Genomic DNA, 72,089 nt, shown 5'->3' on the forward strand with positions numbered 1-72,089 from the left:
ATCTTATCTCATCTCAATTTACTATCCAAATCTTTCCTTACTGGAAAAGATGATGGTTTTACTGATCCTGAAATGGAAATCTTCGTTAACAATCATCTAAATAATAACATAATTTAATAACGCTAGCTGAAAAATAATTATTCAATATATCATATGAATTAAATGGTTTAATCTTGTCATATATATATATATACACACACGAATGCATATTCTTCTGCCATGCATAAATATATTTAATGAAAGAGTTCTTTTACTCAACAGTCATACACCACACAACCGTTAAGAAAATAAAAATAAAAATAGATATATGATGTAAGAAGTTGATCAGTAAATCATTTTTCTTAATGAAAATAATAAGTCACTGTTCTCTTATATGAAAAAAGAAGAAGAAAGACCTGGTTGTCATATTGAAATCATTTATTTGAATAATCCACGAATATTACCAGGCAAATCTCCCTCTTTGCTCCTCACCAAAGTATTAGCTTTCAATAGGGGCAAGTCAATAGACACACTTGCAGAGGAGAGGGGATCGACCTAGCCTTATATATAAAAAACTTATATAGTACTCCTCTCATAAAAGACTCAAATTTTAATAAGGTTTAAGAAATTTTCAGAATAAAACCCCTAATCTTCTAGGCCTACATATATATAATTTACCACGTTAAATACGATATAATCCTATATTACTAAGATACAAAAAAATCCCAAATGATCGCTCAATAGATTGGATTTAATCAAAGTATCATTATGGACTATATATCTAATCCGTTTTTATAAAATAAAACATGCAATCAAATGAAGTCCATACTTTAAAATTATTCTAACATTTGATTCATCTACTGCGAGCAAAACTCGATCATGCGTGAGAAGATGCATATTGATGTTAGCTGTGTCGTGCGAGACTATCGTACGTTGAGAACTTTGTATTCCACGCAAGGTTTTAAAAACCGTTCCGTTCCGGCCGGAATGACCGGAATTTTTCGTGTCGGAACAGTGACCGGAACTGGATAGGTGTCTATTCCGTTCCGGGTCAAATTCCGGCCGTTCCGGTCAATTCCGGCCGGAATTCCGGTATTCCGGCCAGAATAGTAATTCCGGTCCCAAAAAAAAAAAAAAAAAACTCTATTGTAAATAAGTTGAAAAATAATGAATAAAATTGTACTTTTAGAATTCAAATACCTCTTTCCGTACACTAAAAGTATTGTTACTTTTAATAATCTGTCTATTCTTTAATTTTTTTCCTTTATTTTTGTGTCTTAACTCAAGTTTATGATTTTTTTCAATATATATTCATTTTATAAATCTTTAATTCTTCTATATATATACATATATATATATATATATCACACACTTACATATATATGTATTTATTTTATTAATTGTTAGTTTATATATACATATAAATATTTATATATAATATATAATTAATCCCGAAGCAGTACATCAAAATGTACCGATATTGAAATATTCTGTTCCAGTACTTCGATCGGAATAATCTCCGAAACGGATTTCAAATCTTTGATTCCACCTCCTTGCGTTAACTAAAAAGGACACATGGATTACAGTCAATTTCAATAAAAGCGAACTCACATAAATGGTAGGATCAGAACGTTGTCCCTTAGCGTAGGCGCACGTGGGTCAAACCTACGGTATTACTCATTAGAGTATTGCAGGCAATATATCCTCCTTCCATTACGTGGACTTAGCAACGTAACCATATTTCTTACTTAATAAAAAGATTGTTTTTCCACAAATCTATATCCACTTATATATTTTTTATTATCTACGTCACTTCTAAAATTAATATTACTATAGCCGATTAACTATAGGTTAATGATTCCAAAGTACAATTTTATAATTTTATAAATATTTTGTAGACACCTTAATAAATTAATATTACCTAACTTGCCTAATGGAAGAGTCGGCGCTAGGTTAAAGTAACAATAATTTAGAGGAGAAAGAGATCTACAGATCAGGTCCTACTAACCATTCCACACTTTTTGTGACCAGGAATAGATCTTTCAAACCAACAGTAGTTTGAAAATTCATTCATTATCCAAAACTGACCAGAAAAATATTAGGGCTAAAATTCAAAAGGAAATCTTTTTATTTACGAAATTAAACATGTTAATTTTCTAATTAATTTCAATGGTCCTAGATCAATTTGAAGTTAGGTTTGTAGATCAGGAAAGTAATCATGTCCGTCCAAGTTATGTTTAAAACTCATATATATAATGCCCACTTCTTTAAAGTAATTTGTACGTTAAATTGTAATAAAAAAAAGGAAATAATATTTAAACAGACGTTGCCCGAATCATATCTAAGCTTATACTCTAAAATGATTTAACAAATATTAATTCAACTAGGAGTATTTGATACTCAATCCATGATATATTTATTATATATATATATATATATATATACATTCACGTTTATCATACTTCTACCAGGATTAGGTGGGGAATCTCCATCTTGACTCGAAGAAAAGTCGTTGAAGCCATTTAAGGAACATGAGAAGGCCTCAAAACAGAGAGTTATAATCAGTTGCAAGACAGAAGTAATGTCGCACCAACAGAAGCAATGTTGCACTGCAGAGCACGGCAGCAAGCAATCCTGCACAGTTGCACAGAAATGGAAATACATCATAAATGGAATCATGTCAGAACAGTAAAGCAATGAAGAATATAAATAGTCTATAAATGTACAGGAAAAGTGTCCTCCAATCTTACCATTGAGGAAGTGTGAATGTAGTTATAGTAGTCTATAAATAGTTTGTAAATGTTCAATACCGAGATGTACAAGTGAAAAAGGGCGAATACATTTTCTCTCATTCTTCTGGACAATCTCTCAAACACTTGCTATGCATACTGAGAACTAATCTCAATATGGTATCAAGAGCCCAATAAGACCATCGTCTTTTACTACCTTTTTTTTTTTTTCTTCTGTGTTTCCTATTCTTCCACTGTCCAATGGCTTCAGAGGAGGACTCTCCTATCTCTACACCTCCCATTTCTACACAAAACACGGTACACAATCTTCTTCCTACACTACTTCACTATGCAAGTAGCTCCATTACCGTGAAGCTTACCACAAAGAACTTTCTCTTATGGAAAGCTCAAATAGTTCCCTTCTTGAAAGGCTATCAAGTTTTTGGTCATGTGGATGGTTCTCTTGAAATACCTCCCCCCATGATCAACCAACAGCCCAATCCCGAGTATACACAATGGTTGCTTGTGGATCAACGTGTCCTTTCTGTGATAAACTCCTCCTTGTCCGAGCCTGTCCTTGCTCAAGTCCTTGAATGTGTGTCTACTCGAGAGGTTTGGGACACTCTTAATGCAATGTTTGTTTCCCAATCCTCTGCACATGTTATGCAGACCCAATACCTGTTGGCCACAACAAAAAAGGCCCTGAATCTATAACTGAGTATTACAACAAGGTTAAAGCTCTCTCTACTTCTCTGCGTGCGGCTGGTCATCCGCTATCCAACTCTGAATTCTCGTCTATTTACTAGCAGGCCTTGGATTGGAGTATGATGCTTTGGTTACTTCTCTCACAACCCGAGCTAAACCCCTAACTCCTCAACAGATTTACAACTTCCTTCTAAATCATGAATCTCGGCTTCAACATCACACCAAAAGACACTCGTATCCATGGGTGCGTCCAAGTCTACGGAAAGCTCCCAGAAAACCATCAAAGACCAAACATTATCAGGTCTTGGAAACCTACTAAGGCTCCTCCCGACGAGGACAGTCTTCATGTACCAGTTCCTCAGCCCTGCCTTATCCAACTATGGCAACTGCGACCCCTTCAACTACAAGTTCCTTACCTCCATCCTCGTTGGTCTATGCGGTCTGGCTTGCTTCTTTTCTACTTTCATCGAGAGTTATGTCGGAGATGACAAGAAAACCCACTATGGGATCGCAACGTTGAAGGGTCTTTGGCCCTTGCCAGAGTCCAAGAACGTCAACTTGTTGGCCTATAAGTTTCGGTTTGCCGACTTCGTTCATGCCTTCTTTACGGTGTGTGTGTTTGGAGTCGTCGTGCTTTTGGATCAAAATACTGTGGAGTGCTTCTATCCGGTGTCGGCTTCCACTCAGAAAACTTTGCTCAAGGTGTTGCCTCCTGTTGTTGGTGAGGCGTCGAGTGTGGTTTTCATGGCTTTTCCTAACAAGCGCCATGGAATCAGATACCCTAAAAGTAGTACTGATTCTTCGAATTAGGATTCCAAGTCTACTGGCGGAGAAGTATCCTTAACAAAAGTCTAAATTATAATTAAGTTCAAGCTATGTGTTTTTCTTTTACCTAATTGTTGCCTTGTTTTCGTGTGTACAAATTCCTATGTTTATACATAAGCTCGTTTGATGAGATCATACGTACTTAATTTGCTGCATGGCGTGATCAGGTTGTAATATTTCAATTCACTTCATGTGCTTTGTGTATGGTTTAATCTTTCTTCTTTCTTGAGGTTTGTGCATGGAGAAATACCCTTGATCCGAAAAACCTTAGTGTTGCCTAGATGACTAACACAAGAGGGGGGGTGAATTGAATTGTATTAAAAAAAATAACAATTATAAATCAAATATATAATATAAAATATAAACAAAATATGAAATAACAATAAATATAAAGAGTAAGGGTAAGAGAGAAGCAAACTCAGTATGTTAACGAGGTTCGGCCCCACTGCCTACGTCCTCGCCTCAAGCTACCCCTTGAGGATTCCCAAATTCACTATTCAACCTCCTTCAGGTGGAGATAGAAACCTATTATACATTTGAACAACACCGCTACAAAGGATCCGTGTAGAACATCCTCTACACTTGCAATCACCTTACACGTGGTGATTCAACTATTCCCCGTGTAGAATACTTTCTACACACACAAGGGTTATACACACCCTTTTTCTGATACAAGAGCTGATAGTGGGTAGGTTATCAGAAAACACTCCTCAATAAGTGAAATAAGAACAATACAGCGCAAACTATATCTCTCAAAATAAACAAGGATTAAGGCTCAATGCTTAGAGAAGAGAGAATGAAAGCTTTGAATGAATGTTGTATGCTCTTGGTGTTGTAAATGTGAAGCTCTCAAATGATCTATTTATAGGCATATGAGACTTCATATTCAAATTTAACAAGATTCACATGTCAAAGACAACATCATTCACTTTTTCAAAAAATTCAAATAAAAGGTTCTTCTTTTCCAATTGTCAAAAACAACATCATTCACTTTTTCAAAAAAATCAAACCTAATCTTTTACTTTTGGCATATGACAAAATGAGCACACTTTCCTTTTCAAAAAATTCAAACCTAATCTTTTACTTTTTGCATATGACAAAATGAGCATACTTTACTTTTCAAATTTTTCAAACAAAATCATCTACCTTTTGTATAAGTCTAAAAAAGCATCAATCACTTTTGAAAAAATTCAAATAAAACATGCACATGTGAAAAATGACAATCAATCATCTTTAATATTTTCAAAATTCAACCCTTTAATCAAAGCATGCACATGCAAAAGATGACAATCAATCATCTTTCAAAATTTTCAAATTTAATTTTCAAAAATATTCATGCACATGTGGAAAATGTATTTTAATACTTTATGATAAAATATTAATTTTGAACATTAATCCTAATTTCGAATTTTAATAGATTTACAATATTACTCTATGACTTTAATGTGAACTTATTTCCTTCTTGCTCATGCTTGGTTCTTTGATGTGCTTGATTCCATTGTGTGAACAATTTGAGTTTGAAACTTCTTTGTTCTTTGAATTCATTTGTTATCATCAAAATCTATGTGTAGATTTATAATCACATAAAACTTGAAACCTTGGGTTCAACACTTAGGAAATTTGTGTATGGTTATGTATTCTTCTTCTTTTTATGTTGTTATCCATGTAGTTTCCCTCTTTATAATGAGGTTAGTTGAACTTGTAATTAATTAGTTTATCTCGACTCTCTACGTACGTTCAAATCATGGGAAGAATACATACACACACGAGCGTAGGGCTGTACACCAATGGGTTCGGCGTCGGTTTCAGTGCTGAACTGAGACACCACCGATCTCTTTAATGTCCCTATTAAACCGGTCGAAACCGAGGCTTTGAGGAGAAAAAAACCGATCATATTGGTCTCGATTAGCATCGGCGAGGTAGTTGGTTTACCGTCGGCATCTTCTGTGAAGGAGGAGGAGCTAAGGATGAAGAATGAACACTGTGCCGTCGTCTGCCATGGATGATGAATGAGTTGCAGAGAGGAAGATTAGGTGCGGGGAAGAAGAAGAGGGGTGGGGGGGGGGGGGGGATATGAACTCAAAAGCCAAACAACGCCGTTCTATTATATTTATTTTAAAACATACATGCTCTAAACGACGTTGTTTAACTTATTTAAGTAAAACAGCGCCGTTTTATATTCATATATTTGAAAAAATAAATAAACAGACTGGATCGGTTGGTTCAATGGTTTCCCAGGGGTCCAAACCGGCACCGAACCGCTGATGTCGGTTTTGCTTCAATTTCTCTTGCCCGCCGACTGGTTCTTTGTCGTTCCGGTCTCCGGCCGTCAGTTTGATTGTTTACGGCCAGTTTGGTCGGTTCCTGTACACCCCTACACGAGCGTATCTTTTAGGCCTTGTTTGGGTTGAGATTGAGAGAGTTCTAAACTTGTTTTATTTTATCTAATTATTACAATTTTATCAAATTTTCACACAAAATATAATAAATAATTCAAAATTTTCAAATCATAAAATAAAAATAATATTTTAACAATATTTTATTTAACTTTAAATTTTCAGTCTATCTTATCTCATCTTAATTTACTATCGAAATCTTTCCTTATTAAAAAAGATAATGGTTTTACTGATCCTGAAGTGGGAATCTCTATTAACAATCATCTAAATAATAACATAATTTAATAACGCTAGCTGAAAAATAATTCAGTATATAATACGAATTAAATGGTCTAATCTTGCGATATATATACATATACACACGAGTGCATATTCTTCTACCATGCATAAATGTATTTAATAAAAGATTTTTTCTACTCAGCAGTCATACATTACACAACTGTTAAGAAAATAAAAATAAAAAAATATATATGATGTAAGAAGCTGATGAGTAGATCATTTTTCTTAATAAAAATAATAAGTCATTGTTCTCTTATATGAAAAAAAAAAAAAGGACCCGGGTTGTCATAATGAAAATGTTTATCGGAATAATCCACAAATATTAACAGCCAAATCCCCCCTCTTGCCCCTCACAAAAGTATTAGTCTTCAATAGAGCAAGCCAATAGACACACTTGGAGATGAGAGGGACCTGTCCTTACGTATAAAAAACTTATGGAGTGCTCCCATTTATAAAAACTCAAATCCTAATAATGTTTAAGAAATTTTCATAATAAACTCATAATCTTCTAGCCATACATACGTAATTTACCACATTAAATACAATATAATCTTATATTATTTAGGTGTAAAAAAATTCCAAATGATCACCCAATATATTCGGTTTAATCAAAATACCATTATCAACTATATATCTAATCCGTTTTTATAAAATACAAAACATATAATTAAATGAAGTCTATATTTTAAAATTATTCTAATATTTGATTCATCCATTGCGAGAAAAACTCTATCGTGCATGAGAAGATGCAACATTGATGTTAGCTGTGTCGTGCGATCGAGATTATCGTACGTTGAAAACTTTGTATTCCACGTCCTTCGCATTATCTAGATAAAAGTCAATTTCAATAAACTAAAGCGAACTCACATAAATGGTAGGATCAGAGCGCTGTTCCTTGTAGGCGCACGTTGGTCAAACCTGCGGCATTACTCAATATTAGAGTATTGCAGGCAATATATCCTCCTTCCATTATGGACTTAGTAACGTAACCATATTTCTTAATAAAAAAAAATTGTTGTTTCACTAAATAGAAATCTATGTCCACTTATATATTTTTATTATCTATATCACTTTTAAAATCAAACCTAGTGTTGTAAACTTTAGATTGAGAAGTGATCTCATATCATTATTATTATAATTTTTTTAAATTTTTACATAAAATATAATAAATAATTTAATTTTTTAAAATTATAATTCAATTTTTTTAATTTTAAAATAATAATAATATTTCATTTCATTTTTAAATCCGAGACCTAAATATCGGATTCCGTACTTGTTCTATATGGCAGCCCAACTTAAGGCCTCTTGGCGTGGAGTGACCTAGGGCCCAAAGTAACTACCCATCGCATTCATAAAATTGGGCCATTATTTAATTTGGGTCTTCCTCTCAGGACCCAGACCACCCCGCCCCCCACAAGAGAGAGAAGAAAAAGTCATACAATAATTTAGAGAAGAGAGAGACCTAGAGAACAGGTCCTACGTACCCTTCCGCACCTTTTGTGACCAGGAATAGATCTTTCAAACTAACAGTAGTTTGAAAATTCATTCATTATCCAAAACTGACCAGAAAAATATTAGAGCAAAAATTCAAAAGGAAATCTTTTTATTCACGAAATTAAACATGTTTCCTAATTAATATCAATGGTCCTAGATCAATTTGAAGTTAGGTTTGTGGATCAGGAAAGTAATCATGTTCGTCCAAGTTATGTTTAAAACTCATATATAATCCCCACTTCTTCAAAGTAATTCGTACGTTAAATTGTAATAAAAAAAAGGAAATAATATTTAAACAGACGTTGCCCGAATCATATCTAAGCTTATACTCAATCCATGATATATTTATTTTATATATATATATATACCTTCACCTTTTATCATACTTCTCCCAGGATTCCGCGGGGAATCTCCGTCTTGACTCGAAGAAAAGTCGTTGAAGCCAAATTTAAAGTTCATACTCCAAAAATAATCACTAGTCAATATTACATGGCGCGATACTTATAAATCAGAAACTTCGACACTTCCACGCGTATTTAACGTGGAATTAGTTAATTTACAATGGCTGCCATGCATGCATGGTGCTACGCCTGCATGCAGCTGCCCAACTATTCTCATTTGACGCTCATATATTGAAGAGTTCTTCAAGTACTTTAAGTTAAAGCATATTTTTCATGTGGTTGATAGGTTAATACTTGCTTTGTACGTAAGAGAATTAAATTTTAAAATTTTCTTATAAATCAAGTTTTATCGTATCAATGACATAAAGGATACTATATATGCTACTTACCGACTTATCATCATGTATATATGCAATATTGACCACTGATTTCTTATCCGAATGGTGAACAGTACTACTTCATAAATCAATTAGCGTAAAACAGAAGACCACATTTTTGACCGGCATATAATAGTTGAAATAGAGCATTGCCGATCGATTGATGTAAACTGATTGATCATGAGTGCATCAGTTATATGATTGCAACTTTTGGGGAGAGAAAGAACTAATACGCGTCCAAATCCCTTGATCTTTAAGCATTCAGCTTTGGAATGAAAATTCTAAATGGGATCTAATTTGCTAGTTAATTTAGTTTATTGTACAACATTGTGCATTTAATTTAAACTAATTTTATGTACGTAGTGCCAAGTTTATAGATATATATATTATTAATATTCTTTGTTAACCCAGACAAGATCAAATATTGTGTTCCTCACACGTCAACGCTGAACAATTAAAACTCAACGGTCAAAGTCAACAACTGATCGTAGTGGTGGCGACGAATCTGGTGACAGGCGATGGCAACTCGTCCGAAGGCGAATGAGATCAATTCTTTTACATGGGTGACTTTTATACGTGGGAGTAGCATTATCAATTTACTATTAGTATAAGGAATGAGTCCAAACGAAATATGAAAGAAAATAAATACAATATCTCATTTCATGGTCAAGATAATATTGTAATCAAAATAGTATACGTCGACGGAATCAGGCAAGCCATCTCTTGGACAGGGCGTTCTATAAATAGCCATGAAGATCAAGTTCGTTGCTAGTTGCAACCTAGCTCCCATAACGCAAACAAACAGTTATTTCTTATCCTCCATATTCATCCCCACGAATAATCACACCAAAAGACTCTGATCATATCCATGAGTGCATCCCAGAAAACCATCAAAGACCAAACATTATCAGGTCTTGGAAACCTACTGAGGCTCCTCCCGACGGGGACAGTCTTCACGTACCAGTTCCTCAGCCCTGCCTTATCCAACCATGGCAACTGCGACACCTTCAAGTACAAGTTCCCCACCTCCATCCTCGTTGGTCTCTGCGGTCTGGCATGCTTCTTTTCTACTTTCACCGACAGTTATGTCGGAGATGACAAGAAAACCCACTATGGGATCGCAACGTTGAAGGGTCTTTGGCCCTCGCCAGAGTCCAAGAACGTCGACTTGTCAGCCTATAAGCTTCGGTTTTCCGACTTCGTTCATGCCTTCTTTGCGGCGTTTGTGTTTGGAGTCGTCGTGCTTTTGGATCAAAATACTGTGGATTGCTTCTATCCGTTGTCGGCTTCCACTCAGACAACTTTGCTCAAGGTGTTGCCTCCTGCTGTTGGTGCGGCGTCGAGTGTGGTTTTCATGGCTTTTCCTAACAAGCGCCATGGAATCGGATACCCTAAAAGTAGTACTGAGTCTTCGAAGGATTCCAAGTCTAGTACTAGTACTACTACTGGTACCACTACTGCAGCAGTATCCTCAACGACAGAAGTCTAAATAATTAAGTTCGAGCGAGTTTGGTTTTCTTTTACCTTGTTTCCTTGTTTTCGTGTGCCTATAATTTCCACGTTTATAAGGTTTGATGGATTCGAACTTTGTTGCATGGCGTCAGGCCAATTGTAACAGCTTGTACGTGAATCTTCACAGGATTTTCATGATCAGTTCGCTTGTACGTGGCCTTTTGCGGAGAAATAATATCCTAGAGATCAAATTAAACCCTTTTTAATTCTTGTGGTTTGCGCATGGAGAAATACCCTTGAGAAAAACCCAAGGAAATTTGTGTGTGGTTATAATATTGTATTAATTCAGCTAGCTTCTTCTTTTTCTTACGTTGTTGTCTAACGTCATTCATGTAGCTAGTTAGTTTCCCTCTTTCTAAGGTTAGACATATGCCTGCATGTTTGCTGGCGTCAAGTTGTAACTTGTAATTAGTTTGTCTCTACGTTGAATTCATGGTGAAAATACAGATATACATGCATGCACGTATGGTGCAGATCCAAATTAATATGAGATATGATCATTTATTGTCTCCAAAATTATTCAGAATAAGTTATTTTCTTTTAAATCATGATATATTTATGTACATTCTTCCATTGTTAGTAAATATTTGGTTTCAAATTTAGAAGTGATTCTAAATTTGATTTTGACCAAATTTTGAATTTGAAGGATCGATGATGGTGTTACCAATCATGAAATGAGAAATATTATAAGATGGGTAAGACTCTCCAACAATCACCTATGTATTGTGACCGCTTGTCCTATATATGGTCCCTTCGCAAGACAAGTACTGGTCATGATAAAGAAGAAGCACATTGATGTAGCTGTGTCGAGATGACCCTTGAAAATGTTTAATTTCACCTCATTTGCATTATCGAAAAAGGATATATATATGGACAAAATTAGTTACTTTTCAATAAAAGTGAACTCAAAAAAAGTGGTATGAGAGCAGCTTGTTATTCATCCGTAGTGGAGGCGCACGACGTTGGTCAGGGTTATTGATCAAAGGCACATCATGAACATGGTGACATGCATGACCCCGATCGAGGCCAGGAAATTGTGGGACTAACTTCTATATATACTCGGCCTACACATGAATAGCAACCAGAAGGGAAATAAAAAAGAGTTGCGATAAATATCGGATGAGAAGAGTCAAGCTGAGAGTTACTTTTCGGAGATCATTGAGGTGTCGGCACTATAAGAAAATAAGGCTTTTGTGACTAAAAGGACTATTTTCTACGATTTTCGTAAAAAATAATCATTTTAATCACTAAATTTTAGTCATAAAAGCCCACTTTTCTTTTAGTACGGACATCATGAACTAGTCAAAGTGGAGTGGCTCATGGGCTAGCTTCACTTGCAATACCATAAGTGGCACATGATCAAGGCCGTTCACGCGCGCATTAACATAAACATATAGTGGAGATATGATTTTTAGATGGTACTCTTCGATCATCTAATGGCAATCATGTGGTCATGTGTGTAGGTTGTTGACCGGCCAGTAGATCTACCAAGAATGAATACAACGATAGAGGTGCAGCCTGTAGGGATGGAGCAACTAAATGTATGGTGGAATTAGAAAAATTTAGTTGCTGGCAAAACTGTATGTTAATATGTATATCAATTTCAGGTAATTGGTCAAAAAATAAATTTTATTGAAAACAGTGCCAAGTTAAGTTTTGAATGTGAATAAATCATTATTGGTACGCATATTAGTACGCGACTTTATTTGTATGTAACAAAATTTGATGGAATATTAGGGAGAAAATGGGATGGGGGCGTTCGGGAAAGTGGTGGATCATGAGGGCTGAAAGTGTCCGTTCACCTTACAAAAAGTGCCCATTTCAATCTCCTCTCTCTTTCTTTCCTGCATTTTTTCCTCTTGTTTCTCCCCTAAGCCCGCTGTGTTCTCTCTTTTCTCAAGTAAAAATATAACGGGCTTGAGGAGAGAGAGACCATAAAGGAAGATGCAAAGGATGTTTTGGTGACAGCTAAGAGATAACAAAAGCAAAAATTATGAGCCAAGATTTGTGTCAGACATGATTCTAGGATCGGTTTTGATCTTGTATTAAATACACTATTTTGAAATAGTGTAACGTTTGTGTTTATATGCTCTATAATGTAGGATTGTAAATTCCTAATATAGCTGAGTCAAGTCTGTATAAAAACATACTATCAATACAAATTATGCATGTCAAATTTTCAAATACCTTGCAATGTAAATTCTTTACAGAGACTGAGGGGGAGATCAAAGAGTGTGTCCCTTATCAGCTCAGTTTGAATTTATAGTAAGATTATTATAATGTATATTTGTCCCTATATTATAATTAAAGGGTGTAAAATTGCACTGATCCGATTTGAAGATTTTCTCTTTTATTTTTAAATTTGATATAAAATCTGAGTTATGAGAAATAAGGAAAATGGTAGATCTACTACTTTTCGATCACCTCTAAGCTACACGTACTGTATTATCGGATTCCCATGTCGTTGAGCTATAAGGAACAAGAAATTATGGGTGAGTGTGCCTCGCATGTTGCCCACCGTCGAAGCTTTCATATCACTACAAGTGTCGCTCCATCCATTTTCTGGGTCTCAGATTTTCAAGATCTAACCATCCACACTCTTTCACAGTCAGGGCATGGGGCCTATGCACTAGTAAAGCTCTTTGTGTTTTTTGAATGCTTGTGAAGTTGTGAAAGAGTCGACCCTTTGTTTCCACCCATCTTACTGCTTTCTCTAACATTTTGAGGTGATATACGATATACTCCTCCATCCAAATTTGTGAAGTAGGAGGCAGACATTCATCAACCGCAACAATCGATCAAGATCTGGTGCAATCCCATATGTGTGGTAGCTTTTCATGGTTATAGTGGAAACCTCTGGCTGGCTTCAGCTTAGAGGATTACCAACGAAAACCACCTATATGGTTGGTCTTCTCTTAGACCATATTATAATCTTTTGATCAAGGAAATGAGGGATTTGGACTGCTCCGTTAATCACAATCTTCTTTCCTTATATACTATCTTTTTTTGTATATTTTAACTATTTAGCATCTAGGAAATAAGGTTAGTTGATTAGTTTATCTCGACTCTCTACGTACGTACATACATACACGAGCATATCTTTTAGGTCTTGTTTGGGTTGAGATTGAGAGAGTTCTAAACTCGTTTTATTTTATCTAATTATTACAATTTTATCAAATTTTCATATAAAATATAATAAATAATTCAACTTTTTCAAATCACAAAACAAAAATAATATTCTAACAATATTTTATTTAACTTTAAACTTTCATCCTATCTTTTCTCATTTCAATTCACTATCCAAATCTTCCTTAGTAGAAAAGATATGGTTTTACTATTAACAATCATCTAAATAATAACATAATTTAATAACGCTAGCTGAAAAATAATTATTCAGTATATCATACGAATTAAATTGTCTAATCTTGTCATATACATACATATACACACACAAGTGCATATTCTTCTGCCATGGATAAATATATTTAATCAAAGAGTTCTTCTGCCATGCATAAATATATACAAACACTTGGTTTCTTATCCTCCGGCAATCATCCCCAAGAATAATCACACCAAAATACACTCATATCCATGGGTGCGTCCAAGTCTAAAGAAAGCTCCCAGAAAACCATCAAAGACCAAACATTATCAGGTCTTGGAAACCTACTGAGGCTCCTCCCGACGGGGACAGTCTTCATGTACCAGTTCCTCAGCCCTACCTTATCCAACTATGGCAACTGCGACACCTTCAAGTACAAGTTCCTTACCTCCATCCTCGTTGGTCTATGCGGTCTGGCTTGCTTCTTTTCTACTTTCACCGACAGTTATGTCGGAGATGACAAGAAAACCCACTATGGGATCGCAACGTTGAAGGGTCTTTGGCCCTCGTCGGAGTCCAAGAACGTCGACTTGTCGGCCTATAAGCTTCGGTTTGCCGACTTCGTTCATGCCTTCTTTACGGTGTGTGTGTTTGGAGTCGTCGTGCTTTTGGATCAAAATACTGCGGAATGCTTCTATCCGGTGTCGGCTTCCACTGAGAAAACTTTGCTCAAGGTGTTGCCTCCTGTTTTTGGTGCGGCGTCGAGTGTGGTTTTCATGGCTTTTCCTAACAAACGCCATGGAATCGGATACCCTAAAAGTAGTACTGATTCTTCGAATTAGGATTCCAAGTCTGCTGGCGGAGAAGTATCCTTAACAAAAGACTAAATCAGAATTAAGTTCGAGCTGTGTGGTTTTCTTTTACCTAATTGTTGCCTTGTTTTCGTGTGTATAAATTCCTATGTTTATATATAAGTTGGTTTGATGAGATGTGCTTAATTTGCTGCATGGCGTGATCAGGTTGTAACTCGTGAATCTTCACAGGATTTTCAGTTCGCTTCATGAGCTTTGTGTATGGTTTAATATTTCTTCTTTCTTGAGGTTTGTGCATGGAGAAACACCCTTGAGAAAAACCTATGGAAATTTGTGTATGGTTATGTATTCTTCTTCTTCTTACGTTGTTACCCATGTAGTTTCCCTCTTTATAATGAGGTTAGTTGAAATTGTAATTAATTAGTTTATCTCGACTCTCTACGTACGTTCAATCATGGGAAGAATACATACATACACGAGCGTATCTTTTAGGCATTGTTTGGGTTGAGATTGAAAGAGTTTTGAACTCTTTCTATTTTATCTAATTATTACAATTTTATCAAATTTTCACACAAAATATGATAAATAATTCAACAGTTTTAAATCACAAAACAAAAATAATATTCTAACAATATTTTATTTAATTTTAAACTTTCATATTATTTTATCCCATCTCAATTCACTATCAAAATCTTCCCTTAATGAAAAAGATGATGGTTTTACTGATCCTGAAATGAGAATCTTTGTTAACAATCATCTAAATAATAACATAATTTAATAACGCTAGCTGAAAAATAATTATTCAATATATCATACGAATTTAATGGTCTAATCTTGTCATATATATACATACACACACACGAGTGCATATTCTTCTGCCATGCATAAATATATTTAATGAAAGAATTCTTTTACTTAGCAGTCATACACCACACAACCGTTAAGAAAATAAAAATAAAAATAGATATATGATGTAAGAAACTGATCAATAAATCATTTTTTTTAATGAAAATAATAAGTCATTGTTCTCTTATTTGAAAAAAAAGATTTGGTTGTCATAATGAAAATGTTTATTTGAATAATCCACAAATATTAGCAGGCAAATCTCCCTCTTTGCTCCTCACAAAAGTATTAGGTTTCAATGGGGGCAAGTCAATAGACACTTGGAGAGAAGAGGGGATTAACCTAGCCTTATATATAGAAAACTTATGGAGTACTCCTCTCATTAAAGACTCAAATCTTAATAAGGTTTAAGAAATTTTCGAATAAAACCCATAATCTTCCAGGTCTACATATGTATAATTTACCACGTTAAATATAATATAATCCTATAGTACTTAGGATTCAAAAAAATTCCAAATGATCATCTAATATATTGAGTTTAATCAAAATATCATTATGGGCTATATATCTAATCCGTTTTTATAAAATAAAACATGCAATCAAATGAAATCCATATTTTGAAATTATTCTAACATTTGATTCATCTATTGCCAGCAAAACTCGATCATGCATGAGAAGATGCATATTGATGTTAGCTGTGTCGTGCGAGATTATCGTATGTTGAGAACTTTGTATTCCACGTCCTTTGCATTATCTAAAAACTAAAAAGGATAGATGGATAAAAGTCGATTTCAATAAAAGCGAACTGATCACATAAATGGTAGGATCAGAGCGTTGTTCCTTAGCGTAGGCGCACGTGGGTCAAACCTACGGCATTACTCATTAGAGTATCGCTGGCAATGTAACCTCCTTCCACTTAGCAACGTAACCGTATTTCTTACTTAATAAAAAAATTGTTGTTCACTAAATAGAAATCTATGTCCATTTATATATTTTTTATTATCTACATCACTTCTAAAATCAACGTTACTATAACCGATTAATTAAAAATTATTAATTCCAAAACACAATTTCATATTTTTAATACGTTGTAAATATCTTACCAAACCTAGCGTTGTAAAATAAATATCGGTTCCTGTACTTGATCTATATGGCAGCCCAACTTAAGGCCTCTTGGAGAGGAGTGACCTAGGGCCCAGTTTGGCTTAAATTAACTACCCATTGCATTCATAAAATTGGGCCATTATTTAACTTGGGTCTTCCTCTCAGGACCCAGACCACCCCTCCCCAACAAAATCAAGAGAAGAGAGATATAGAGAACAGGTCCTACGTACCCTTCCACAGTACTTTTGTGACCAGGAATAGATCTTTCAAACCAGCAGTAGTTTGAAAATTCATTCATTATCCAAAACTGACCAGAAAAATATTAGGGCTAAAATTCGAAAGGGAATCTTTTTATTCACGAAATTAAACATGTTAATTTTCTAATTAATTTCAATGGTCCTAGATCAATTTGAAGTTAGGTTTGTAGATCAGGAAAGTAATCATGTCCGTCCAAGTTATGTTTAAAACTCATATATAATGCCCACTTCTTCAAAGTAATTTGTACGTTAAATTGTAATAAAAAAAGGAAATAATATTTAAACAGGCTTTGCCCTAATCATATCTAAGCTTATACTCTAAAATGATTTAACAAATATTAATTCAACTTGGAGTATTTGATACTCAATCCATGATATATTGATTATATATATATATATATATATATATATATATATCTATACCTTCACCTTTATCATACTTCTCCCAGGATTCCGCGGGGAATCTCCGTCTTGACTCGAAGAAAAGTCGTTGAAGCCAAATCTAAAGTTCATACTCCAAAAATAATCACTAGTCAATATTACATGGCGCAATACTTATAAATCAGAAACTTTGACACTTCCACGCGTATTTAACGTGGAATTAATTAATTTACAATGGCTGCCATGCATGCATGGTGCTACGCCTGCATGCAGCTGCCTGCCCGACGATTCTCATTTGGCGCTCATATATTGAAGAGTTCTTCAATCTACTTTAAGTTAAAGCATATTTTTCATGTGGTTGATAGGATAATACTTGCTTTGTACGGAAGAGAATTAAATTTTAAATTTTTCTTAATTATAAATCAAGTTTTATCGTATCAATGACATAAAGGATACTATATATGCTTTACACACGTACGGACTTACCATCATGTATATATGCAATATTGACCACTGATTTCTTATCCGAATGGTGAAGAGTACTACTTCATAAATCGATTAGCGTAAAAGAGAAGACCACATTTTTGACCGGCATATAATAGTTGAAATAGAGCATTGCCGATCGATTGATGTAAACTGATTGATGAGTGCATAAGTTATATGATTGCAACTTTTGGGGAGAGAGAGAACTAACACGCGTCCAAATCCCTTGATCTTTAAGCATTCTTTGGATATTGAAAATTCTAAATGGGATCTAATTTGCTAGTTAATTTAGTTTATTGTACAATATTGTGCATTTAATTTAAACTAATTTTATGTACGTAGTGCCAAGTTTATAGATATATATATTATTAATATTCTTTGTTAACCTGGACAAGATCAAATATTGTGTTCCTCACACGTCAACGCTGAACAATTAAAAGTCAACAACTGATCGTAGTGGTGGCGACGAATCTGGTGACAGGCAATGGCAACTCGTCCGAAGGCGAATGAGATCGATCAATTCTTTTACATGGGTGACTTTTATACGTGGGAGTAGCATTATCCATTTACAATTAGTATAAGGAATTAGTCCAAACGAAATATGAAAGAAAATAAATACAATATCTCATTTCATGGTCAAGATAATATTGTAATCAAAATAGGATACGTCGACGGAATCAGGCAAGCCATCTCTTGGACAGGGCATTCTATAAATAGCCATGAAGATCAAGTTCGTTGCTAGTTGCAAGCTAGCTCCCATAACGCAAACAAACAGTTGTTTCTTATCCTCCATATTCATCCCCACGAATAATCACACCAAAAGACTCTGATCATATCCATGAGTGCATCCCAGAAAACCATCAAAGACCAAACATTATCAGGTCTTGGAAACCTACTGAGGCTCCTGCCGACGGGGACAGTCTTCACGTACCAGTTCCTTAGCCCTGCCTTATCCAACCATGGCAACTGCGACACCTTCAAGTACAAGTTCCCCACCTCCATCCTCGTTGGTCTCTGTGGTCTGGCTTGCTTCTTTTCTACTTTCACCGACAGTTATGTCGGAGATGACAAGAAAACTCACTATGGGATCGCAACGTTGAAGGGTCTTTGGCCCTCGCCAGAGTCCAAGAACGTCGACTTGTCAGCCTATAAGCTTCGGTTTGCCGACTTCGTTCATGCCTTCTTTGCGGCGTCAGTGTTTGGAGTCGTCGTGCTTTTGGATCAAAATACTGTGGATTGCTTCTATCCGTTGTCAGCTTCCACTCAGAAAACTTTGCTCAAGGTGTTGCCTCCTGCTGTTGGTGCGGCGTCGAGTGTGGTTTTCATGGCTTTTCCTAACAAGCGCCATGGAATCGGATACCCTAAAAGTAGTACTGAGTCTTCGAAGGATTCCAAGTCTAGTACTAGTACTACTACTGGTACCACTACTGCAGCAGTATCCTCAACGACAGAAGTCTAAATAATTAAGTTCAAGCGAGTTTGGTTTTCTTTTACCTTGTTTACTTGTTTTCGTGTGCGTATAAATTTCCACGTTTATAAGGTTTGATGGATTCGAAATTTGTTGCATGGCGTCAGGCCAATTGTAACAGCTTGTACGTGAATCTTCACAGAATTTTCACGATCAGTTCGCTCCACTTAGATCAAATTAAACCCTTTTTAATTCTTGTGGTTTGCGAATGGAGAAATACCGTTGAGAAAAACCCAAGGAAATTTGTGTGTGGTTATAATATTGTATTAATTCAGCTAGCTTCTTCTTTTTCTTACGTTGTTATCTAACGTCATTCATGTAGCTAGTCAGTTTCCCTCTTTCTAAGGTTAGACATATGCGCGCATGTTTGCTGGCGTCAAGTTGTAACTTGTAATTAGTTTGTCTCTACGTTGAATTCATGGTGAAAATACATATGTACATACATCCACGTATGGTGCAGATCCAAATTAATACGAGATATGATCATTTATTTTTTCCAAAATTATTCAGAATAAGTTATTTTCTTTTAAATCATGATATATTTATGTGCATTCTTCAATAGTTAATAAATATTTGGTTTCAAATTTAGAAGTGATTCTAAATTTGATTTTGACCAAATTTTGAATTTGAAGGATCGATGATGGTGTTACCAATCATGAAATGAGAAATATTATAAGATGGGTAAGACTCTCCAACAATCACCTATGTATTGTGACCGCTTGTCCTATATATGGTCCCTTCGCAAGACAAGTACTGGTCATCATAAAGAAGACGCACATTGATGTAGCTGTGTCGAGATGATCCTTGAAAATGTTTAATTCCACCTCATTTGCATTATCAAAAAAGGACATATATATGGACAAAATTAGTTACTTTTCAATAAAAGTGAACTAAAAAAAAGTGGTATGAGAGCAGCTTGTTTTTCCGTAGTGGAGGCGCACGACGTTGGTCAGGGTTATTGATCAATGGGACATCATGAACATGGTGACATGCATGACCCCGATCGAGGCCAGGAAATTGTGGGACTAACTTCTATATATTCTCGGCCTACACATGAATAGCAACCAGAAGAGAAATAAAAAAGAGGTGGGATAAATATCGGATGAGATAGAAGAGTCAAGCTGAGAGTTACTTTTCGGAGATCGTTGAGGTCTCGGGCATCATGAACTAGTCAAAGTGGAGCGGCTCATGGGCTAGCTTCACTTGCAATACCATAAGTGGCACATGATCAAGGCCGTTCACGCGAGCATTAACATAAACATATAGTGGAGATATGATTTTTATATAGTACTCTTCGATCATCTGATGGCAATCATGTGGTCATGTGTGTAGGTTGTTGACGGTAGATCTACCAAGAATGAATACAACGATAGAGGTGCAGCCTGCAGGGATGGAGCAACTAAACGTAGGGTGGAATTGGAAAAATCTAGTTGCAAATACAACTGTGTACTAATATATATGTCAATTTAAGGTGATTGGTTAAAAAATAAATTTTATTGAAAATAGTGACAATTTAAATTTTGAAAATGAATAAATCATTATTAGTACGCATATTAATACACGACTTTACTTGTATATAACAAAACTTGATGGAATATTAGGGAGAAAATGGGACGGGGGCGTTCGGGAAAGTGGTGGATCATGAGGGCTGAAAGTGTCCGTTCACCTTACAAAAAGTGCCCATTTCAATCTCCTCTCTCTTTCTTTCCTGCATTTTTTCCTCTTGTTTCTTCCCTAAGCCCGCTGCGTTCTCTCTTTTCTCAGGCAAAAATATAACGGGCTTGAGGAGAGAGAGACCATAAAGGAAGATGCAAATGATGTTCTGGTGACAGCTAAGAGATAACAAAAGCAGAAATTATGAGCCAAGATTTGTGTCAGACATGATTCTAGGATCGGTTTTGATCTTGTGTTAAATACTCTGTTTTGAAATAGTGTAACGTTTGTGTTTATATGCTCTGTAACGTAGGATTGTAACTTCCTAAATAGCTGAGTCAAGTCTGTATAAAAACATACTATCAATACAAATGATGCGTGTCAAATTTTCAAATACCTTGCAATGTAAATTCTTTACAGAGACCGAGGGGGAGATCAACGAGTGTGTCCCTTATCAGCTCAGTTTGAATTTATAGTAAGAATATTATAATGTATATTTGTCCCTATATTATAATTAAAGGGTGTAAAATTAATACACTGATCCGATTTGAAGATTTTCTCTTTTATTTTTAAATTTGATATAAAATTTGATTTATGAGAAATAAGGAAAATGGTAGATCTACTACTTTTCGATCACCTCTAAGCTACACGTACTGTATTATCGGATTCCCATGTCGTTGAGCTATAAGGAACAAGAAATTATGGGTGAGTGTGCCTCGCATGTTGCCCACCGTCGAAGCTTCATATCACTACAAGTGTCATTCCATCCGTTTTCTGGGTCTCAGATTTTCAAGATCTAACCATCCACACTCTTTCATAGTCAGGGCATGGGGCCTATGCACTAGTACAGTTCTTCGTGTTTTTTGAATGCTTGTGAAGTTGTGAAAGAGTCGACCATTTGTTTCCACTAATATACTCCTCCATCCAAATTTGTGAAGTAGGAGGCAGACATTCATCAACAGCAACAATCGATCAAGATCTGGTGCAATCCCATATCTGTGGCAGCCTTTCATGGTTATAGTGGAAACCTCTGGCTGGCCTCAGCTTAGAGGATTACCAACGAAAACCACCTATATGGTTGGTCTTCTCTTGGATCATATTATAATCTTTTGATCAAGGAAATAAGGGATTTGGACTACTCCGTTAATCTCAACCTTCTTTCCTTATATACTATTTTTTTGTATATTTTAACTATTTAGCACTTGGGTCTAAAATTTTAAAGGGTGGTGCTAGCTATGTGCCACCCAGCTTTGACCACTGAGTGTGTTTACTGGTACAAATTTTATTTTATTTTTTATTTTTTACTTTTTACATATTTAAATATTTTTAAAAAATAAAAAATACATAAATACATGAAAAATCACTTCCTTAACTATTAAATAACGAAACAATTAAAAAAAATTAAATACATAAGCGGTCAAAATGGGAAAACAAACTCATAGGACATACTAACATTTTCCATTTTTTAAAGCGATCATAAGAGTCCCCAATCCTCAACTACACTTCTTTGAAATTTTGGAACGAAATTATTTTCTTATAAAAACAAACCAAAGAGCTATATATCTTTACATGCTGGCTTGCCACTCATTGCCGATTGAAAATATACTTGGAATCCGAAAGAAATCATCATGCACAAGACCCAAGCTAAATGCAATCAATCTCCATTGATCTTATCCTTACATGCATACGGGTCATTCCTAAATGACCCGTTATCATCAACTGGGATCATAATAATCTTGGCTGGATCTGATTAGCACAATCTATTTATAATCACTTAACTTATAGCGTTATTCCATAAAATATAATATTATCTTTTAAAATTTTTAAAATTTTACATGACCATGTCAAGGTTGATATATATGGGGATTAATGGATCCAAATTTCAACGAAAAATATCCTGATCAAATTATCAAATATGCTCGCTTATATATTGATCTTGACTTCTAATCTCTTTTTTCTATTGGAAACAAAAACCCATTTATTCAAAAAAAAAATAATAGTTGTAGTCGTGAGTACGCAAGGGTCGTGCATTCATTTTGAAAAAAATGAATAAATACAAAAGTCATATAAAAAGAAATTAATTTTTTAATAGTAAACTCTACTTTGTTTCAAAACGACTATATAGCATTTACGTCCTCCACGACTATACCTATGGATTAGGTCCAGCTTGAGGCACTATAAACAGAGACTGATGAACAATTTGGTACATGGTACCAACATTATGTCATTCTCATGTACAAACAGTTCCATGATGCCGATATTCTCAGGCAAAAACAAACACTTTCACCTAGATTTTTGGGCAAAATCATGTTTGGTGGTACCCAATGCTGAGGCCTCTTAGCAGCTTCAGCTCATACAGATTCTATCTTGTATGCAAGTAAATGTGGATATAGAAATGAGAACTTTCATCCTCAGCCTCTTCCTTGAACAATCAATCCACGAGAAGAGCCAGTAGTTGGAATCCAATTCAACACGATTTAATGAAAGCAAAGAGCATATAAAACAATGGAAGAAGAGGGAAAGCACAAAAGGATCAACCCGGCAAAGTAAGGCAGCTTGATTTTCCCATCCATTGAAAAGGGTCGTTCAAATGAATTATTCATTTCAAAGGAGTTCTATTATCATTATTCAGAACACTCAGCTCCATTACCAAAACAACTAAGAACGATCATAACGAACAGAAACTCGCTGCTGTATGGGACTCCTGCAGGAAGGGCAATCCTTCATCCCCCGTTTCTCATGGAGCTCATTGCAAGTTGGACACACTACCTGATGAGCACACGGAAGAAAAACCACAGACATCTCCTCTGAAAGGCACATCACGCACTCCCGTTCACGTTTGACACCAGCACCAGAGTAGTCCTGAAAATCTTTTACAACTTCTGAGATATAAGGGATCCAGGGATCCTTGTGATCTGGGCTATTTTTTATGTCTGCGAGTCTGGTGACATAACCTCCATCAATACCCCTCCTGAGTGCGGCAATTTTTGAAGAATCAGTTTTCAGTCTCAATTGGCAGATTTCTTTTTCAAGCTTCTGAATATCATCTTTGAATTTCATCAGATTCTTCTCTGCTTTGGATTTAATCATATTCTCCTTTGATCTTGCAGAAGTCTCGATTTCTTCTCTTTCTTTTCTAATGGAATTGGCTTGCATAAGTAGTTCTCCATTTACTTTCTCCTCATGTTTCCATCTATCCTGTGATATATATTTTTTTCTTTTTCAATGAGAAATGACGCAGAGATAAATTCATAATCACAGAAGCACCTCGAGGAACTGTGAATTTAACAGCAGTGTGCTTTAACATTTAACTGCACTATTAACATGAACTCTAGAATGACGGCTCATACCACAATAATAATAATAATATACTTTTACACTTACAAGATGCTTCAAAAAAATTGCTTCAGTAATAATTTTTTGTCAGCAAAAAAGAGAGGTGCTTCAGATGTACTAAAGAAAATAAAATGGACAAAAATCTCAGGAGTTTCATAGCTTAAAAATGTCTGCATACGTGCTGTGCACAGGCCCTCAAGGATGTGCTGATAAAAAGGTGGAACAAATGTAAACAAGTCTGGATATGTTAGGATTATCCTTATTCAATGACTGCATTAGATTTCCTTTTAGGCACAGCGACCTAGGTTATTCCATCAATCAAGGATTTTCTCAACCTGAAGGCAAACTATAGCGTTATTTTTACATTATGAGGGGATGTAACTTTTGTTATTTTTTATTGCTGTATATTCAAGAAATCTTGTTAAATCTGTTTAAGGGTTGATCTAAAGGTGCAACAGATAATGTCATCACACCCAACCAAGGCAATAGATTGGGGATGAGAAACCTCCCACCGCCTACATCATGAATGGGTTAGCCTCACTCAATACAACTGAAGAATGAGCAATTACAGCAATATAACAAGGCTGTTTTGTTTTGTTTTTTTGGAGGGGGGTTGAAATTAAATTTTAAAACATACCTCAAATCGCTCCTCGAGGACTTTGGCTTGCTCCAATTCCTGTAGCAGCTGTTTTACTTTGAGTCTTTCTGTCATTAGTTCTTGTTGCAACAAGGTTTTTTGCTTCTCCCATGACTGAAATTTCATCAGTGTCGTCTTCTCCCTCTTTGATACCTCCTGACAGCTTGCAGCTGACTCTTCCACATGTAATTTAGCAGCTTCCATGTCTTTCCTCAGTTCAGTATTCTCAACCTCAAGCTTTCGGAAAGTAGCATTAGCTCGCTCAACCTGCCCACTAGCCTTACACAAAGCATTCTCCATCTCAGATAGCTTCTTCATAGTGTTTTCCTCCAGAGTCTGCTTCTCTTTCTTGAGCCGTTCAACTTCTTCTTTCTCTTGCCTCAATGTCTTGAGTTCAGCCTTGTCCTTACCCAGCCTACGAGCAGCCTGCATAACTTTCTGATTTGCCCATTCAGTCCACTCATGGAGCTGATTTTGCAGTTCCCGAACCCTTGGAACTAGTTTCAAAATCATCTCATCCTTCCTGTCCCGGGGAACCCACTGCCCTAGAGACCGATCATATGGTATCTCAGCGTAACTACTCTTAGGTGGCTCGGCATTACCGCATACGGGCACCAAAGCAGAGTTACTCTTTGTAGGAAGTGAAAGAGAGAGCTCAGTATTGGCAGCTGATAATGGAGGTGGCGTACTAACTGATGCAAATGAAAGCGGAGAATTAACTTCATGTAATTTGGTTAAGGTATTGGTCTTAGACAATGCAGACATATTATTAACACTTTCTGGGTCGGAATCTACTGAGGAAGAGGGTCCAGAGTTGGTTGAAAGACTATGGTTACAGTTGTCCTGAGGCAGGCCAACTCCCATAGGCTTGCTTAGCTTTAAGGAAGCATTTTTTAGATTAATGGCAGTAGAGTCCGTGACAGATTTTAATTTCTTATCCAAGATTAAACCACCAGAACCACTCAGCTTCCCTCCTCTTGAAGATCCTTTAGATCCATACGTCCGGTAATGTTTGTCCACATGATGTGGCTTTTGTCGAAGCATGTATTCTCTCTTGGAACTACCAGAATGTACCTTTCTACTTCCCCCAAACTTCTCTTCCATGGCAGGAGATTGACATGTTCCTGCAACATTAAAGGATCTATCAACAGTATCGGATGTTGTATTTGTTCCTTCTTCTTTCTCTGATACTAGCCCGTTGAGAACAAGTGAACTCTTTGGCTTTGTAAGGTTGGGAACCCCTGCCATAGTGGGTGCCTCAGATTCAGTACCATGAGAACAAGTAAATGGTTTCAGAGGACTTGGAGGATTCGATTCCAAACTTTTGGTTTCTGTTTTCAACTGGGGTTGAGTGGAAACATAAGAAATCCCACTTGAGGACCCATCGCATGCAAAAGTACTCAAGTGGTCTCCACCCACTGCACAAGCATGTGACACATTCATATCACAAATCAACAAGCACCACATTGCATCCCCAGTGCTGAAGAAAGGCCTAACTTCTTGAAGAACACAAACCAACTCTGCCAGTACATACTTCTCCAGCTGCTCTAAATCCTCAAAATAGTACTCTCTTGAGGGATCTATCTCTAGGCCACCTCTAAGAAATGCTAAAGCATTATCCACTATATTTGTCACTGTGTCTTTATACCCATAACAAATGCCAGACCTTAAGACAGCCTTAGTAGCAACTTCTTCTGTGCAACCGCAAGCAACAATTTTTTTAATTGCACTCTTGAAAATGGCATCTAAATTGCTTAAAACTAGTTCTTCAAGATGAGCTTCTGTAAGATCACTCCAATCAGCATCTTGGGATTCGCCTACCTCTATTTCTTCTCTAGGCCGGCTAGGCCCAACCTCAGATGAGCCTATAGCACTAGACAACCCAAGGTCAAGTTTCAACCCATCAGAATGGTCCTGGTTAACACTACACATATCACAGGCACTTGGTTGTCCAATACACGCGTTGATTTCAAATTTCTCTGCTGAAAATTCATAAGTTGGGCATTCAATTTGAGGCAACAAAATACTCTCACTCTGGTCACATACAGGTGGATCAGCCCGAAATTTCCTCTTATTCCTACTTCCCTTTTCTTCGATCGGAACTGAAGGAGACACTTGACAGATACTACTACTGCTAGCCTTAGAAACCATTGATGTCATTTTAAGCTGCACAAAACAATATCAGTCAACACATTCATCAAGTATATATATCACCTATCTATCAACCCTCCATGAAACACTGAAAGACTCACTAATCAATAATATAATACCTATTGAAAACAATATATGTTACATCAAAATTAGCATTAACTGCAGAGATTCATAATCCGAGCTTAGAACATCAGGTACCTATAGCAAATACAGACGAGACGACTAAAACAGATTATAAACATTGCATGCAACAAGGACTAGAAACCATAACAGCGAATATTATCATTTGAGTATGACAATCAGATTCGGCGGCAGAAAGAGAACCAAAATACTCTTCCAAAATTCCGACCCAGAAACGAGAATCCAATCATCAATGCGTTTACAACATACCCAATAGACAAAAGATCAAAATCCAAAGAATCTACATAAATTCCGATAGCAAATCTAAATTCGAAACCAGCCCATAGATCAATAAAGCATCAAAGAAAGTCCCAGGGATTCATATAGCCATTGTTAACAATTACAGAAGATCCCCCACATAAGTTACAGATTTGTTTATTTTTAATAAATCAGAATATCGACGATCGAGACGTACCGGATTGGAGCAAATGTTCGATAAATCAAATTTACGAACAAACTCAGAGCATCGGATTATCAGAAAGAAGATTTATAGCTCTCTTCGGTTTTTTTTCCTCTATATTTTATTTCATTTTATTTTATGCTTAGAGCATCGCGGTGTCTCTGACTCTCTGCTGCCTCTTATATTTTCGCATTCAATGGGGTATTTTTATTTTCCAATTTTGTGTTAACCATACCAATTAACCCTGGTTAGCCGAATATGCTTCCCAAACTAACCATGGTTGATGAAAATTTGACACCAACTTTTTTTTTTTCCCCTTTCCTAGTCATGAATTATGTTCTAATAAAATAAAATAATTGATTGAAATTACTAAATATCACCAGAAATCTAAATATTATTTACGAAAAACGAAAGAAAGAAAGAAAAAAAAAAGATAGAAAGTATCATTCACAAATTAAGGTGTAATTAGATAATAAGATGAGATGTAATAATTTTAGATGAAAGTTAAAAATTAAAATAAAATATTATTAAAAAAATTAAATTATTTATTATATTTTATATAAAAATTTAAAAAAATTATAATGACAAAATAAAAATATTTTTATATCTAAACTAAGCCCATAAATCATTGTACTTTTTGAAGTAAATTAGTTGTTGGGAGAATACAAAGCCTATCCTACTACCTAGAAGTCACGATGGGAATTATTTTTTTTTTTCAAATGGAGTGCATGCGATTTATCTATTTTGAAATTATAATTAACATTAATTTTGGTAAAATGTTTATACCTACCTTGATTAAGCACTTAATAATTAAATATTATTTTATAAGTAACATATGGTACCTATCATATTCTTTTATAAATAACATAGAAAAATGATATTATGTCTCTTAAATTTGTCCTCTTAATTTGATGGTTTATGTATTTTATTTTATTTTAAATATTTTTTTATATAATCGTTAAAAAAGTGACTATTAGTGAATTTATTTATTTATTTTTAAATATTTAAAATAAAAATAAAATAAAAGTACAATTCACACTAGGAATACTTACTTAGAAGGAAAAATATAGTTGCAAGTATAATTGTGCACTAATTTGTACATTAATGTAATGTGATTGGTCAAAAAATAGATTTTATTGAAAATAATGTTAATTTAAATTTTAAGTATGAATAAATCAGTATTGATACATAAATTAGTGCGCAACAGTATTTGTATGTAGTAAAACTCTACTTTAGAATACACCAAGTTGGCAAATAGAGAAAGTACAATATCGCTACCTTATTTATTTTTACTTTTTGGATAAAGGAAATATGGAATTTTGAATACAAATTTTCATTTAAAGAATCGGATTATAAACAATTAAGTTCTCGGCTCACTACCTTATTTATATTTATTAAGTTAAGTATAATTATGAAATTTCTATATTTTTTGCAAATAATAATGACCAAAGTTCTGCAACACAAAGCAGAGCTAGAGTTGGTCAAAGAAAAATAAAGAAAGAGAGATAAATAAGAAATAGAAAGCAAGAAAGAAGAAGCCAAGTTCGAAAAGTGGGAGAAAATGGACCTTCGGCCACCACGACCTAACCCAAGCGAGCCTTCTCGGTCTCAGCAGCAACCGGGTCTTCACCAGAGCGATGCGGACGATGACGACGAGAACGTGAAGCAGCTCAACGAGTGTTCTTCTCTCTATTTGTCCCTGCAGGTAACCTTATTCTTAATCCCCATTACAAACGATTTCTTTTTTTTCGTGTAAAACCCTAAACCCTCAAGATACATTCATCAATGATTTGCAGGAATGTCTTAATAACACTAACAGGAATTGGAAATCTTGTCAGATGGGTATGGCACTTTAGTCCTCTATCTCCTTATCTCACTTTTTTTTTTTTTTTTCAAATTTTGTTTTTGGGTTTTATATATCTGTAGGTTTATTTAAGTTACTTTGCATATGATCATTGTTTCAATTTATTTTGTATTAATATAATGTGAAAAATATTTGACAGAAGTTCAAGCTTTGAGGGCGTGCAATGAAAGAAGGAAAAAAATGACCGAGTGAAATGAGGATTTTGCCTTGCGGGGGGCTAAACTCTGCAAATCAACATCCTGACTCTGTTTTTGGAGTTTTTGGTTTTCGTTAGTTGATTGAACATAACTAACTACCTCTCATGTTCTGTAACTTTTGAGTTTTTGCTGATGATTCTTCAGCAATTTCTTCAGGTGATATATTGCTCTAAATGCCCAAGTTTTTTTCCTCAACAGTTATGGCGGTCTGCTAGAAATGTAATTTAATTCAAAAGGAAATTTATGGGGGAAATGAATAAAGAATGGTTCGTCTTTGACACACTTGAGTTGAGTGCATTTACTTTGCTCTCGATCAATTATGTCCAAATTTATTTGTTGTGCGATTTTATTGCTTGGCACATGCATTCTACATGGAACATAAGCCCTGAGAAAATAGAGCTTGTGGGGTAGTTAAGGAAGAAAAACTTATGCTTATTAGCTCTCCAGTTTTTACTTTTCATGACAAGAATATGACATTGATATATAACTTTAACACCTAGGAGTTGGCTCAAGTGGTAAAGGCCTTGGTTTTAGTGGTATGCTCCCTTTAGTTCTAACGGGTGCAAACAATTTCTAGGGACTATCAGATTGGAGAACTTTCCCTTTGAATTACTCGAGGTGTAGATGTAGGAAACTCCTTACTGAGCACCTCTGCACTCGTAGTCAGGACTTTGTTCTCAAACTCCCAGTGCAAATAAAAAAAATCATGACAAGAATGCTAGGGATTAATAATAGAGCTAGTCTCTTGTCAGTCTATATGATTGATTCTTTGTAGGAATTGATTCTTTTGAGATGCGGTGTTTACAACCTAGGGACTGCTCGTAATTAACTATATATGCAACAGGGATCTTGAGGACTAGGATGTCTGATTTCAAGCTACTTCACAGTGGTCTTGTTGTGTACTTAATTCTAATATGATTGTGAATGAAGCTAGTTTCCGTATAAAAAGAATGGTTGGAGGAAGAAGGTAGAATTCTTAAAAGAAGTGGTAGGTTTGAAGTGTATCATTAGGGGAATGTGGTATTTGTCTTTCTGTTCCTGATTGTAAAATTTCAAATAAAAGAGAGAGTTGAATTGGAATCTGATATATTTTGAATTGATCGTACAACAGCTTGTATAAATAATACAAATGAGGATCGAGTACATGAAATTCAAATATATTTGAAAAGTAGGATTTTAGGAACTCCTTGCTTGCGATAACAAGTTGCAGCCTTGCATTGATTTTCGGCTGCTGCAGTATCTTCAGTCGGTTGCTGCAGTATCTTCAGGATTTGAGGGATCTTCAGTTGCACTTGCTCCCATACGCCCCCGCAATGGAAAAGGCAGCTCCTGCACTTGGAGATTGTCACGTAACAGAGTAAAACGAGCAGCATTCAAGGCCTTTGTAAGCAGGTCAGCCAGCTGATCCTTTGTTGATAAAAATGACATCTTAGGCTGTGTTTGGTTTCTCAATTCCTCTAAACTCATCTCATTTAATCATTACAACTTTTCTAACTTCCAATACAAAATATAATAAGCAATTCAACTTTTTCAAATCTCAAAATAAGAATAATATTAAAAAATAATATTCTAATAATATTTTATTCAACTTTCAACTTTCATCTCAATTCAACTCAAAATCCAAACTGGCATAAGTTTCTTTTGGAGGACTTGATCACGTTAATAATGAAAATCAATTTCAATATGTTTAGTCCGAGCATGGAATACCGGATTGGAAGAAAGATATGTGGCATCAATATTATCACACCATAGCTTTGGAAAACTAGGTAGTGAAAAATGCAAATCATGAAGCACGAATTGAATCCATTGAATTTCCGCTGCAGTATTAGATAGTGATTTATACTCGAACTCTACTTCAGGTTACAGTTTGTTGTTGTTTGCAATTCCATGAAATTAAATTGTTGCCATGAAAAATACAATAAGCATCAACACTTTGGTGATCATCACTGTCACCTGCCCAATCGGCATCACTAAACCCATGAAGTTGCTTAGTGAGCAACTTGCTTATTCGATGAACATAGTAAGCAATGTTCATCACTAAACCCATGAAGTTCACCCGCCCAAGTTCATGCATCAACCTAAGGATATTCACTGAAATCTGCACCTTCAAATTTTGAAAGGTGGCAAGTAGTGGACATTGGTGTTGTACATGGCTTCACTTTATCAAGATTAACATTGTATAGCAAATCAGCAGTATACTTTCATTGTGTTAGAAATAAATCATCCCCATCACATAAAGCTTCCACGTCTAGAAAAAAAGATAGCATGCCTAAATCTTTGAAGGGGAAAACCATGGATAGTGTATGTATTAAATGATCAATTGCCTTTTGGTCCAATCCTGTCACAATTATATCATCAACGTAAATGAGGATGATTAAGTGAAGCCTATCTTGGTGAAGAGTATATAGAGAAGTGTTAGCTTTAGATTCTTTAAAACCAAGTTGTTGTAGTTGATCAGTGAGTCAAGAAAACCAAGCCCGTGGGGCTTGTCGAAGACCATAAAGACTCTTCTTTAATTTGCACGCATGGTTTGGATAATCTGGATGAATGAAGCCTTGCGGTCGATGCATATATACATTTTCTTGAAGAAAATTATGAAGAAATGCATTTTGAATATCCAATTGTCGAAGTGACCAATTATTAGAAACTGGAAGAGAAATGACAAGGCGTATTGTGCTCGGTTTTACCATAGGACTGAATGTTTCAATGAAATCAACACCCTCTTGTTGATGAAAGCCTTTTGCCACAAGGCATGCCTTGTAACGTTCAATGCTGTCATTTGCATTTCTTTTAATTCGATAGACCCACTTATTTCCAACAAGATTGTGAGTTGGTTGTGGTGGAACTAAATCCCAAGTTTCATTCTGAATTAATGCATTGAATTCAACATCCATTGCATTCTGCCAATGAGGATGTTTAGAAGCTTCTGTGAGGCAGCTGGGTTCACTGTTTAATGAATGAGCCTCAGCAAGAAGTACCTGTGGAAGAGGGTACTTGGGTTTGGGTGTTGAGAAGAGTTGTAAAAAGTAATAATAAAATAATAAAAAGGTGAATAATAATAATAATAAGGTAAAAAGTAGGTAAAAAGTAGGTAAAAAGTAATGAATAGTAGTAAAAGTAAGTAAAAAATAATAATAAGGTAATGAATAGTAATGAAAAGTATTGAGAGTACCTGATGTGACGCCCCCAAATTCCGTTTGGGATCGGACGGACATTTGAAGCGTCGAGACATGCAACACAAGGTTACCTGCCCCCGTTCATGACATATAAGATGCAATGTTCCTAACATGCATCTAACATTATGCAATATTCGCAGCGGATAATTTTTTTTTTCTTTAGCAATACTATGCACCAAATTGAAAATATCCCAAATGCTTAAAACATACTTCATACATAAAGACCCATTGAGTAGATCACAACACTAGTCCAAAATGGTTATGATCCAAAAAATACTAAAGATGCAACTCTATTGTACAAGTAGTAATTTACGTTAACTACTATATTAACATTGACGTTGCACCGTCACTTAGTCAACTGTGTCTAGTTGATCAGCTCCTGATTCTCCTTCAGGTCCTGTAACAAGATCTACCATTCGGGGGGAATGGTAGTTGGGAGACTACCAAAGTGAGATTTGATTACAAATCTCAGTAAGTTAACAAAAAACTTCCACACAAGCTAATGATGTATGCATGACAGTAAAAGCATAAATGCATAATCAAATTCATAAATAATTAAAGCATAACTTAGCGTACAACATAGCATAATTGACATAACTTAAATTGAAACAAGAACTGAACTTGACTTGATATGAATTTGATCTGAAACTTGACTTAGCATGAACTTGCTCTGAAACTTGAATTAACATGAAAAATACATACTCCACAGTTGTTGTGGCCCCATGTATTCTACGTGTAAATACATACTCCACAGTTGTTGTGGCCCCATGTATTCTATACAAACTTGACTTAACATGAAAAATATATATTCCACAGTTGTTGTGGCCCCATGTATTCTACGCATAACAATTGTAGTTAAATACATACTCCACAGTTGTTGTGGCCCCATGTATTCTACACAAACATAATGTACTCAAGATGAAACGTGACTGGAATACAAAAGGACTGAAGCCCTGACGTAACATAACGTGACTTGAACATAACTTGAAATACATGACCAACTTGAGATAGAAACATTTCGTTACATGGCATAACATATAATAGACAACATATTTAACATGACATACTTGCAACAGTGAATATTACATGACTTGACATACATGTAATAGATGACATACTTAGCATGACGTACTTGTAAGGTACAGTAATACATGATAGAATATATTATGTAACAGATAAAAATTGACGACAGAATAAATTCTGTATAATAGACAATTACGTGATAACTTGGCATGGCATGACATATATGATAACACACATACATACACTGTAGTTCCTTTACTTAGCACACATACACAGTAGACTGCTAGTAAGTTAAAAGCTAACTTACCTCGATCTCCGCATTTCTTATAAAACTTCAAGTGCGACCACGAGAAACTGTAATTAGTGATTCTAAAAGTTAAAACTAAATCACTAAATATTTGAAATATGGAAAATACTAACTTAAAGAGTAAAATTTTCATTTTACTCTCTACATGTGGGAAAATGACCGTTTTACCCATAACTTAAGGATTTTGCATACTAACTCCAAAAGTTTCTAAAATTTACATTCCTCATGTAAATTTTGTCCTAAACTTAAATATCAATTCAGAAAAATTTAAAACAAAACACAACTATGAAGAACACATTATGGCCGAAACATCCATAGGCCATTTCCCTTGATTTTTGTTGCAATTCCTTCCAACTTTAAAACTCATACTTAAACCAAAATTTTGCAACAAACATCTTCCAATCCTAAGTTCAAAACCATACTTAAAACATCAATTTAGAAAAAGTTAATAATCAACACCAAACTTTTTTGTAAAAAAGATCCAAGCACTTGAATCACAAGTTTTGACCTTAAATCAAAACATCTCCAAGAATTTCAAAAATCAAATCTTAGTTTTAACATATTCATAATATCATCCTAACATCAACCATGCTTTAAATCATCAAACTAAAGTCACCAAAATCACAAAATAACATTTGGAGTTTTTGGTTTTACACTTAGTCCAAAAACAGAAACTTTTTCCTCAACTAGTTTTGATAAATCTCTTGATCTATGCATTATAAATATATGATCTTCAAACCAAACCATTACATGGTTTAAAAAGATGTCCTAAAACATATATAAGCTTCTAATTCAAGATCACATGGTTAGAAATTAACCAAAACATAAATTTAGCCAAGAATATCCACACTTTGGCTTATCTGAATATCTCTTTGCATAAAATTTCATATCTTTGAAACTAACATCAAATATCTTCAAAATAATAATATAACATGTATATAAGATGTTTAGGATCCTCCAATAAAATTATCAAAGTCATTAGAATAGGTTTAGACGACCAAAGAGTTAAACTTTCTCAAAACAGAAACTGTTTTTCCTCTTCCAGTTTTTAAATTTCTAAATCTAAGAAAATCTTTCATCAAAACCTTTAATCATGCAAAAATCCTCAACCAATAGTCATATATACATGTTAACAATACTCCATAAAAATTTCGGATCAATATCTATCCATTAGTTTGGTCAAAAACTCCAAACTATAACATATTCTCCAGTTTATCTCCCAGAATGACCTTTCTATAGTTTACACAATATTTTACTGACCAAATGATCTTCAAATGGGACAAATAAGATATCCATGTAAACTAGACTAAAAAAGGAACAACTTATATGAATGAGACTTTATGATAAAACACTTACAACAGCTTCGAAATGGGCGTGCAAAAGACCTCCTAAAAGCTGTCCGAGAGAGAGTGTTTGATATTCTTTCAATGGAAAGTGTAAATGAAGATAATTTCGTGGGGAGAGGTGGCTGGAGATACTTATGGATGAGATATGGAAGAGATGAGGCTGGAGTTGAGAGTTGAGTGTAGTTTTCTCCTACCCAAAATATCTATAAAAGATTATCTCATAATATTCTATCCAATAGTATCTACAAAAAATCAACTTAAGATATTTTTATCTAATAATATCTATAAAAATCAACTCAAAATATTTTTACCCAATAATATTCATGAAAATTACCTTAAGATATTTCTTTTTATCCAATAATATCTACAGTTTTGAACAGACGTTTTGACCGAAAATATGAAAAAATTTTTATTGCGCCATAAGATTTTAAATAACCCTCTGAGTCTAATGACACAAACCATAATATATTTTGACACTTCTAACTATCTCCAATAATCAAAAACGTACTTCTGATACCATAGTAAATAATAACATTAATTATGTAGTTAGACAAAAACCTATACGATTAATGGATTCGTGAAAACTTATGGGGTTTTCACGAGATTCCTAAAGTTAATAGAAATTTCACAATTAAATTTCTAGCGGGCTGTTACACCTGAAATACTTTCAGTACCCAAACGCAGCCTTAATGTGCCCAACATATGGCATTTTAGGCTTGAGGCTATTTGTTTGGGATCTTGTGGTCATGCGCTTTGAAGCTACTGTTGTGTCAATTGAGCTAGGAACAGGTGGGATGTCAACAGCAACCAAGTTTAAAGTAGCATGCAGGTCTAGAGTGTGTACATGATCTGTGACCTCACGTGCTGTGGTTGAAGTAGTCGGCAAGTGATCAAGAGTAAGTGGTTGTATATTAGATTGACACATATCATCACCTGCATTCAAAGTTAGGGGGAGTGTGGATGCTGGATATAAATTGACAACTCATCAAAAACCACATGTCGAGATACATATATTTTCCCGTGTATAAGTCGACATTTGTAGCCTTGATGTGAGAGACTATAGTCAACAAAGATGCAAGTTTTCAAAAGAAAATCTATTTTATGACGATTATACGGACGTAAATTTGGCCAACAAGTACATCCAAAAGTACACATGAAACCATAGTTTGGTTTTTCATTATAAGCCTTTTCAAAAGGTGATTTATTATTTAAGATTTTCCTAGGCAAACGATTTATAATGTATTTTGCCATTTGAAAAGCGTCTTCCCAGTAAGGTTGTGGAAGATTTGAGTGAGCTAATAATACTAGACCCATTTCAACTATTTGATGATGACGTCTTTTAACAGAACCCATTTGTTCATATGTATATGGACAAGCAATCCGATGCTCGATGCCACATGATTTAAAATAATTATTTAAACGTTGAAATTCACCACCCTAATCAGTTTGAACAGCTTTAATTTTGGTATCAAAATGCCGTTCAACATAATTTTGAAATTGTAGAAAAACATTCTCTACTTCATATTTTTGTTTTAGTGGAAAAAGCCAAATAAATTTTGTACAGTCATCCAAAAAACAAACTAGTATCTAGAATTATAAGTAGAAGTAACAGAACTGGGTCCCCATTCATCTGAAAAAATCAAGTCTAAAGGCCGAGTAGCATTATTAACAGTTTTTGAAAATGGAAAATTGTGGCTTTTAGCCATCTCACAGTTAGGGCAAACATATTGCCTTTTATTAGATTCAACAGGTAGATTATTTGAATTTAACACTTGGTTGATAGTATGAAAAGAAGCATGTCCTAACCTACGATGCCAATGAAAAATTGAAACTCGAACTCCAATGAAAGTAGAGGAAGTAATTTGTTGGATAGGTTGTGAGAAGCAATACAACACGTCTTTGCTGTGACCTTTATGTAGGATGCTGCTCGAGTAATCCTTAATTAAAAAAAATGTGTCATGAAACTCAAAATAGACATTATTATCATGAGCAAATTTTTGAACAGAAATGAATTTTTTTTTTTTTATTTGTAGGACAACAAGTATTTTGTTGAGAACAAATGATTTAGAAGATGTTGGTAAGGAGACAGTGCCAATGTGAGTAATATGCAAAGTTGAACCATCACCAACTTGAATTTGATCAGTGCCGACATACTCTTCACCATGGACGTTAAGGTTGTTTAAATTGTTCGTGAGATGATGCGTTGCTCCAGAGTTAATATGCCACTCTTGATCAATTTGCTGTCGATTTTGTTTGGTGGTGAGGTTGGCTAAGCATTTTGGCATGGAGGTGGTGGCAAAAAGTGAGGGTCAAAGCGCTTATAGCATCTAGAAGCAGTATGTCCAATCTTTTCACAGAATTGGCACCATAGATTAGAATTACGGGAAGAAGAGTTACCTCTACCAAAACCACGATAGACACCTCCAAAACCATGCCTCCTAGCAGGGACATTGGAAGAGTTTCCACGTCCATGATTGCCAGAGAAATTGGGATGTCGTGCTGCAACATTAGTTGAGGCATTAGAAATAGGAACTGAGTAGGAATTATGCTGAAACCATGCCTCACAAGTGAGTAACATTGCATAGACCTCTTCCAAAGTAAGGGAGTCATCACGAGTGGAAACTGTGGTGACAAGTGAATCATATTTAGGTCCTACACCAGCAAGAAGATAAGTGATAATATTATCACATTTTAAAGGTTGGCCAGCAATAGCAAGATTATCCGCCAGATGTTTGATTTGCATGAAATAATCAAAAGCCGTTTGATTCGTTTTCGAGCTGTAGAAAGCTGAGATCTCACTTGAATAGCCCGAGCCCTAGATTGGGAGGCAAAGACAGAAGTGAGAGCCATCCATACTGCATGAGTAGTATAGTGAGCAACCTGCGCAAGAACTTCATCAGTAAGAGAAGAATTAATGCAGTTGAGAATTAAATTGTCTTGAGTTTCCCAAACGTTGAAAAGCGGGTTGGGAGATTTTGCGCCATTGGCAGCAGTGAGTTCCTTCAGTGGTTGTTTGAGAGTACCATCAACATAGTAAAAAACTTTTTAGCCTTTCAAATATGGAAACATAGTAGCCTTCCAAGTAGAGTAATTGTTGTGACTGAGTTTAGTCACATTGAGAGATGAGGCAGGATTGAAGTGGGGAAGTGGGGTCGGCTGAGTACTAAGTGTGGAGGAATCGGGTGAACTTGACATAATTGAGAGGGATCGAGTGTGGACGTTTGTCTAGATGGTTGATACCATGTAGAATTTTAAATAAGAGAGAGTTGAATTAGAATCTGATATATTTTTTATTGATCGTACAACAGCTTGTATAAATAATACAAATGAGGATCGAGTACGTGAAATTCAAATATATTTGAAAAGCAAGATTTTAGAAACTCTTTTAGGAACTCCTTCTTGCTTGCGATAACAGGTTGCAGCCTTACTTGATTTTCGGCCGATGCAGTACCTTCAGTCGGTTGTTGTAGTATCTTTAGGATTTGAGGGATCTTCAGTTGCACTGTCTCCAATACTGAAATACAAAGCAAGCCATTGCATGAACTTGGCACCCCAAATGGAGAACATAGGTAATATTTTCTAGACCAGCCTTTTTCTGTTGACCTAGAAAGGAGCATCGTCACGTTCTTTAGACTAGGCCAATTAAAGTTTTTCCCATTTCATTTTTGGGGAGACGATTTCGAACAGAATGCCAATGGTGATCTTGCAAGGTAAATCGAGCAAAGTGAGGGTATGAAATGGATGGTGCTGAAGTTTGTAAATACAGGATGCACGCTCTTGGTAAATGATGACTTCTAAAGACTTCAAAGTGAAGGAGAAGAATTTGCATAAATAAACTTTAATGAAACTAGGCCTACTACCCGCCCTATACAGGCCAATAGCAGCCCTTCCTGTACCCCCTGCTCCTGCCTAGGTGGGACGGCGATATGGCCCCCCTGCATGCATCCCTGCCTCCTTGTTGGTCTGTCCGTTCTTGTTGACTGGGCATACAGATTTTTTTTATCCACTTTGCCTATATATCCAATCAAGATCAATACCAAAACAAAGACCTAACCAAAATCTACATTAAGAAAAAAAAAAAAAAAAATCTCAAACCACAAAACATAGATCTAGCTTGAAAATACAAATCCTCTAGGTCTTAGGGCACAAAAAAAATCAAACAAAAAACATAAATCTGATTTGAGAGATTTGTAACTATGGCCACGGGTCTCTAGCTCAAGTGACCTGTAGCCATGGTTGTTGGTTTTGCCTAGATGAGGAGAAAAAGGCAAAGGAGGAGGAGGAGAAGATGAGTAATAAAAAAAGACAAGAAAGAGAAGGAAAAGGATGGGAAAAGAGAAAAAATTGGAGGAGAAAATGAGAGGGACTCGAGGCACTGGGAGAAGAGATTAAAGGTAGAGAGTTTGTAAGAGCATTCACATTGAATTTCCCATAAAATTTCATATAATTTAACTAAAAATCACATTTTCTAAAATTTTTCTTTAAATTTTACTCATCTTTAAAAAACTCCCTATATCTCATTCCTTATTATTTGTCTATTCTATTAAAATAATATTTCTTTATTCTTTCTTTATTATTTTTTTTATCACCTCCTTTTATAAACTTAACTACAAACAATTATAAACTTAAAATAATGGTTTGGGGACAAACGGTAGGTCCCCATATTTGGGGATTCTCTATAGCAACTCCATCCATTCACCCCAAAATGGGAAATGGAATGGAAAGCGGTTTGAGATGAAATCTTTAAATATTTTCTTAAAATTTGAGAAATTTGTGGTTTTACGGTATGAGATGAGAATGCTCCAACATGTGAGTTTTTTTTTTCTTGCTTAAAAATATTAGGTAGATGGATGAGCAGGGTAAAAACCAAGCAAGTGGATACCCCACCCGGAACCTACCCGCTTAGAGCATTGGCAATGGCCTCGCCATTGCCCAATGCAAGTCCAAATTAAAAGCAAATCGCAGAAAAACATCCTACATTGGCCTGGCTATATTCAGAAAGTTTGACATATTAGCTACAGTATATCTTAGGTCCTCTCCATGTCTGGCGAGCAACTGTACAAGGATCAAAATGTTATTTTAATATTTTTCTAACTGCCGCTCGCTCCTTCGCTCGGTTTTCCTCTGTCTTCATCCTCAAATCACTCCGGTTTGTGGTGTTTTTCTATGGTGGTGAAGCTTTCTATGCATAACAAGATCAACTGTGAACCACAGAACAGATCTCCACCTTTGTCCCTCATTCTCCTCTCGTGTTCTTCAAGTTGTCAGCCACTGTAGCCACCTTCGCCGCACCACCTCGTGGGATTATGACCAGAAGATGCCGACGCAACGCCGCCGTGACTTCATGTCACCCAGAAGATGCTGACACAACTGCCGACGCTCCTTCGCCGTGACTTCTGCAGGATGTATTGAACCTCTGTTTTGCTGCTAAAAAACAGAGCTTCCGGGAGCCACTAGCTGCAGCCACCTCCTCCTTCGACCACCATTGCGCTGCCTACTCTTCCACCGCAGCGACTCCTCAGTCCAACGATGCTGCATGCCTTCTTCTCCTTCGGTAAGTACTACCGTCAACCTCTCAATCAGTTTCTCTCTCTATCTCTCTCATCACCCACTCTCTCTCTCTATCTATTTTCACCGCCTAGATTTTAGCCGTCGCACGCCACCTTCATCTCAGCTACATCGCCGTAGTTCAGCTCCCAGTTGCGCCGCTTTATTTCTCTCGGTAAACTACACTGGAACAGTCTTATCCTAAGAAAGGCTGTGAGCCAAGGGGAGGGGGTTGTTTCTCGCAGGGGGAGGGGAGAGGGGGCTGTGAGCTGTTGTGAAGTGTATTTGTAAAATATTAAAAAAAATATCAAATATTATTAAAATATATAATATTTTATTAATATTTAGACTTCAAGATAGCTAGTCTAATGTGGACTAATCTATCTAAAAATCTATTTTAGATAGATTTGTTCACATTCTAGCTCAATTATGGACTTGGCAATGGCTAGGCCATTGCCAATGCTCTTAGAATTGTAAACTTAAGCTACCCGCTAGCCACCCCTAAACGAAATACTATTCACACAATGGCGTTCATGTGTAGGAGTTTTGAATGCCTCCCACTTGTAATCATGGCTAGAGCCCCCACTGCCATATGTGCATGCATTCAAGTAAGGCTGCAAAGTTTTTTTATGAACAAGTATATGGGACTTGTTTTCATAATTCTAGAACATAAATTTTGTCTTTTACAATATTGACACCTAAATTTCACACTAACGAGAGGATTGTCATGCAATATCGATATGCCCTGTCAGCCAATCAAAGACGGACACATGACATGCTAATGTCAAGTAGCAACCCTCTTGTTAATTTTTTAACATATATTTAATTGGGAGTTTGTTAAAGCTCATGTATTAATGTTGTGGAAGTTAAATATGACGTGAAAATGTAAAAATTCATATACGAATTTACCAATTAACTAAATTAATTACAATAGCAAATGATTAAGAGTTTCCTAATAAAAAACGAAAAAGGATAGATGAGGATAAAAGAAAGGGCAATGTTACATGCATCAAAAGAGTGTATTGACAATGCATTTTATCTTTTTATCTTTTATTATTATTTAAAAAAATGAAATTCATTATCGGTCCACTCTTTCAGAGAAGTTGAGGGTAGTGACTTTTAAGGCTGAGGGCAATGACTTTGGCTAATAGTGTGAGGTATCGTTTGGAATTTGGATTAAATTGAGATTACTCGAATTTTAAATTGAGTTTAATATCCAAACACTTAATTCATAAATTATTAAATTTATCTCAATTCAAAATCACGTAGCACTCACAATTTTTTTTAAACTCAACATATCTTTACACGCGAGATCCATAACATTTTTTAACTTTTTATAAATACATTTAAACTTATCTTAACATCCAAATATATCTAAATTTATTTTAAGTGGATCCTATAAAATTTACTCCACTATTTCAACTCATTACTATTCATAAATAATTCAACTCAGTTCATGTAACACTTGGGCCACGTGAAGCCCAACCTCCTGGAGAAGGAAATGGAAACGACGTCGTTTCCTAGAGGTCAATTTATTCCTTCTGACTTTCTCTCCTCCATGTTTTCTACTTTCCCTCACGTCTCACAAACTCCATCTCAAATTCTCTCATTCCCCACAACTACTCTCCGTACCCCCACTCTCTTAGATTTTCTCTCAGTTTGTTCCCTCTCCACATCTCGGTTTCTTCCTCTCCCTCTATCAATTTCTCTTCTTGTTTTTCTTTTTCTTTTTCTTTTTCTCTACCTCTCTATTTCTTCTTTGCCCAACGACCATCACAAAACCTCCTACCAAGCCCCACGTTGCTGCCATCCTCACCAAAGCCCACACCTATCCACCACAGCACCTGGCCAGGCTGAGAGAGAGGAAACCAACCCACCACGCAGCCTCTCATCACGACCAAGGAAGCCCACGCGTATCACATAAAAAACACCGAACGGCATAGCCGTCATCCATGTCCAACACAACTTACAGTTGCACTACTGCCAACCACTTGCCCAACAAGCCATACCACCTTCTCTTATACTCTCCTCAACCGCTAGCCACTTGAACCACCACCACCACCCAACAAACCACCATGACTACCCTTGCTCCTTCACAACAGCCAACCATCGGGAATCACGTAAAACAACCCCTGTTTCACCACATGAAAATCAGAGCACGACCAAGGGAAAGCAAAACCCCAAGCATCTCAGTTTCAGCCATTGTTTCACGCTGGAAACATCCAACATAGATCGGTTGTGCTACTCCCCGCGCCACCATACTCCACCTTAAGTAAGTCACTCTCTCTCTCTCTCTCTCTCTCTTCCACCTCGCTAAGCATGTTGGGAAATAAGAAATTGAAAAGAGATTCTGAGAAATTTGTAGGCTTCGAGGCGTATAAAAATTTTGTCTTTAAGACGATATTTACCCACACTCAGTAAGAGTTTGCTAATAGGTTCCTAGCAAATCATCTCCAGGATACAACAAAACTTATAACTGTATAAATAGCAATTTTGAAGAGTTCTTGAATTTCTATGGCAAAGTCTGAAACTGGGACGAAGAAGAAGAAGAAGTTTTTCTCGCTTTCGTACAGATTTGCTGTATAGGCTTGAAGAGATGGTTGTGTAACTTAACCGTTTGAAGTATGTTTAAATAACACAACGGTTACACTTAAATTTGAAGTGATGCACTAGCCCAATGGTTGAGACGCCTCTCTTCTCCAGCCTGTGAAATTTTACAAACTTTCTTCCTTCAATATTTAAATATATATTACAACCTATTTCAACAATCTCCCAATAGGTTGTAATATATATTTTATATTCAGTTTTAGTATCGATATTATCATACATAAAAGAAGGTATCTTTCGACATAAACCTTCTCTTAGTGTGATTAATTCAAAGTTCTGAAAAAGTAATTGGTGGCCTAGGCTTAAATCAAAACTTTTTAATCTCAAAACCGGAAATAACACACACATGAGAATATCTAATTCACAATAGAGGTTCATAATTATTAGCACTATTACGGCCTTGTGCTACACCCTGGTTTAATGAACATTTACAAGAATAAACTCAAATTTCTTGTTAGAAGCGGCACCACTTCTATGTTCATATAGTTGAAGTTCCTTTTTATGTCCTTGTTACCTAGACACTTCTATATTTGAACTTCATTAAGAGTAAAACTCATCCTCCTTAATCATAACAGTCAACATTGATCCATCCTGAGTGAGACATTGTTATTACAGTGTTCAACTAATCACAAATCAATAACTTGTTATTACCCATTAAACTCTTTTTCAAATTAAATCTGAAAAAATGTTGGGTTACTATTATTGGTGATTCTTTTGAAAGGGTTTTAGTCTCATTCCAATGTATGTAACCCTTACCAATTCTCGAGATAAACCTTTGATAAAAGGGTCTGCCAAGTTACAACTTGACCTGACATAGACAATAGTTATAATTCCATCAATTATTAATTTTCTAATATAATCATGTCTTAGACTTATGTGTCTAGATTTTCCGTTGTACAAGTTATTGTATGCTCTAGACATGGTAGCTTCACTATCACAATGCAAGGAAATCCAAAATAGTTGGTATAGGTTATGGCCATAACTTTATATCTAAAAACATATTCCTAAGTCATTCTGCTTCCTTTCCTGCTGATGCTAATGCTATAAACTCTGATTCCATGATGGAATGAGAAATACATGTCTATTTCTTTGATACCCCAGAAATAGCACCTCTACCAAGGATAAATATCCAACCAGACGTGGATTTATTGTCACTTGTGCTAGTAATCCAACTAGCATCTGAGTATCCTTATAGTACAATTGGAAACTTTGAATAAAAGAGTCCTAAGTAGATGGTTTTCTTTAAATAACCAAGAACTCTGCTAATTGCTTTCCAGTGATCTATACTAGGACAACTAGTGTATCTGGAAAGTTTGCACACTGCAAAGGCAATATCTGGTCTGGTACAATGCTTAGCATACATCATGCTACCAATTACACTAGCATATTCAAGCTGTGCTATTGCCTTTACAAAATTCTTACTTAACTTTACACTAGTCATATGGTGTATTTGCTTATTTTACTCCTAGATGTTTGAATTTAAGAAGCACCTTCTCAAGATAATGAGATTGACATAGTGCATAACCATCACTATGTTTTTTCACTTTGATTTCCAAAATAGTATCTACTTCATTAAGATCTTTCATCTTAAACTTTGAAGTCAAATGCTTTTTAGTTTCACATATGCCTTTCATATTAGTTCCAAAAATTAGCATGTCATCAACATAAAGACAAATAATAACACCATAATCTTCAGTAAATTTTGAATAAATACACTTGTCAGCACTATTGTGTTTAAACCCATCAAATAAAATAACCGAATCAAACTTCTCTTGCCATTGTTTTGGTGCTTGTTTTAAACCATATAATAACTTAACTAATTTACATACTTTCTTTTCATTTCCAGGTAGAACAATTCAAGTGTTCCATACATACTTCCTCATCAAGATCACCATTTCAGAAATCAGTTTTTACATTCATTTGATGTACATGTAAGTCATATATAGATGCAAGAGCTATAAGTACACGAATAGATGTGATTCTTGCCACTGGAGCATAGGTATCAAAATATATATTCCCTCCTTTTGACTAAAGTCTTTTGCAACTAACCTTGCCCTAAAAGTTTGGACTGATCCATCAAAATTTTACTTCCTTCTTAATACCCATTTGTTACCAATAGTTTTTGAATTTGGAGGTAGATCTACTAACACCCAAGTATTATTAGATAATATTGAGTCTATTTCATCATTTATAGCTTCTTTCCGAAAAGCTACATCTCTAGAAGACATGGCTTCATCAAAACTTTTTGGATCATCCTCTATGTTAAGAACAATGGATATTTTATTAAGGACTATGTTTATGTCTCCTTCCACAAGGAAGACTATAGCTTGAGATGAAATAAAGTCAGGACCAAAATTCTTTTCTTTTCTAACTCTCTGACTCTTTCTTTGCTCTATTGGCAAATTTGTATACTTTCTTTTATTTTTATTTAGAGAGATGCTTGAATTAGAGTTAGAAACTTGTGTTTGATTAGGTTCTGAAACATATTCAGTATCATTATTGAATTTATTTTCAATAAATTCAACATCTCTTGATTCCACTATGATATTAGAGCTTAATTCTAATAGTCTGTATGCCTTGGAATTTTCAGCATAACCAACAAACACACTTTTGATTGCTCTAGGCCCTAATGTAGTCCTTTTAGGATCAGGAACTCTGTAAAAGGCTTGACACCCCCACACTTTAAGATAATCTAGACTTGGTTTTCGTCCTTTCCAAAGTTCATATGGTGACACTTGTAATTTTCTAGATGGTATTCTATTATGCACATGGCATGCTATAAGTAATGCCTCTCCCCACAAATTAAAAGGCAACTTTGCACTTAAAATCATAGCATTAACCATGTCTACAATTGTCCTATTTTTCCGTTCAGCCTAACCATTTTGTTGTGGTGTGTAAGGTGTAGTCATTTGGTGAACAATTCCATGTTTTTCGCAAAAATTAGAAAAATCATGTGAAAAATATTCTCCACCTCTATCGGTTCTGAGAATTTTTATCTTCTTTTCCTTTTGATTTTCTACTAAAAATTTGTAGAGACTAAACATGTGAAAAGCCTCATCTTTATTCTTCATTAAATATACAAAAGTAAATCTAGAAAAATCATCTATGAAAGTAATAAAATATCTGCTACCTCCTCTAGTCAAAATGTCATTTAATTAACATATATCAGAATGAATAAGTTCTAAAATTTGTGAATTTTAATTAGCAATAAGAAATGGTTTCTTAGTCATTTTAGCTTGAATGCAAATTTCACACTTTGTATCATCAACATTCTTGTAAGAAATTAAACCGTGCTTAGACATATGTTTCATATATTTAAAATTTAAATGCGTCAAACGACCATGCCATAAAGAAAATGACTCAACAATATAAGAAGAATGTGTAACATCTTTATTCATAATATTGAGTTTGAACATCCCATCACAAGAATATCCATTTCCAACAAATACCCCATTCTTTGACAAGATCAACATATCAAATTCAAGGACAGCTTCTATGCCTTTTTTACATAACAAATTGGCAGATACAAGATTCTTTTTAATATCTGGGACATGAAAAACATTGGTTAAAATTAATTTCTTCCCAGAAGTAAGCAACATCTCTACATTTCCTCTTCCATGAACTTGAACAAAATTGTAATTTCCCACAAGAACTTCTTGGCCATCAGTAGCCACGACATAGTTCTTGAATTGTGTTTTCTCATTGCATACATGCACAGTAGCACCATAATCAAACCACCAATAAGAGGAATTTGTAGTAGAAGCAAAATGCACCTCAGTTATCATGGGAATAATTTCTACAACTGCATTTGCCATGTTTGAACTACCCCATTTTCTTTCTTCTTATTGTTTAAAAATCTACATTCACGAATATAATGGCCCTTTTTTCCACAATTAAAACATGGCCTATTTTTCTTGTCTTTGTTAGTCGAATAGTTCTTCTTGAAGGTATTTCCCTTCTTTGTATTAAGATAATTCTGTTTTCTATCATCTCCCTTGTGAATATTGTTAACATTCACTTTAGAATCAAAATGATTGTCATCATTAATTCTATTATCTTCTTCAATTCGTAGATGTTTTCCAATTTGTTCTAAAGTGAGTTCTTCTGTCATATGAAAAAGCTTCTTCCTGTAGTTATTCCAACTTCGTGGAAGTTTTGCAATAATTGCTCCCACTTGGAAAGACTCAGGACTACTAATTGATAGATCATGTAGTTTGTTGACCAAAACTTGTAACTCATGCACTTGGTCTAAGACAGACAGATTATCAACCATTTTGAATTCAAAGTACTTCAAAATTATAAATTTATCAGTACCTAATTTTTCTGTCTTATATTTTTCTTCTAGAGCATTCTAGATCTCTCTAGAAGACTTAATAGTAGTAAAAAGATCACATAAACAATCAGAAAGAGAATGTGACCTTTGCAGACAAGTTCATCATCTTCATGTTTCTTCCTCTTTGCATTAACAGCTTCGGTATCTTTAGGAGTTGGATCAGAAATTGGCTTGAGACTTGGATCTAAAACATAGAAAATCTTCAGTGTAGTGAGAAGAAACTTCATCTTGTCTTGCCAGCGTGTGAGATTGGTTCCATCAAATTTGTCTAATTTCACAAAATCTTGATTCATGACTTTGAAAGTTGTTGCATCAGACCCTCATTCCATTGAAATATCGTCTTAAAATTGTTGGGAAATAAGAAATTGAAAAGAGAATCTGAGAAATTTGTAGACTTTGAGGTGTATAAAAATACTGTCTTTAAGACGATATTTGCCCTCACTTAGTCAAAGTTTGCTAATAGGTTCCTAACAAATTGTCTCAAGGATACAACAAAGCCTATAACTCTACAAATAGCAATTTTGAAGAGTTCTTGAATTTCTATGGCGAAGTCTGAAACTGGGACGAAGAAGAAGAAGTTTTTCTTGCATTCCTACAGATATGCTTTATATGCTTGAAGTGACACCTATGAAAAATTGCATATTTTTGTAATTTAACCGTTTGAAGTATGTTTAAATAATGAGGACTGCTAGAGACACACAAGATTCTACAAAAAGATCACACAAATTGACGTGTTACTACCAGGTTCAGTTAAGATTTTTTTTTTTCCAATTTGAATCTACATCAATTTGAATCTTCCAATTTTTTTTTATAATTTCTCCACAATGATTTTATTATATGGTCAATGTTCCTACAAAATAAATTTTGAATAGCTTTACATAGTTAATAAAAACCCAATTTCTTTTTAAGTGACTCATTATAACCAAACTCAACTTTTGAATAAAAATTTTAAAGATACTTCTCCAGCGTGTTCCATCAACTCAACTGCTGAGCAACCAAATGCCTCTTCTACTACTTCACCAAACATAGTAGCAGCTAGCTTTCCAGTATTATCGTCCAGTTTAACATATGCCCTAGCACTTTAAATGTATTGAATATATTATTTTCAATTTGAATAGTATTAAATTCTAAATTAAATTAGACATCAATTATAAATTAAATTTATCAGATGTATACCGTGGTTTGTAGATCTCTTAGCTTTTGCAATATATATAAATGAAGCTTTCATTGTATTTATATCCAATTCCTTTATTACAGCCAACACATGACATGTAATAAAATACTTGGGCCAAGTCAATCACATTTATTTTTGCCTTTATCCAGAATTTTGCTTTCTACGTTAAATTATAATCAATTTTTAGAAGGAATGCTTGTGTAAATATTTTAATTTATTACTAATAAAATAATATTTACAGTCATGGGTTGCAAACCCTTCATCAACTCTGCAATATCCCAATTCTTCACAATTTCTCGAATACCAACAAATGATAGAGGGGCAGATGGGTATGTCAAGCATCTTACAACTATCAAATCATTATTTTCTGTCCTTAAAATTTAGAAAAGAAGAATAATATAAGGAAATGAAATATACAGATAAATTACATAAATCACATAATTAACTCTAATATAAATGCATTAGTATGTAATTGTTAATTCGCGAGAATTACCATTGCGTCATTATAGCTGCCTCAATAAGTAAGAGGATGGATTGATTGTAAATGTATTGACGAACATGATGACAAAGGCAATTCTTTTGTTGAAATTGAGATCAATATTAATGCATATATATATATAATATGGAAAAATATCTAAACTGCTTAATTATTATAAATACCCTTATATGATCCAACATAAATTTTTGTTCTAAGTATTACTGATTTATCTTCAATAATTTTTAATATTTTTTGACATTCATCTTGGACAAGTCAACCCCACATAGTCAAACATATGGGGTTTAAGTTACAAAATTGAAATAATTAAAAGAATCAGTATAATTTTCCTAAATTAATATTGAAATCTAATTTTAAAAGAAATGAGAAATCATAAGAATTTTTTACCTTTCATCAATAATATATATCCCTTGGATTGTTGTTTGTCCAAATATTATCGTTACCTCTTTAGTTGTCTTAATTTTTATTATAACGGCTAAAATATCTAAATATTCAAATATGAAATGTTAATTTATTGATACTTAATTTACAATAAAATTAAAATTAAATTACCTATTTCTCAAATTGACCCTTTATAAGCTTCTAAGTCCTTAAATGAGACGATCTCATATATTTGGTGCATCTATTTACTCTTCATTTTGTGGAACATCTTCTATTATTGTTCTTGAGTTCAGAATCCAATAATATGGATATTCTCCAATTTTGTACTTTAGATCTATTGGTTTGACATGTGCATTGTTGATATAATACGACTGTAAAATATTTAAAGTGTCGTCCCGAGAGTCAATATCAGTTCCAAACATTGCTGCCTGCACTCAATTTCCCTGGACCAATAATAAAAATAATTGTGATTAATAGTATATTATATAAAATTATGAGGATTATTTTACAATAATAATTTTTTTAATAATTTTTGTATTTTTGATTTTTTTTAAACAAAATATATTGTAAAAAGATAAATAAATAAATGCAACATCATTAATATTTTTTATAATATGATAGAATTTAACAACCTTGAGTTTCAAAGAACATAAAAAATTGGAAACATAATATATGCTAAAAAATATTATACCTCTTGATCAATTAATATCAGATTTTGGTACTAAACTGTTGTGCTTTGGCTTATTCGCTTAAGTGACTTCTCTGCAATGATCATCTTGATTTTCCAGTTATTTTTATTTGGAGTGATATTGTTTATTGATGTATATACCGTCCACATTTTCTCCCTTTTTTAGATATGAAAATATCGGATGCATGAGTATAACAAATCTTAATTTAAATTCATGAACTACCAAAACAATTGACAAAAACATTTAATTAAATGACTGAATATTAGAAATATAAAGATTAATATTATAATAGATTATAAATTGAAACTATACAATTAAATCTAATTACCTATATAACATTAATTCAAACATGATAATGTTAGTAATTCTGTAAACTCAATATTTTTTGTGCAGTTCTTTTCACATTGTTCAATGGACATTGGTCGTATTAGAATCCTCACTGCAGATGTTGTCTTCACCCTTGATAAAGCCACATATAATAGACATGCGAAAAAATTGGTTGAAGTAAATAAATCCCAACATAATCCAATGTCTGCCCTTGTAACTTATTTATAGTCATTGCGAAACTTAATCTTATGAGTTCATTTGGTAACTAAGTGTTGCGCCTAAACTTTGACTTAAATTAATGAACTAAAAATTTAGTGCAGTTTTACCTGCAAGTATACAGGTGTTATAGTATCTTACAGGATCGAATCCACAGGGATTGACTATTGTGATAAAGAAAATAAATTCAAACAATAAAACGAAATTACTAAAAGAAACGAGTAATCGAATATAAAATAAAATTACTGAGATGAAGATTTGTAAAATAACTGAATCAAACTAAAATGATAAAATGAATTGATATGGAGAAAAACTAAGGTTTCGAGGATCCGTCTAATAATTTATGATATTATTTCTGATCGATTTACTTCAATTAAACTAAAATAATGATTCTGTTTAATTGGAAGATTTAGCATTTAAGATCAAGAAAAATAGTCGCTTATGATTGAGCGTGAACGATTGATGATTAAAATATTCACAAATCTATTTGAATATCACAGGGATTCCTCAAGCATTCATTGTATTCAGAAGTCACAATGAATCAAGATAAATATATAGATAATCAAATATCCAATCATAAAATCTTTCAATCGATCAAGCTCACAGAATAAATTTTACGTGGGTCCGAAAATAATATTTAAATTATTAACTTCACCTCTAACTTTAGTATGAAAATTTAGCCAAATATATTCATTATAAGTATTATAGAAATCACATAAATATCTTCCATTAAATAACTAAAATAAAACACAAATTTTAATACTAAAAAATAACGATAGGCAAGTAAAAATAGAAAGAAAATGAAGCCCCGAAAGACTCCCTCAGACTTCCGTAGCCCTCTGGTTTTTTGCTCAAGCTAGGACCTTCCGTTGCATGTTCTGTCCAACAAGTCGCTCACGTCCAGCTTCCTCAAACGAAAATACTCCTTTTCGTCCAGCCCCCCTCTCACTGAAAATTTACTCAACAAAATCAATTCCTTTCAACCGACACCCTTTCTACTCTCCTGGAAAAGCAACCACCGACTGCTTTCTTTCACTCACCCAATCAAAACTCTCCCGTGCCTACAGACTTCCTTTCTTTTTTGAGAACCACCGGCACCTCTCCTCCAAATTCCCACTTCACGTTCACTACCCTCCCTCCAAACAAATGACCGACTCACCTATTAAGACACCTCACTCAAACCAAGTCAAACACGGCACTGCACGTTTTCCCTACACGTCTCCCTCTCTACTAACCCTCTCTACCTCTCTACTAACCCTTTCTACCTCTCTACTCACCCGCTTTCCCTTCCACCTCTTCCCTCCTTTTATAGCAAGGAAAATATTTTTAAATAGCTGAACTCTAGACGTCTCTCTCATAAAAGCTTTTCAACCCACCGAAAATTCAAACTGGAACAACTCCCAGCTAGCTATCTCTAGTTACATTCACACTCCACTTTTTACAGCTAGCCGCCTCCTAGAAAATAAAGAAATAATCCCGCCGACTTCTCTATTCTCTATTCAATCAAGCACCGATTTCCTCTCCTCAATTCAAACCTCTATCGACTCTCTCTTTCTTTCACTCACAGTACTCAGCCAATTAATCTCCTCTTTGGTTGAAAATTCAAGCACGACACTCTTCTTCCATTTAATCATGCACCGACCTTCACACTTCAAAAGTAGCCGACTCTCTCTTCTAATCATTCAAGCATAGTTCACTCAAGTCACCAAACGATACTCTACTCCAAATTAGCTGCACCAACCGAAGCCATCAACTTTATTGGATTATGCTTGACTATCAACTACCACATTTTTAGCACCGGAGGATTAAGCACTTTCAATCAAGTCCACTTTAGCTGCACCAACGGAAGCCATCAACAAGCTACCGTTTCTTACGTTCACACTCCACCAAAAATCTTCGTCTTTTCTTTTTTAGCTGCTGAAGTACACCACTTCGTTCATGTGAATTTTATTTGAGCTGAAAATAAGAGATAAAAATAGCACTCAAATACAAATTCAAAAAAAAAAAACTAGATTATAAAAAAAAAATAGATTATATATGTGAGGAAATATTGTTCAATTAAATCATAGTTATAAAATTAAACATAAATATAATATCAATCAATTAAAAATCACAACTCGTATTTATGCTTATTAACCATTTTTCTATCTAAAACCAATAATAGTGTCACGAAAAATTTAAAATACATTGATTTTAAGTAGCTAAACTATGCAATATTTCAGCTCAATCACTAAATTCATTTGAATGGAAAACCATTATTTTTATCAACATTTGGTAAGAATGGTATCTTTAGAATGAACATTTTTTTTTCGATATGGTGTCCAATTGCAATTTCTGCATATATGACATTTCAATCAAAAGCCCAACAAATTAAATGGGTTCCATTGCATAGCCATTCTAAAGGATTAATGTTTTTAAACAGCATAATGTGACAGTTTTTCTTGAGTAATAATTCATGAGGCAGAAATCCATTTGGGATTAGAGTATCTAAGAAATCTTCCATAACTGATTGTTCAAATGCATCTATTGTCTCATCAAAACTGTAATATCACTGAACTTCACCTGGGAACTTATGAATTAACAATGCATTTATTCTGTCAACATAACATTTCTTCCGTGTTAATATGGCCTGATTCATTATAGTTAAAATATTTATTGAATATTTATAAATATTGTAGAAAACATCTTCTATTAAATGATTTAAAGAAGTGTTGTCATGATCATAGGGAACAAGCATCATATTCGGAATTTTTATGGTCTCATCAACTATATTTGGTGGCATTCTGTTGCCTACTTCTAACAAATAATTTGAAAAAACTGGATCCAATCTTGCTCGTATATTTCAGTTAATCAGAACTTCGTCAATGTAAACCACAAATAGGAATAAACTTGTTATTGTCTTGTTCCTTTAAGAATCACTGATAAAATTTGTCGAAAATCTTCGTCGAAAACAATAACCTTGCCACCAAATGTTATGTCTGAATCATTGATGTCTCGTAATATTTTATCTAATGCTTCTATGTGTTGTTTTCTTGTCATTGGAGCCCCCATATTATTAATTTTGTTGCACGTAGTAGGTTTGCCAGGGCACTTTGTTTGCTGACACAACTCGTGCTTCTTTTGTCCGTATCAAGTGGAAGTTTAAAACGTGAGTGTACTGTTCGACCTCCCGGAAGAATAGATGTAGTAACACTTGATGAAACTGTTGCGAGAAGTGTTTTATATAGGAATGTTTTCCCTGTCCAACCTGGGCCATTTACAAAGAATGCAACATTTTGGTTTGCAAATATTTTTTCTAGCACTGCATTATAGACATGTTGTTGTCACTATTAAGAGATTCTGATGTGGCAATATCTTCTTCTAGAATTTCAACAGCCAATTCATCATCGCTTTCTCTAGATTGAAATTCTTATTCATCTAAGCAGATGTCGTCATCAAGAAGATGGTATGAATTAATGTTTTTTCTTATTGATTCAATTGTAAAAGAGAATGAGTGCAATATTTGGGTTCTTACATTTAATATAGAATCTTCTGTTGATTTGAAATCAACTAACATATCTTGCTCAAAATGTTCCCAAAACTCCCTCGGATTGGTTGGATTACAATAAATCAATATTATTACAAATAACTGTCTCAAACTGAACGGCATTTGATATAGAGATGTTTCGTGTAAACAATCCTCGAAGCTACTGTCTCTCTGTAGCAAACCATGCATTGTTACTTCCTCACGAAATGTTGAGGCCACAACATCATCAACTGTCCTAAGATCTTCAAACAACAAAGGTCATCTTACATGATTTAGCAATATCCATAGATAATACTTCTCACCTTCAAATGGATTTACTGTAACACTATTAGCTATAACAGTTTTTTTTTTTTTTTTTTTTTTTTTTTTTTTTTTTTTTTCCGAGGAGTCCACTCTTTGTATTGTTGGCTCCAAACATAATATTTTAGAAATTCTTTATACAGTAATCTCTTTGCATTCTCATTTACTCGATTTAATGTAAATAATTTTGTTAACATCGATTTTCTAGAACGATCTAAATTGACTACATTAATTAGATCGTCATTTGCTCGAAAAGTCACTGGGTGTTAATCCTCTAGATGTAAATGTAAACTATACACTGCTGGGTACATTTTATTAATAATAAAGTCATATATCATTCACATAGTTTCGAGGGGAGCAATCCATTGGGCCGATTAAAATTGTTGGATTTCATTAACTTGTTGATTGTTTTGTTCAAAAATCAAGTTGAAAGCAACACAATCATGCCCTTTATAAATGTACTTATAAAGATATTTGACTACTTTTATCGTAGAACAAATCTCGACATTAATGTGATAATCAAATGTTGCAAGCAGATATGGATTATATGGAACAACCCAACAATTATCTAAGTTTTGGCCTCTGACTTTGACAATTATTCCATTGTTTGAACTCCTATATATTGAGAAGCAATCATTTCCAACAATTGTAGCAGATGCATAATTCTTCTAATAATTACTTTTGCAACAACTATTTTTTTTCATGCAAACATTTGATGGGTTCAAGACTCCACATGGTCCATGTATCATATGCTTTACAACAATGTTATACAAATGCAAGTTTATATTTTTATCAGGTATATCTGCTGATACGATCTCATCAAAAGATTTAGGCGCATAAACTTTCAAATCTTTCTATAAGATAATTAAAAAAATGTACATGTGGAAAACCTCTTTTTTTGTGCTCAATAACGTAGATATATGCTGAGACTTTATCAAATATTTGTCTCTTGAATAAGTGATCCTTTAATTCTTCTAATTTTTTACGAAAGACTCGAGCAACCAAATCAAGTCGATTCTGACTCTCCTCATGCAAACTTAGTTTATTTGTAATTTCTTTCTAATTTGGATTGTACGTCATTGTTAAGAAAATGCCTGGTTTGCCATAACGCTGAACTAAAGTCATTGTGTTCATATATCTTTTTCTCATGTCTATTGGACCTCCAATAAATAATGAAGGCAATATAATCTGTTTTCCAACATTATAAGCATTTGTTTCCCCAAGCATAATGGTATCAACAATACCCTAATATAACTCTAATCGAATATGTTGTTGCTTGTTTCTAAAATAATCTAATCTTAACGTCTCAATCTTAACATACATATCTATTACAAATTGTTGCAATAGGCGACTAGAAAGTAGCAAAATTGATCTGACATTTTCTTTTATTTGCAATTTGTAGTAATAATATTCACAATACGAAACAATTGGATCCTTCTATTTTCTGTTTAATGCTACAAAAGTTGAATGTGAATGAAATGTTACTAAATTGGACGTACATACTAAATGAAATTTTTTAATATTAATATTGCAATCTAACCTCATTGTTCTCTTGTAAGTAATTCTTTTACAGTCACTGATTGTTGAGGATTTATTGATCGGTTTGTTTCATTATATGTAGATTTGCTTTCTTTATTAACCATTTCAATCACTTGATGCCAACCAATATCGCCAAAAAGAAATAACAACGGGTATTGTAATGAATCATAACATCCAAAATAGTAATGAACTATATGACTTCCACAAAAATGGTTAAAGACAAAAATGTCACGTCCTCTTAATTGATCTTCACGTTGATCTAGGTCAGCATCTGATCTTATATGAATTATTTGATTTTCCAAATCTGGCAAATAACCAAGAGAGCGAAAAAAATAGAATATGGATTGATGCGAAGAATATCGATGAGTTATAATTGATGGATCCATTTTATTTGAATCAGAAATGCAATTTTCTAATTGCAACTGGAGATAAGAAAGACGACCATTTGAATGAAGCAAATCATTGATATAGTGATAGATCTGTCCCTGAGTTCTGAAAGTATAAATTATTCTATTTCTCCTACAAAGATCTTTATCCAATTTAACTCCAAATGATGTAAAAGAGAATTTGTTATTATAAGTTCGAATGTATGTCCTAAAATGTGTATATTCATCTATGTTGAAGATAAACAACGCATAAAACTGATCAGAAACATCACTTGTGGCTAAAGAAATTGTCTCATCAGCACAGCAAAAGTCAGTTGTTTCATGATGGAATCGTTGGCACAGAATATGCTTTAGATGACACTACCTTCAACAATTATCTAAATCCAGTAGAACCGTGATGCGACTGACCTATTTTGTTCAAAAATGAAAATAAGGCAACGGACTTCAACATCACGAAGAACACATGATTCATGAGACGAATCCACTTCAACGATATCAATATGAACATCAGAATTCTGTTGTCTTTTTGATACTCTTTGAACAAGACTAAAGTCTTGAATGTTGTCTGTATATTGGACATCATTATTTGAATATCGAGCAATTGACGTAGTCGTTTGACACCAACAAATGTATCGAAATTATCATCACCAAATGATGTGGAATCATTTATACGAATCTAGTTGCTTTTGGATGCTCTTTGTTTAGCATATCTCTCTCTTTGTTTTCTACAGATCTCTTCCTTTTTCTCTTCTGGTAAATCTCTATATAGGATTTTTTTTGCATGTTGTTTTTCACAATTTTCAAAAAATAGTTTACAAAGTTAAATTTTATAGAAATTTATATTTTTGTTTGTAACTTTTAAAAAAAATGATTTAAGTTAAATCTTACCACTTCTCATTATGTTAATGAAGAAAATGATTGTTTCTACTATTGCATACTGTGACGCCCCCAAATCCCCATGCACGGACACGGGGAAATCGAGACGTCCGGATGATGACCTCACGGGTCATCACCCTATCGACGTGTGCCAAGTGTGTGTATAAGTGAAGAATGTGCACGAGAAATACGCAACAAAAAACAAGTCAATAACTAAGTACCAGAATTTTTCTTAATTTTAATACAAAGCTATTCAAAACATACATAAATAAATATTACAAGACACAAATATAATTTAATATCAACTACAAAACATAGCATCAGCATCCCGGCGGAGCCGCATCCTCGGGCTCAGCCTCCTCCTCCTCATCCTCGATCTCTGCACCAAAATCTACGGTACCAAAAATGGTGCCGCAGGTAAGTAAACTCCAAACATCACTAGATAAAAACATATAAAATTCAAACAACATGGATGCAAGAAAAGCCAATGCACATGTCCCGCAAAACCACATTTTTACCACGCACGTCAAAAACCCATTTGGCCCATAAAAACATATCCTTAAAACCAAGCCTCGCTATTATCCCAGATAATGGCCCAAACCACCATTTTCCTAGAAAATGGATCAATGCCTCGAAAACCAACATCGCCATTTTCCCAGAAAATGGCCCACATCCGAAAACCATAAAAACAATCCGGTTATGCATGCACCATGATCTCCCCTAGGGATCACCAGCACACCCTAGCTCTGTGCCACACCGCAGGTAACGACTACGCATGTGACACCTAAACGAGCGATGCCCAGACTCGCGCCCAGCGCGTACCTGGCCAGGCCATCCTCTAGCCCCGCTCCCGTCGTCGCCCAGCGACAACTCAGGGGACGTCACTCAGTATTATCCACTCCCGAGTGACCAGAGGAGCTCCACCGAGATAATAACCCATCCCGGCTTGGGCTCGTGAGACACACACACCCGAAAATCCATTCACGCCAGCAAAACAGGATTTCTCAAATAAAATAAAATGCACGTGCATGCACCATGTAAATACAATTTCAATGCACAAAACAATCAACCAACCATAAATCAATAAATCAAGCAACTCCGTCCTCCATCCATCCGACCCCCGAACTCCTCGGACTCAGTCCGAAATCAACCAACCAGCAGCAATAATTTATTATAAGAGCAAAATATATTTAAATCTAAAAGTAGGGTTTGAAAAATATTTACAGCGCTATACGGTATTTTTAGAAAGCTTGCGGCGTTGCAAACGAAGGAGGAAAAGCAACGTAACAGTGTAATTTACACTGTGGTCGTGGGTTGTAAAATACCCATTTTTGAACGGGGACAAACCAAGGCTCAGGATTGATAGGGAATGGCCTTGAGATATTTATGAAGCTAAGGAAAATGAGTTTTGGCCGTGGGTGGTGGTGGAAATGGCGGTCGAAGGCCAAAAAGGGGCTCAACGGAGTTGAGCTCGTGGGAGCTGCTCCAGCAACGGATCGAGGCCGGAAATGGGTGGTTTAGGTCGGCAAGAGGTAGGGGAAGAAGCTGTGAAAAGATGGTGGCCGGAGGTGGTGCGACGGCGCCAAAAACGGTGAAAAATCGTATGGCTTGGAGGAGCTCGTGGCGGCTAACGGTGGCTCGGATGGAGGTGAAACTTGGTGGGGATATTCACCGGTGAGAGGGGAAGAAAACTGGGTGGGTGGTGTAGGCCACGCCGCCGGCGAGCGGCGGTTCTGGGCTGCGAAAGCAACTGGCGACAGGGGCAAAAATAGAGCAGGTGCAGCGACTTCCGGCGGCTCTCGAAGGCTAACGGCTGGTCCGATGGCTCTGAAAATTGGTGGGGATGATCTCTGGTGGAAGGGGAAGAGAATGGTAGTGACGGTGCACTAAACGGTGGCCGGACGGCGGAGAACTGGCCGGTCAAAGTGGAGGTGACGGGAAGGAGAAAAGAGAGGAGCTGCGCAGGGGGAGAGGGGGAAACGGGAAGAAAAAGAAGAAGAAAAAAAAAGAAGAAAAGAAAGAAAAAAAGAAAAGAAAAGGAAAAATGGAAAAAGAAAAAGAAAAGAAAAGAAATGAGGTCCAATCCTCACCTCTGGAGTCCAATAACTGATCCAACGAAAATAAGTTTAAAACCAATAAAACTAAGAAAATATTTTAAACACAACGTAAAGCTAAAATATAATAATTAACTAGTAAAAACAAACTATTTAATTTTAAATCCAAAGACAAGCTAAAATAAATTAAACAGCAATTTAAATTCAACAGCAATTAAAATCCAATTAAAATCTGATAATTTAAAATAAAAGAAATATTATATTAATTAAATTAAAATATTCCTTCAGTGAAAATACACATAAAAACGGGGTGTCACATCTTTCCCCCCTTAAAATAAATTTCGTCATCGAAATTTGTGAGATCAATATCAGCGCCAAGTAGGATACACTACGCATCTCAGAGTATACTTGAGAAAATCATACCATCAGCCATTTCCACACAAGTATGATTAAAGATCTCTCCAATTATACTCCTAAAGCAATTCCATCATATTCGTACTAGTCTCCCAGCGACGCATCACGTCTAGAACTCCTAAAGCAGCCACGTGAACCGGAATCACCATATTGTCAAGAACTTCAAAACCACACGAAGAAAATTCTAAAAATTATTACTTCTTAGAATGAATTGTATTAACCTCAATCAACGTTCATGCTATATCATCGAAACTTTCATTGTATACTATATCTTGGTAACCTAATAGTCACTTCCAAAATAAACCATCAATAAACATAATTCGCCGAAACAAAATATTACTCTCCAATTACAAGCACCTTCTCAAAATTTTAAGTCATCACTAATTACTCAAAATCAGCACACCTAATCATGAACTATCACTCTTATTTCCTCAATTATCTCTAGCTACCTTAACTAAATCAAAATTCCGCAACGACACCCATGATCATCAACAAAGAAGACGATATCAATCAATTGCAACCTTCCAAATTAAAAACAAGTATCATTATCTCAAAATACGCCAATCTCATCTAAGATAAAGAACATAGGGCTCGAATCCGTCCCGACCAACTAATAAAGCACTTATAACTCCTACTTAACAACTTACACTTTCAAGATCATCACTTAAATTCTGAATATCGTCTAATTTAGAGATAACTAAATTCACTACGAACCATGATTAAATTCACGATAACCTTAATAAACCCTTCTTATAAACTCACTTACCTACTTCTATTCTCATAACCCTAATATGAGCACGACTATTTCCTTCAATTGCATACAAAATTAAATCTCAAGACAGGCCATGCTATTCAAACCTCCAATCCATCGAAACTATGGCACTACCCTCCTGACTTCTACTGCTAATTACCTTACGTACCTGTTTAGGCTAATCACCGTTGATTCCCAAACTTCCACTTTCAAGATTTTATTATCCACTACACATGGCGACTCAACAATCTCTCTTCAAGTTAAATAAAATGTATATAATTCTCCCAGCTGGACACTCAAACTCCAAAGGAAAGTATAGCCTCAAAATTTAAATTCCTGTGTGACCTCAAGTCACAATTAATTCTTGAAGATAGTCTCAACAATAAATGCCAACCATCACTCCAATTGGTAACCCACTTCAACTGTACACTCCGATCAACTCACTAAGAACTCGAAGTTAAAATCTATTGAATTTAATACTATCACATCTAATCCACTTCAATACTCACCAAAGCCACTTCTCTCAAGCCAAAAAGAGATTAGGATTTGTACTCTTCGAAATCCATACACCCTCACCACCACTATAAATGGATCTCATGTACCCTTAGCTAAGATTAATAATCATTCTAACGTATAAGTGATCCATCACTTCCATTTCCAACATCCGTACCTTATCCTCAAAATAAACAAAATTTCATTTCCCAAAACCTGCATCATCTATTATCCTCAACTCGGTATGAATCAATCCTAAAACTTGTCACTATAACCTCGAGCTATAACAATTATTGCCAACCCACATTCCATTGAGTAACACGCTTCGACTGAACGCTCCAATCAATTCACCACTATCACGTGTCAGTCTCATACGTCCTTAGCCGAAACCAATAGTCATTCCAACGTACAAGTAATCCATTACTACTATTTCCATCATCTGGACTTATATCCGCAAATCAATATGAATCATTCCTATATCTGCTTAACTTATACCCTTAATATCAGCAAATAGTTATCGCTTAAAGCTTTGTACTGAAAATAACCTTAAACCTGCTAATAATCCGTTCCCAAAAGTCTCTAGAACATAAGGTGTCAACTTCAATCGAATTCAATACCAACAATTAAACTATTGCTTCCAAAACCTCAATGGATCTATTTCTTCCGAACCGACAAAAATCATTTCTTAAAATCGATTACTACAACCTCGAGTTAACAATAGTCATTTTCTAAACTAAGTCAATATCTACAATCCTCAAAGAAGTATATGAGCTAAATCATTACCTTCCATTCTCAAAGAAATGTACCCCAGAAAAATTTCATATTATTAACTAAACTCTGATCAACCCCATTTTAATGGTTGCAAACTAATCACTCTCCAGAGTGGATCAAGCTAGCACCCCAAGTCTGTAAAACTAAGAACTCAACTCTTATTAGAAATTGGTCCTTCAACTCTGCAATTCTAAATCCTTAAATCAAATAAGAATAATTTCTAGAATTTCTAAGATCAATGAGCTTACACCCCATGTGACGCCCCCAAATCCCCACGCCCGAACACGGGGAAATCGAGACGTCCGGATGGTGACAACCCGGGTCACCATCCCATCGACGGGTGCCAAGTGTGTGCAAAGGCAACAAATGTGCACAAGAAACACGCAGCGGATAACGAAAGTCATAACTAAGTACCAGAATTTTTCTTAACATAATACAAGCTGTTTAAAACATACTTAAATAAAATATTACAAAACACAAATACAGTTTTAAAACCATAAAAGAAAGCATAACATCAGCAACCCGACGGAGCCGCATCCTCGGGCTCAGCCTCCTCCTCCTCATCCTCCAAACCTGCACCAAAAGCTACGGAACCAAAAATGGTTCCGCAGGTAAGTAAAACCCAAACACTACCAGATAAAAACACATAGGACTCAAACAAAATGCATGAAACATGCCCAATGCACAAAGCCCATAAAACCTGATTTTCCACACACGCCAAAAACCCATTTGGCCCAAAAACATATCCTTTCCGAAAAACACGCCAAAAGTCCATTTGGCCCAATATCTCGCCGGAAGTCCATCCGGCCCAATATCTCGCCAGAAGTCCATCTGGCCCACGCCAAAAGTCCCATTTGGCCTCATAAACCATTATCCAATTTTAACCGTATGCACCATGACCTCCCCTAGGGGTCATCCGCACACCCTGGCTCCAGTGTCACACCGCAGAGTACCACCACGCATGTGACACCTAACAAGCGATGCCCAGTTCCGCGCCCCGCGCGTGCGTAGCCAAGCATCCTCTAGCCCTCGCCAGCGAAGGGCCACGGAGTCGGTGAGTAGGGCGATGCCCGGCGCGTTCGTAGCCAAGCATCCCCTAGCCCCGCTCCCGTCATCTCTCTCGACAACTCAGGGGACATCACTCAGTTTATTCCGCTCCCGAGTGACCAGAGGAGCTCCACCGAGATAATAACCCATCCCGGCTTGGGCTCGTGATACACACGCACCCGTAAAACCACTCACGCCAATACACAGGCTTTTCACACATGAACCAAAAACACACGTGCATGCACCATGAAATGCCATATCAATGCATAATAAAATAATCCAACAATATAAATCAATAAAACAAGTAACTCCGTCCTCCATCCATCCGACCCCCGAAACTCCTCGGACTCAGTCCGGAATCAACAACCAACAACAGTAAAATAATTGAATGAGCAATATATATTTAAATCTGAAAATAGGGTTTGAAAAATACTTACAGCGCTATACGGTATTTTTAGAAAGCTCGCGGCGTTGCAAACGGCGGAGGAAAAGCAACGTAATAGTGTAATTTACACTGTGTCCGTGGGTAATAAATTACCCATTTTTGAACGGGGACAAACCAGGGCTTAGGATTGATAGGGAATGGTTTAGGGATGATTGTGAAGCTATTGGAAGTGGTGGTTGGCCGTGGGTGGCGGCGAAAACGCCGGAAATAGGCCGGAAAACTCAAATCGGAAAGCAAGCTCGTAGGAGCTGTTCCGGTGGTCGTTGGAGGCCGGAAATAGGTGGGTTAGGACGGCAAGGAGTCGGTGATGAAGTGGTGAAGAAATGGTGGCCGGAGGTGGAGAGACGGCGGCGGATCGGAGTAAAATCCGTGGGGAAAGAAATGGCTCTTCCGGCCAAACGGCCGGCCGGATGGGGGAGATATTTGGTGGGAAGGTGCGCCGGAGGGAGGGGGTTCGAACGAGACCGGCGGCGAGCCAAATGGTGGCCGGACGGCGGCAGTCTGGGCAGAAAACAGTTCCGGCGACAGGGGCAAAAACAGAGCAGGTGCAGCCACTTCCGGCGGCTCTCGAAAGCAAACGGCTGGTCCGATGGCTCTGAAAATTGGTGGGGATGATCTATGGTGGAAGGGGAAGAGAATGGTGGTGACGGTGCATCAAACGGTGGCCGGACGGCGGAGAACCGGCCGGTCAAAGGGGCAGCGACGGGATGGATAAATGAGAGAAAAACGCACGGGGAGGGGTCGACGCACGGAAAGAAAAAGGGAGGAAAAAAAAGAAAGAAAAAGAAAAAGAGAGAAAAGAGAAAAAGAGAAAAGGGAAAAGAGAAAAGAAAAGATGTAGGAAATAAATGAGGTCCAGTCCTCACTCCGGAAACCAAAACAGATCCGCCGAAAACTAGATTAAAATCGTAAAACTAAATAAATTAAACACAACATCCAATAAATAAAAAAAAAAAAACTAATTTAAAACACAATAATTTAAAATAAATAAACCAATATATTAATTAAATTAAAAACAACCATTCAGTGAAAATACACTCAAAAGCGGGTCATCACACCCCATAATAGAACAATCGGCTCCCAAAGCTTTTAAAATCTAATACATTAACGAATAATAAGTCATTTTATGAAATCTTCGAGATTGATGGCTTTAATCCAAAACATTCACCTTAAAACCTGTAAATTTTAAAACCCCAATTGCCACCAAATTGTTCATCCGAATCAGCGAAATTTAAAACTTGAAATTTAATTATTTCCCCCAAAGCTTGTCGAACCTAAAACCTTAATTACCAAAATCTTATTTCCTAAAATCTATAAGGCCTCAAACCTTAGATAAAATTATCTTAAACCAATCCTTAAAGTTCGTTGAACCTACACTCTCCTATTCTATAGCCTCATTACATAAATTCTACAAAACCTAAAACCTCAACCATCTTAAGCGACTTAAAGCTAACTCACCTCCTTAGTTGCAACTTACATTCCTACTCCCAAGAAATTGCCTAATCCATGTCGTTCCCTTCTAGCCACAATATTATAAAAGTAACCCACCTCTATAAAATTCAACCCTACTTCACTAAGTTCTTTTTTTTTTTTTTTTTTTTTCAGTGACATTCTCAATAGTACCATCCTCCTGCCATAGCACAATTCTCAACCCCGCTTTTTAACTCCAGACAAAACCAAACAAAACAACTTAAAACAAAATAAATAAAACAAATAAACAACATACTTGCAATTCAAATAAAATCAAATCAAACCAAACCAAATCAAATGGAATTAAATAAAATAAATTCAAATCAAATAAAATCGAATCAAGTTAAAGAAAAAAAATTCAACTTAAATAAATTAAAATAATTTTAACACCAGCTTTTAAAACTTTCTGGTACTCCACCTATGGGACATATGGTTTTACCCAGAGCCGAACCGCTCTGATACCACCTGTGACGCCCCCAAATCCCCATGCACGGACACGGGGAAATCGAGACGTCCGGATGATGACCTCACGGGTCATCACCCTATCGACGTGTGCCAAGTGTGTGTATAAACGAAGAATGTGCACGAGAAATACGCAGCGAAAAGTAAGTCAATAACTAAGTACCCGAATTTTTCTTAATTTTAATACAAAGCTATTCAAAACATACATAAATAAATATTACAAGACACGAATATAATTTAATATCAACTACAAAACATAGCATCAGCATCCTGGCGGAGCCGCATCCTCGGGCTCAGCCTCCTCCTCCTCATCCTCGATCACTGCACCAAAATCTACGGTACCAAAAATGGTGCCGCAGGTAAGTAAACTCCAAACACCACTAGATAAAAATATATAAAACTCAAACAACATGGATGCAAGAAAAGCCAATGCACATGTCCCGCAAAACCACATTTTTACCACGCACGCCAAAAACCCATTTGGCCCATAAAAATATATCCTTAAAACCAAGCCTCGCCATTATCCCAGATAATGGCCCAAACCACAATTTTTCCAGAAAATGGATCAATGCCTCGAAAACCAACATCGCCATTTTTCCAGAAAATGGCCCACATCCGAAAACCATAAAAACAATCCGGTTATGCATGCACCATGATCTCCCCAAGGGATCACCCGCACACCCTGGCTCTGTGCCACACCGCAGGTAACGACTACGCATGTGACACCTAAACGAGCGATGCCCAGACTCGCGCCCAGCGCGTACCTGGCCAGGCCATCCTCTAGCCCTCACCAGCGAAGGGCCACGGAGTCGGTGAGTAGAGCGATGCCCAGACTCGCGCCCAGCGCGTACCTGGCGATGCCATCCTCTAGCCCCGCTCCCGTCGTCGGCCAGCGACAACTCAGGGGACGTCACTCAGTATTATCCACTCCCGAGTGACCAGAGGAGCTCCACCGAGATAATAACCCATCCCGGCTTGGGCTCGTGAGACACACACACCCGAAAATCCATTCACGCCAGCAAAACAGGATTTCTCAAATAAAATAAAATGCACGTGCATGCACCATGTAAATGCAATTTCAATTCACAAAACAATCAACCAACCATAAATCAATAAATCAAGCAACTCCGTCCTCCATCCATCCGACCCCCGAACTCTTCGGACTCAGTCCGGAATCAACCAACCAGCAGCAATAATTTATTGTAAGAGCAAAATATATTTAAATCTAAAAGTAGGGTTTGGAAAATACTTACAGCGCTATACGGTATTTTTAGAAAGCTTGCGGCGTTGCAAACGACGGAGGAAAAGCAACGTAACAGTGTAATTTACACTGTGGCCGTGGGTTGTAAAATACCCACTTTTGAACGGGGACAAACCAAGGCTCGGGATTGATAGGGAATGACCTTGAGATATTTATGAATAAGGAAAATGAGTTTTGGCCGTGGGTGGTGGTGGAAATGGCGGTCGAAGGCCAAAAAGGGGCTCAACGGAGTTGAGCTCGTGGGAGCTGCTCCGGCAACGGATCGAGGTCGGAAATGGGTGGTTTAGGTCGGCAAGAGGTAGAGGAAGAAGCTGTGAAAAGATGGTGGCCGGAGGTGGTGCGACGGCACCGAAAACGATGAAAAATCGTATGGCTTGGAGGAGCTCGTGGCGGCTAACGGTGGCTCGGATGGAGGTGAAACTTGGTGGGGATGTTCACCGGTGAGAGGGGAAGAAAACTGGGTGGGTGGTGTAGGCCACGCCGCCGGCGAGCGGCGGTTCTGGGCGGCGAGCGGCGGTTCTGGGCTGCGAAAGCAACCGGTGACAGGGGCAAAAACAGAGCAGGTGCAGCGACTTCCGGCGGCTCTCGAAGGCTAACGGCTGGTCCGATGGCTCTGAAAATTGGTGGGGATGATTTCTGGTGGAAGGGGAAGAGAATGGTGGTGACGGTGCACTAAACGGTGGCCGGACGGTGGAGAACTGGCCGGTCAAAGTGGAGGTGACGGGAAGGAGAAAAGAGAGGAGCTGCGCACGGGGAGAGGGGGAAACGGGAAGAAAAAGAAGAAGAAAAAAAAGAAGAAAAGAAAGAAAAGAAGAAAAGAAAAGGCAAAAGGAAAAAAGAAAAAGAAAAGAAAAGAAATGATGTCCAATCCTCACCTCTAGAGTCCAACAACTGATCCAACGAAAATAAGCTTAAAACCAATAAAACTAAGAAAATATTTTAAACACAACGTAAAACTAAAATATAATAATTAACTAGTAAAAACAAACTATTTAATTTTAAATCCAAAGACAAGCTAAAATAAATTAAACAGCAATTTAAATTCAACAGCAATTAAAATCCAATTAAAATTCGATAATTTAAAATAAAAGAAATATTATATTAATTAAATTAAAATATTCTTTCAGTGAAAATACACATAAAAACGGGGTGTCACACATACTATCCTACACAAGCAAATAAAAGCAATAAATAGCAATTATTTCCTACGCTCAATGAAATAAATAATCAAATGATAAAATACAATGAAACTGGAATCTAACAAAAGAATATTTCAATATCACATACAAAAAATGTTTAAGAAACTATTTGTCAAACTTAATTCTCTATTACAAGCAACTATCAACTATTTCTCTACTAATTATTTTAAAATATTTCACTACTAATTTTTTATTTGGATGTTATGATTTTTTTATTGTTTATTTTTGGGGAAAAATGAATGGTTTGAGTCTTGGGAAAAGAGATCGATCAATGTGGTATGTGATTTGTGTCGGTCAGTTTCTTATTGTATCTAAATCATTCAGATTTACAAATGTTTTTAATTTTTAATTTTTATCTTTTAAAATTTGTATCTTCCAATTTATATAGGTTGAATGTTTAGATTTATATGTCAATGTGTCAGGTTGCTTTAGATAAGTATGAACTTAGCTAAAAAAAAAAAAAGGAGAACAAAAAGTAGATGGGCGTCAATCAATCTAAAATTTTTACTAAACAATCAATTCTGCCTTTTTAATTGTTCATTTTGGATTTTTTCTTATTATTTGCTTAATTTTTTCTTTTTGTCTAGATTATATATAGAGAGAGGGTTTATGTGCGTCAATCACATAAACATATAAACGCTGCTTCAAGTTTTATTAATGCATTACTAAATTTCATAGAAAAAAAATATAAAAATAGAAATATTGTATGTTAATTATATCTTTCTATATGATAATTTTTCATTTCATTTCCATCTTGTCTCCATTCCATCTCTCTCTCTCTTCAGTTTTTCTCTCTCATTTCTCCTTTTTTTAGGCCTTCTCTTCTCTCTCTCTCATTTATGTTCTTCTCTCTTTAGTTTTCAAATATATCACATGGAACCGTAATTTGTGAATTTATTTTTGTTAAATCTCTTAGACGTGTAAAAAGACTATTAATATTATTATTAATAATAATATTAATATTATTAATAAATTCTACCATTATTTTTATAGTTGGGGTTTTAATATTCTATTTTATTATTATTAAGTTATTGAAATTTTAAAATATGTCTTCAAAAGTAACGTGGAACCACACTTTAATAGTGGGCAATAAAATAAAGACCATATGTGTGCTTTGTTTGTTTTAATCATGGCCGAGAGGTGAGGGATACGAGCTAATGGCAGACAAGGTCACGAGAGTAAAATGCATGTGCTAAGGGCATTTACATTGGGTTCTTCATAAAATTTCCTATAATTTAGCTAAAAATGACATTTCTAAAAGTTTTCTCTAAATTTTGCTCATCTTTAAAAAAACCTCCTACATCTCATTTCCTATACTTTCGATATTTTCTTATAAATAATATTTCTCTATTATTTCTTTATTACTGTTTTTTCACTTTTATTTACAAACTTAACTACTCAATATTTTTTTGTTATGTTTTGAACTATTACTCTAGTAAATATTTTAAACAAAATTTTAAATTATTTTTGTGGGTATGATAATAATTTTTAAAATTATTTTGTTATATTTTTGTACTTATTTAAATTATTTTTAAAAATATGATTTAAAACTATAACAAATATGAGTATGATAGAAAATGTAAATAATTGAAAGAATAATTTATTTTATGTATTAGAATAAAATATTGATAAAAAATTATTTAGGGTATAAATAGTGGTTTCCCAAATATGGGGAATCATTGTTCATTCCCTAAACATTTTCCCTAAAATAGGGATCCTGATGTATGGAGTATTTTGATCAAAACCGTATAATAAACCTCAAATCATAGGAAATCCAGTGCTTTGGGGTACCGAATGTGAATGCTCTAAGGGAAGAGACAAAAGTAAAAAGTAATTTTAAATCCCAACCATTCATGTATTAGCTAAGGGAAATATCTTTCTAAATTTTAATCCACTTCATCCATTATACTTTACCTTCTAGAAGAATCTTCCTAAGTAATAAATAGAAAGATTTGTCCTTCTGCTAACCTCTCTCTCTCTCTCTTTCTCTCTCATGTCTATTTGTTTTAGAAGATAGCGGATACGGTACTCTTTTTTCTTTGGTTCAACTCAATTCATATTTTCCCTCTTTTGTGTATATTCTTAAGATCTACAGTTTTTACCTCTTAGTTATGAACAAAAAGACGTTATTTTTTGTTCTTTGCAAACACCAACAGATTTAGACTAAAATGATACTCTAAATAGTCAGTGCTGTAGAAATATATATTTTCATATCCAGAAAATTGCTTCTTTTTTTTTTCTCGATTTTTTAATGATTTGTTTCTAACTTGTAATATTCAATTATTGTAGTATTAAACTTTTGTAATATTAAACAGCATTGTTTTTAAATTTTTTCCTTCCATACTTTTTTGTTTCTTCAAAAAAGACTCTGCACTTTATTTTCTCTATTAATTGGGTTTCAATGGAAAATTTTATCATTCAATGACTAAATAAATAGCGAGAAATTTACTCAATATTGATTGTAATTTCAGGAAAAATAGCAAATAGTTATTTCAAGCAAGAGTATGATCTTGGTATATAGTATGTATTGTTGTTTTTATTTTATATTTTTGGTTTATGATTACTTTACTTAATATTGATTGTAATTTCAAGAAAAATAGCAAAGAGTTACTTCAAGCAATAGCATGATCTTGGTATATAGTATATACTGTTGTTTTTATTTTATATTTTTGGTTTGTGAGTTTCTAATTTTTATTTCTATGCATTTTCTATTGTTGGGCTCTCGTGCAGTTTTTTTTTAAAATAGTTTTTATTTATCCAATAGTTTCTTGAGGTTTTGGATTTGTTTTCTCCTGAAAATCTTATTGCTATTTTACTTTCAGTGATACTTTTATTATGTCTGTTAATTTTAAGTTTTTTGAAATTTTGGATTTGTTTTATAAGCAAAAAGTTGCTTGGTATTCAATTTTTGTGAGAGCTACTGTGTGATTGATTGAGGAAGTTGTTTTGAGTGTTTCATTTTTTTTTTTTGCATGCCGTTGTTTTATTCTCTTTTTCCTTTTTTATTAATTGATTTGATTTGCTCCTTGCAACCTTTTGAACTGAGTTGACTGTGATATGTCTCCTTAAGTTTATTTCCTTCTTTCTTCAAAACGCCAAACTGCCCTTCTAGTTTTTTGAGGCTATATAAGCAAACTAAACCAATTATTTGGTAGCCCATTTGTATTATTAAATTTAGATTAGAATTTGCTAGGTTTTTAACACGTCCTATCTTGTATGGCAATTATTGAAAATGAATTTTTTTACCATGTATTCAATAATTTTAATTGCATGCCACCTATAGTCGTATGCTACAATTTGATATTAGTTGCATTGTTCACACTGATTGGACATATTATTCTATTTTTAGGCCAATGACGTGCCATTAAGTTCCTTGAAAATTTTTTCTATGTGGTGAAGGCGGAATATTTGCTCTTTATTAGTTGCTTTGTCGACATGCAAAAACAAAAACTATATCTAACCAACACAGAACTGATGAGCAGCTAATATATAGTCGTTCTATTTTTTATGGGCAATATTCACTTTGTGTGTGTTCTAACAGTTTAATTGACCTAATCTAGGGTTTTTTTTTTTCAAGGACTTTGGATTGTGGTTTGCTTTAAACAACTGCATATTTGTCTTTACTCTGGTATGCAATAAAATATTTTATCTAATTTTTAATATATTTTTTTACAAATAGTCTAAATTATCTA

At 35.2% G+C, this 72,089-nt stretch overlaps 6 protein-coding genes across 6 annotated transcripts; 5 read left to right on the forward strand and 1 right to left on the reverse strand.

Moving 5' to 3' along the window:
* Positions 1 to 3,527: 3,527 nt before the first annotated feature.
* LOC122301821 (protein DMP2-like) lies at positions 3,528 to 4,223 on the forward strand. Its single transcript, XM_043113195.1, has one exon. It carries the CDS (start codon positions 3,654 to 3,656, stop codon positions 4,221 to 4,223), a length of 570 nt encoding a protein of 189 aa, XP_042969129.1. The 5' UTR covers positions 3,528 to 3,653.
* Positions 4,224 to 9,944: 5,721 nt separating this feature from the next.
* LOC122294770 (protein DMP2-like) lies at positions 9,945 to 11,435 on the forward strand. The gene has a single exon (XM_043103710.1). The coding sequence runs from the start codon at positions 10,054 to 10,056 to the stop codon at positions 10,672 to 10,674; it is 621 nt and encodes a 206-aa protein (XP_042959644.1). The 5' UTR covers positions 9,945 to 10,053; the 3' UTR covers positions 10,675 to 11,435.
* Positions 11,436 to 14,192: 2,757 nt separating this feature from the next.
* Positions 14,193 to 14,995, forward strand: LOC122294777 (protein DMP2-like). Its single transcript, XM_043103721.1, has one exon. It carries the CDS (start codon positions 14,289 to 14,291, stop codon positions 14,856 to 14,858), a length of 570 nt encoding a protein of 189 aa, XP_042959655.1. The 5' UTR covers positions 14,193 to 14,288; the 3' UTR covers positions 14,859 to 14,995.
* A 3,563-nt stretch (positions 14,996 to 18,558) lies between these two features.
* On the forward strand, positions 18,559 to 19,866 carry LOC122294779 (protein DMP2-like). The gene has a single exon (XM_043103737.1). It carries the CDS (start codon positions 18,735 to 18,737, stop codon positions 19,353 to 19,355), a length of 621 nt encoding a protein of 206 aa, XP_042959671.1. The 5' UTR covers positions 18,559 to 18,734; the 3' UTR covers positions 19,356 to 19,866.
* Positions 19,867 to 23,589: 3,723 nt separating this feature from the next.
* On the reverse strand, positions 23,590 to 27,890 carry LOC122300483 (putative E3 ubiquitin-protein ligase RF298). The gene is made up of 3 exons (XM_043111177.1): positions 27,737 to 27,890; positions 24,991 to 27,156; positions 23,590 to 24,215 (listed from the first exon to the last, which is right to left on the reverse strand). The coding sequence occupies exons 2-3, from the start codon at positions 27,148 to 27,150 to the stop codon at positions 23,676 to 23,678; spliced, it is 2,700 nt and encodes an 899-aa protein (XP_042967111.1). The 5' UTR covers positions 27,151 to 27,156; positions 27,737 to 27,890; the 3' UTR covers positions 23,590 to 23,675.
* A 1,298-nt stretch (positions 27,891 to 29,188) lies between these two features.
* On the forward strand, positions 29,189 to 30,064 carry LOC122300484. The gene is made up of 3 exons (XM_043111178.1): positions 29,189 to 29,426; positions 29,518 to 29,563; positions 29,725 to 30,064. The coding sequence occupies exons 1-3, from the start codon at positions 29,283 to 29,285 to the stop codon at positions 29,775 to 29,777; spliced, it is 243 nt and encodes an 80-aa protein (XP_042967112.1). The 5' UTR covers positions 29,189 to 29,282; the 3' UTR covers positions 29,778 to 30,064.
* The last annotated feature ends 42,025 nt before the right edge of the window (positions 30,065 to 72,089 follow it).

Source organism: Carya illinoinensis, chromosome 2, assembly GCF_018687715.1.
Source record: "Carya illinoinensis cultivar Pawnee chromosome 2, C.illinoinensisPawnee_v1, whole genome shotgun sequence".
Taxonomy (NCBI): Eukaryota; Viridiplantae; Streptophyta; class Magnoliopsida; order Fagales; family Juglandaceae; genus Carya; species Carya illinoinensis.

Excerpts from the sequence above, each read along its gene's own strand:
- LOC122301821 (XM_043113195.1), top strand. The coding sequence starts at position 3,654 with ATGGGTGCGTCCAAGTCTACGGAAAGCTCCCAGAAAACCATCAAAGAC.
- LOC122294770 (XM_043103710.1), top strand. The coding sequence starts at position 10,054 with ATGAGTGCATCCCAGAAAACCATCAAAGACCAAACATTATCAGGTCTT.
- LOC122294777 (XM_043103721.1), top strand. The coding sequence starts at position 14,289 with ATGGGTGCGTCCAAGTCTAAAGAAAGCTCCCAGAAAACCATCAAAGAC.
- LOC122294779 (XM_043103737.1), top strand. The coding sequence starts at position 18,735 with ATGAGTGCATCCCAGAAAACCATCAAAGACCAAACATTATCAGGTCTT.
- LOC122300483 (XM_043111177.1), bottom strand. The coding sequence starts at position 27,150 with ATGACATCAATGGTTTCTAAGGCTAGCAGTAGTAGTATCTGTCAAGTG. Across the intron at positions 24,216-24,990 it reads TCCTCGAGGAGCGATTTGAG|GATAGATGGAAACATGAGGA; the intron begins GTATGTTTTAAA and ends TATATATCACAG.
- LOC122300484 (XM_043111178.1), top strand. The coding sequence starts at position 29,283 with ATGGACCTTCGGCCACCACGACCTAACCCAAGCGAGCCTTCTCGGTCT. Across the intron at positions 29,427-29,517 it reads CTCTCTATTTGTCCCTGCAG|GAATGTCTTAATAACACTAA; the intron begins GTAACCTTATTC and ends AATGATTTGCAG. Across the intron at positions 29,564-29,724 it reads TTGGAAATCTTGTCAGATGG|AAGTTCAAGCTTTGAGGGCG; the intron begins GTATGGCACTTT and ends AATATTTGACAG.